General features: G+C 44.6%; 1 protein-coding gene across 1 annotated transcript; it reads left to right on the top strand.

Annotated features, from left to right (window-relative positions):
* Window positions 1-34,274: 34,274 nt before the first annotated feature.
* On the top strand, window positions 34,275-38,042 carry LOC123085621 (uncharacterized). The gene is made up of 4 exons (XM_044507282.1): window positions 34,275-34,696; window positions 35,580-35,649; window positions 35,757-35,842; window positions 37,791-38,042. Exons 1-3 carry the CDS (start codon window positions 34,340-34,342, stop codon window positions 35,807-35,809), a joined length of 480 nt encoding a protein of 159 aa, XP_044363217.1. The 5' UTR covers window positions 34,275-34,339; the 3' UTR covers window positions 35,810-35,842; window positions 37,791-38,042.
* The last annotated feature ends 34,047 nt before the right edge of the window (window positions 38,043-72,089 follow it).

The raw sequence follows: 72,089 nt of genomic DNA, 5'->3' as shown, positions 1-72,089 counted from the left end.
AGATGACATGATGTAGAGAGATAAACTCAAGCAATATGATATAAACCCCATCTTTTTATCCTCGATGGCAACAATACAATACGTGTCATTTCCCTTTCTGTCACTGGGATCGAGCACCGCAAGATTGAACCCAAAGCTAAGCACTTCTCCCATTGCATGAAAGATCAATCTAGTAGGCCAAACCAAACTGATAATTCGAAGAGACTTGCAAACATAACCAATCATGCATAAAAGATTTCAGAGAAGAATAAAATATTGTTCATAGATAGACTTGATCATAAACCCACAATTCATCGGATCTCGACAAACACACCGCAAAAAGAGTTACATCGAATAGATCTCCAAGAAGATTGAGGAGAACTTTGTATTGAGATCCAAAGAGAGAGAAGAAGCAATCTAGCTAATAACTATGGACCTGAAGGTCTGAACTAAACTACTCACACATCATCGGAGGGGCCATAGAGTTGATGTAGAGGCCCTCCGTGATTGATGCCCCCTCCGGCGGAGCTCCGAAAAAGGCCCCAAGATGGGATCTCTTGGGTACAGAAGGTTGTGGCGGTGGAAATAGGGTTTCGTGGTGCTCTTGGATGTTTTCGGGGTATGTGAACATATATAGGAGGAAGAAGTAGGTCGGTTGAGCCATGAGAGGCCCATGAGGGGGGAGGACCGCGCAGGGGGTTAGGCGCGCCCCCTGCCTCGTGGACACCTCGTTTGTTTCTTGACGTCCACTCCAAGTCCTCTGGATCACGTTTGTTCCAAAAATCACGCTCCCGATTCCGTTTGGACTCCGTTTGATATTCCTTTTTTGCGAAACACTGAACTAGGCAAAAAAACAATTTGCACTGGGCCTTGGGTTAATAGGTTAGTCCCAAAAATAATATAAAAGTGTAAAATAAAGCCCATTAACATCCAAAACAGATAATATAATAGCATGGAGCAATCAAAAATTATAGATACGTTGGAGACGTATCAAGCATCCCCAAGCTTAATTCCTGCTCGTCCTCGAGTAGGTAAATGATAAAAACAGAATTTTTGATGTGGAATGCTTTCTAGCATGTTCTTCAATATATTTTTCTCTAATGTGGCATGAATGTTCAGATCCGAAAGATTCAAGATAAAAGTTTATTGTTGACATAAAAATAGTAATACTCCAAGTATGCTAATCAAGCAATTATGTCTTATCAAAATAACATAGCCAAAGAAAACTTATCCCTACAAAATCATATAGTTTGGCCATGCTTCATTTTCGTCACACAAAATGCCCCCATCATGCACAACCCCGATGACAAGCCAAGCAATTGTTTCATACTTAGCCTTTTCAAACTCTTTCAACTTTTATGCAATATATGAGCGCGAGCCATGGACATAGCACTATGGGTGGAATAGAATATAATGATTGACACTACTAGGGAAAACCTTATACACAGAACTTTAGCAGTAGCGCGGGTCAAAAAAGCACGCTGGTGCTAAGTAGCAGTAGCGCGCCTGTGCAAACCGTGCTGCAAATAAAGTTTTAGCAGTAGCGCGTCTTGTTCTAAACACGTTACTACTAAAATTCCCACGGCTTAGCCGATAGGCTACACATAGTAGTAGCGACCTATATCGAACTACGCTAACGCTACTTTCTTTGTAGCAGCGCGTTTTAATCTAAACTCGCTACTGCTAAAGGATATAAAATTAAATGGAAAGCAAATAGAAAGGTAATTGAAAATGAAAGAAATAGAATAAGGTGAAAGGAAAAAAATAAAATGTGAAGAAAACTAAATGAAAAAGGGGGAAAAGAGAAAGGAGTAGCAGTAGCGTGTATCCCAGAATGCGCTGTAGCTAACGTAGCAGTAGCGCGCTTTCTGGAACACGCTACTGCTACTTCTGACTTAACCACGGGGTTCGTCCTTCCCCACGGCCACTTCCCCCAAATCCAGCTCTCCACTCTCGCCACCGCTATCGCCCGTCGGCCGCCGCGCGCTCTACGCACACCATCAACGCCGCCCCCGCCCCCGACCTCAACGCCGCCCCGGACGCCGACCCCGACCCTGACCTCGACGCCGCCATCCGCCGCGCGCCCGAGCCCCGACCCCAACCTTGACGCTGAAGGAAATATGTCGTAGAGGCAATAATAAAGTTATTATTTATTTCCTTATATCATGACAAATGTTTATTATTCATGCTAGAATTGTATTAACCGGAAACATAATACCTGTGTGAATACATAGACAAACAATATGTCACTAGTATGCCTCTACTTGACTAGCTCGTTGATCAAAGATGCTTATGTTTCCTAACCATAGACATGAGTTGTCATTTGATTAACAGGATCACATCATTAGGAGAATGATGTGATTGACTTGACCCATTCCGTTAGCTTAGCACTTGATCATTTAGTTTGTTGCTATTGCTTTCTTCATGACTTATACATGTTCCTATGACTATGAGATTATGCAACTCCCATTTACCGGCGGAACACTTTGTGTGCTACCAAACGTCACAACGTAACTGGGTGATTATAAAGGTGCTCTACATGTGTCTCCAAAGGTACTTGTTGGGTTGGCGTATTTTGAGATTAGGATTTGTCACGCCGATTGTCGGAGAGGTATCTCTGGGCCCTCTCGGTAATGCACATCACTTAAGACTTGCAAGAATTGCAGCTAATGAGTTAGTTGCGGGATGATGTATTACATAATGAGTAAAGAGACTTGCCGGTAACGAGATTGAACTAGGTATTAAGATACTGACGATCGAATCTCGGGCAAGTAACATACCGATGACAAAGGGAACAACGTATGTTGTTATGCGGTCTGACCGATAAAGATCTTAGTAGAATATGTAGGAGCCAATATGAGCATCCAGGTTCCACTATTGGTTATTGACCGGAGACGTGTCTCGGTCATGTCTACATTGTTCTCAAACTCGTAGGGTCCGCACGCTTAACGTTACGATGACATTTTCATTATGAGTTTATATGTTTTGATGTACCGAAGGTTGTTCGGAGTCCCGGATGTGATCACGAACATGACAAGGAGTCTCGAAATGGTTGAGACATAAAGATTGATATATTGGAAGCCTATGTTTGGACATCGGAAGTGTTCCAGGTGAAATCGGCATTTTACCGGAGTACCGGGAGGTTACCAGAACCCCCGGTAACCTAATGGGCCTTAATGGGCCTAGTGGAGGAAGTAGAGAGGAGGCCAAGGGGCAGCCGCGCGCCCCTCCCCCCAAGTCCGAATTGGACAAGGAGGGGCCGGCGCCCCCCCCCTTCCTTTCCCCTCTTTCTCTCCTTCCCCCCAAGTCCTAGTCCAACATGGAAAGGGGGGAGTCCTACTCCCGGTGGGAGTAGGACTCCTCCTGGCACGCCCCTTGCCTGGCCGCACCTCCTCCCCCTTGCTCCTTTATATACGGGGGCAAGGGGCACCCCATAGACACAACAGTTGATTATTGATCTCTTAGCCGTGTCTGGTGCCCCCCCTCCACCATAATCCTCGATAATATTGTAGCGGTGCTTAGGCAAAGCCCTGCGACAGTAGAATATCAAGATCGTCACCACGCCGTCATGCTGACGGAACTCTTCCCCGACATTCTGCTGGATCAGAGTCCGGGGATCGTCATCGAGCTGAACGTGTGCTAGAACTCGGAGGTGTCGTAGTTTCGGTGCTTGATCGGTCGGGCCGTGAAGACGTACGACTACATCAACCGCGTTGTGCTAACGCTTCCGCTTTCGGTCTACGAGGGTATGTAGATAACACTCTCCTCTCTCGTTGCTATTCATCACCATGATCTTGCGTGTGCGTACGATTTTTTTTGAAATTACTACGTTCCCCAACAGTGGCGTCCGAGCCTAGGTTTTATGCGTTGATGTTGTGCACGAGTAGAACACAAGTGAGTTGTGGGCGATATAAGTCATACTACTTACCAGCATGTCATACTTTGGTTCGGCGGTATTGTTGGATGAAGCGGCCCGGACCGACATTACGCGTACGCTTACGTGAGACTGGTTCTACCGACGTGCTTTGCACACAGGTGGCTGACGGGTGTCAGTTTCTCCAACTTTAGTTGAACCAAGTGTGGCTACGTCCGGTCCTTGCGAAGGTTAAAACAGCACCAACTTGACAAACTATCGTTGTGGTTTTTGATGCGTAGGTAAGAACGGTTCTTGCTAAGCCCGTAGCAGCCACGTAAAACTTGCAACAACAAAGTAGAGGACGTCTAACTTGTTTTTGCAGGGCATGTTGTGATGTGATATGGTCAAGACATGATGCTAAATTTTATTGTATGAGATGATCATGTTTTGTAACCGAGTTATCGGCAACTGCCAGGAGCCATATGGTTGTCGCTTTATTGTATGCAATGCAATCGCGTTGTAATGCTTTACTTTATCACTAAGCGGTAGCGATAGTCGTGGAAGCATAAGATTGGCGAGACGACAATGATGCTACGATGGAGATCAAGGTCTCGCGCCGGTGACGATGGTGATCATGACGGTACTTCGGAGATGGAGATCACAAGTACAAGATGATGATGGCCATATCATATCACTTATATTGATTGCATGTGATGTTTATCGTTTATGCATCTTATCTTGCTTTGATTGACGGTAGCATTATAAGATGATCCCTCACTAAATTATCAAAGTATAAGTGTTCTCCCTGAGCACCATTGTGAAAGTTCTTCGTGCTGAGACACCACGTGATGATCGGGTGTGATAGGCTCTACGTTCAAATACAACGGGTGCAAAACAGTTGCACACGCGGAATACTCAGGTTAAACTTGACGAGCCTAGCATATAACAGATATGGCCTTGGAACATAGAGACCGAAAGGTCGAGCGTGAATCATATAGTAGATATGATCAACATAGTGATGTTCACCATTGAAACTACTCCATCTCACGTGATGATCGGACATGGTTTAGTTGATATGGATCACGTGATCACTTAGAGGATTAGAGGGATGTCTATCTAAGTGGGAGTTCTTAACTAATATGATTAATTGAACTTAAATTTATCATGAACTTAGTCCTGGTAGTATTAGCATAACTATGTTGTAGATCAATAGCTCGCGTTTAGCTCCCCTATTTTATTTTGATATGTTCCTAGAGAAAACTAAGTTGAAAGATGTTAGTAGCAATGATGCGGATTGGATCCGTGATCGGAGGTTTATCCTCATTGCTGCACAGAAGAATTATGTCCTTGATGCACTGCTAGGTGACAAACCTATTGCAGGAGCAGATGCAGATGTTATGAACATTTGGCTAGCTCATTATGATCACTACTTGATAGTTTAGTGCACCATGCTTAAACGGCTTAGAATTGGGACTTCAAAGACATTTTGAAACGTCATGGACCATATGAGATGTTCCAGGAGTTGAAGTTAATATTTCAAGCAAATACCCGAGTTGAGAGATATGAAGTCTCCAACAAGTTCTATAGCTAAAAGATGGAGGAGAATAGCTCAAGCAGTGAGCATGTGCTCAAATTGTCTGGGTACTACAATCACTTGAATCAAGTGGGAGTTAATCTTCCAGATAAAATAGTGATTGACAGAATTCTCTAGTCACCATCACCAAGTTAGTAGAACTTTGTGATGAACTATAATATGCAAGGGATAACTCCCAAGCTCTTCGTAATGCTGAAATCGACGAAGGTAGAAATCAAGAAAAATATCAAGTGTTGATGGTATACAAGACCACTAGTTTCAAGAAAAGGGCAAAGGGAAGAAGGGGAACTTCAAGAAGAATGGCAAGCAAGTTGCTGCTCAAGTGAAGAAGCCCAAGTCTGGTCCTAAGCCTGAGACTAAGTGCTTCTACTGCAAAGGGACTGGTCACTGGAAGTGGAAATGCCCCAAGTATTTGGCGGATAAAAAGGATGGCAAAGTGAACAAAGGTATATTTGATATACATATTATTGATGTGTATTTTACTAGTGTTCGTAGCAACCCCTCGGTATTTGATACTGGTTCAGTTGCTAAGAGTAGTAACTCGAAACGGGAATTGCAGAATGAATAGAGACTAGTTAAGGGTGAAGTGACGATGTGTGTTGGAAGTGGTTCCAAGATTGATATGATCATCATCGCACATTCCCTATACTTTCGGGATTAGTGTTGAACCTAAATAAGTGTTATTTGGTGTTTGCGTTGAGCATGAACATGATTTGATCATGTTTATTGCAATACGGTTATTCATTTAAGTAAGAGAATAAATTGTTGTTCTGTTTACATGAATAAAACTTTATATGGTTACACACCCAATGAAGATGGTTCGTTAGATCTCGATCGTAGTGATACACATATTCATAATATTGAAACCAAAAGATGCAAAGTTAATAATGATAGTGCAACTTATTTGTGGCACTACCGTTTAGGTCATATTGGTGTAAAGCGCATGAAGAAACTCCATGCTGATGGACTTTTGGAATCACTTGATTATGAATCACTTAATGCTTGTGAACCATGCCTCATGGGCAAGATGACTAAGACTCCATTCTCCGGAACAATGGAGCGAGCAACTGACTTATTGGAAATAATACATACTGATGTATGCGGTCCGATGAGTGTTAAGGCTCACGGCAAGTATCGTTATTTCTGATCTTCACAGATGATTTGAGTAGATATGAGTATATCTACTTGATGAAACATAAGTCTGAAACATTTGAAAAGTTCAAAGATTTTCAGAGTGAAGTGGAGAATCATCGTAACAAAAATAAAAGTTTCTATGATATGATCGCAGAAGTAAAATATTTGAGTTATGAGTTTGGCCTTCAGTTAAAACAATGTGAAATAGTTTCACTACTCACGCCACCTGGAACGCTGTCAGGACCCCGACTCAATGCCACATCGATCTAGCATGTAACACCTCATATCACTTTGCGGCCTCACGCACGGTATTCCCACGAGTGTCGCCTTACCTTTTTCCGGGACCGTTTGCGCCTTTTGGCACACGTATATGATAGTGTCGCTAGCATCCATATGATAAGGAGCCCGGGCTGACATGGCTAGTCGTAAACCCAAAGTGGCACAAACTTACAGGGACATGCATCCATGACCCAGCATCGAACGTGTCGGTCATCAGCGGGTGAATCCAGGCTGTAGCACTAGGCTAGCAAGACTCGGGTGAACCGGGCTGTAGCGGGCTAACAGGACTCCGGTATTCATCGCGTGACATTTCCCCGAAGGGACAGACACAGGAACGAAGAAGGACACATGCCGGCCAGCCTAAGTGTTCCGGAGCAGTAGCAAGCTACCATGGCTCAGTGGAAACACTAGGAGACATTTCTCGGTAAGAGAGGCTACTAAAGATAAACAACTAGATAGTCAGATCCCACACATACCAAGCATTTCAATAACATACACACAATATGCTCGATATGTGCAAATACAACATGGCATCACAACATGACTCTACGACTCAAGTATTTATTCAATAGGCTCCGAGGAGCGAGATATTACAAGCATGGGTCTCATGACCCAACACTCAGAGCATACAAGTCAAAGCACAAGCTGAAGCTTAACATGTCTGAGTACAGACATCTACAAATGAAAAAGGCTGAGAAGCCTGACTATCTACCAGATCCTGCCGAGGGCACAAGATCGTAGCTGAGGTATCAAGCTAAACATCGAAGACCACGCGGAACTACTAGTGAGACTGACGTCTCTCTGCAAAAACATAAAATAGGCAAACGTGAGTACAAATGTACCCAGCAAGACTTACATCAGAACTAACTACATATGCACCATTATCAACAAAGGGGATGGTGGAGTTTAACTGCAGCAAGCCAGCTTTGACTCAGTGGCTAACCTAAACTACGACTGCAAGTAACTCTTTTGAGGTGGCGCACATGAGTCCACATGTTCACCATATCAATACACCACTATGGATCCACTCCTGTCTCCCTACGAGAACGCCATCCATAGCACTCACGCTTATCTTGCGTATTTTAGAGTATCCACTTTCACTTGTCTACGAACTGTACAGGAAACCCAGAAGTCCTTTTCCGCGGACACGGCTATTCGAATAGATGATGTTAACCCTGCAAGGGTGTACTTCTTCACACACGCTCTCACCACTTACCGCCGTTTACACGACATGTACTCGGCAACCTTCAAGCGGAAGCCCAACGTGGGTGTCGGCCATGACCTACCTAATCACCTAAGTCTCCAATCCAGGTTTATCGCCTATCCAGGTTCCATCCGCAGGGAGTCCAGCCGAGGTTTCCCATACGGCCCCGAACGATGTGTACAGGGTTCCCGAGATACCTAACGGGTATCCGGTACACCATGCCACGTACCTACCGCATCACAACCCACCCCTACGGTCAGCGCTGTCCACGGCCTCCAGTAGGCTACAAACACCAGAAACTACCTGCAACTCCTGGACAGAGAACTAGGGTGAATAAGAAGCCGAGAGGGTCCATTGGTTTCGGGCCCAATGCATGGTAGTAGCTGATTCTTAAATCACACATACAGATCTCAGTGCATAAGGTCGGCTTCAATGAAACAACCCACCATGTACTCCTACATGGCCTCTCATCGATACCTTTACCAAATCGTGTTCACCACATCACTCTCAATACCGGCATGATCATTTCAATCTAGCCCATCACCCAGATGAACCAGACCTGACACGACTCTAAGCATAGCAGGCATAGCAAGGTAGGAACAACACATACATATGGCTCAACCAACTCCTACACATGCTAGTGGGTTTCATCTAGTTACTGTGGCAATGACAGGTCATGCAGAGGAAATGGGTTCAACTACCGTAGCACACAACAGTTTGAAACGCGTTGTCTTAATGTAGTAAAAGAGAGCAGAAGCGAGAACATGGGATTGTATCGATATGATCAACTGGTTGGTTGCTTGCCTGATGGGTCGGTGCACTGATATTGCTCTTCGTTAGGGTAATCACGGTACTCCTCGGGGGCAGAACCTGCCGCAAAGAACACCGATACACAACCATTACCAAACAATGTGTGACAATATGATGCATGCATGAAACATGGCAATATGAGTGTGTTGGGATAATGCAACTAAAACCAGATGGGTTTGAATCAATTTGAACCAAAGATTCAAATTTCAAACTCATAAATGGCCCTTTAAAGTGTTTTATCTTGTTCTGCACTAAACCTCAAGTTAGCTTGTTTAAACATGCATGAAACTGGTACAGATGGATAGATTGGATTTTTCTGATCATTTTTCATATATAATTTGTTTGATTTGGAGCTACGGTTGAATTTATATGAATTTTTGAAGTTTGGGTTATTTTCTGGAATTTATAAATCATTTTAGATTTATTTTAATTCCAGAAAAGGATTACTGCGTCAGCATGAGGTCATGCTGACCTCAGCAAGTCAACAGACCCGGTCCAGGTCAAACCTGACGTGTGGGTCCAGGGTGTCAGTGGGTAATTAACTAATTTAATTTAGTTTAAACTAATCTGGATAATTAGCAGAAGGGGGCCCCACCTGTCATTGACTCAACAGAGTCAACCAGGGCCCACCCGTGGTCAAAGTCAACACGGCTGCATCGGCGTTTAGCCGCCGGCGAGCCCGACGCGGCGGCGGAAGTGGTTTTGGCCGTTCCGGCCGCCAAATGGGTCGCGGAGGGCATCGGGGTGGAGCTGAGGACGAGCCGCGGCTCTTGGTGGAGTCAGTTGGGGTCGGGGTGGCCGGAGTTGGCGCCGGCGACGACCTAGGCGGCCACCGGAGTTCGGTTGGGGACGAACTCGAGGCTAGGGTGTGCGGTGAGGTGCGGGGAGTGCACGGTTGGACTCAACGCAGCATGGTGAGTGCGATGGACACCGAGAGGTGGCCGGAGGATGGCCGGGAGCACGTCGGCGACGAGATCCATGGCAGTGCGTGTGGGTGATCTTCGTGCGGTGGCTACATGGCTCGGGGGCGAGAGAGGAAGAGTAGGAGAGGTAGCTAGGCTCACAGAGCACCCGTAGAGGCCACCGGCGGGGTCGGGGACGAGCTGATGCGGCGACGGCGTTGAAAGGGATCTCCGGCGACGGCGAACTCGGGCGAGGTCGGTGCGGTGGACTCGAGCCTCGCGAGCACGCGGGGCTCGGTTAGCTCGAAGAAGTGGACGGCGGCAGAGCTCCTGGACACGACGAGACGACGCACGGGCGGCGGGGAGCGCGGCTACGGCGATGGAGCGGCGGCGGTGGCATCGGCCATGGCTGGGGAGCGCGAGGGGGAGGAGCTGGAGAGGAGAGGGGACGTCTGGGGGTTCGGGGGAGATAGAGGGGTCGATCCACGGCGTTAGCCGGGCGAGTGGAGCGGCGAGGCGGCGAGCAGGTGCGTGGCACCCATGCGGTGCTCGCCGTCGAGCACCTGCCTGCCTGCCTGGCCGGGCAAGCAGCTCGCTGGCGCGGTGCTAGGCTGGGCCGGCAGGTGGGCCGGTTGGCGGGCGCCAGGTAAGTCTTTCTGTTATTTTCCTTTTTCTATTTTTCTGCAACTTTGTTGAATTTTTAAAAATACCTAGGCAACTCCTAAAATCACCAAACTGCTTCTGGTCCATAGTTGGATTATTCCCAACATGAAACATTTCAGTTTAGGAATATTTGAGCATTTGAAATATTTTATATAATTTTCAATGCCCAAATTCAAATACTTATCATTTAATTCAAAAACCCTAAGATGACCTAGAAAATTGTGCAACACTTTTGGCAGAGGTTCTGAACCAAGACAAAAATGATGGACATTTTAGAAGGGCATTTCAGGTTCATTGAAAAAGTTTTTAGTAAACCCTAGTTGGTTTCAGAGGGGGCTGGGGGTTCTGGCATCCCCATTTCAAGTTTCTGATGAAAGAGTAGACATGATGCAACACTCTAATGCATGAACTAGCTAGGGTGTGACAACTCACCCCCACTAAACAAGAATCTCATCCCGAGATTCAAGACGTGTGGTAAGAAGACAGAGGGGGTACAAGCTAACACGATCTTCACGATCCAGGTTGCACTTCATAGAAACGTTGACAAGATCACCATTTTTGTCTCGACGTCTTGTCTTGTGAACTACATCCAACATGACAACGAGAAGAAAAGGGGGAATTTAGAAGAATCGATCTTCTTGAGGTTCAAACAATTTAGGATCATCTTAATGATCCAAGATCAACTCATGGAATGAGACATAAAAACATTTCTGGAGCGGAGAGGTAAGACATGCATCAGTAAGGACGGAGGAAACAATTTTACGAGTGTTTCAAAATAGCGAGGGAAGTTGCCATGATTCCAAAACGGGGCACCTTAGGAGAGGTGACGCAAAGAGCTATTCCCTTAAGTGGCACAAAGAATTACTTTTGATTCAGAGATCATTGAAACTCTTCATACCAGCCTAAGGCGATCACAAGCGATCATTTGAAAGAGTTCGAAAGAATGACATACTCGGACTAGAATGGATGATGTGGACTACCTTGTTGAAGACAACACAAGGGATGATTTTGCTTATTATCGGAAATGTATGGGACCCATGGTAGGACCACTTTTGAAAAATGATCCTGATCAGTAATTTCTGAGAAGGGTAATCCAGAGTAGGGTGGCACGATGGCGGTGCAAGCTGGGAACAAAATGCAAATGATGGGAATGATTCTAGTAACTGGGGAGAGGCTCAACAGTAGAGAGTTATTCCACTATTGGAATGGTTATAGCATAACCGAGGAAACCTGGGGCAATCCCAGTTAGTGTCGCTGATAACACCTAGCGCTTGTGCATGCTCTCAAGAATTGAGCATTTCCATATTCATCTAGGTTTTACCAACATCCGTGTCAAGGATCCTGGCAACACAACATACTACCATGATGGACAGTGATGGACGATGCAGATGCATAGGAAGACAACACCTTCTCAGATTTCACCTTAGCGAGGCCAAGGAAACAAAATCTGGATGATCGACCGAGAGACATTTAGCACTCCGCTTCTAATGTTCTCCTTGATGTGCTAGTGTATCCCATTCATAGATATGGTTTGATAACTAGAACATCAAGTAAAAGGTCGGACTTCGGGAGCTCAAGAATCCATAAGGAGTAACTTATTGGAGTAAAACCCTACGAAATCCTTATGGGGAGGTGGCCAACTTCCTCAAATCAAGATACTACAACAGGAGGTCTTCTGGCTGGGTGTGTTGGCCACGACATCCACTTTACCGGTTATCGCGAGACCAATATTATAGTTCTTGGGAAATGTTCCAACCATCACATCTGCCTGAGATTCAGATCTGGTTGGTGTCAGAATATTCCAGACTCATCAAGTCTAGAAAGAAAAATGAAAGTTTACAACACAAATCGACGAGACAGCGTTGTGAGATTCTCGGGGAATGAACTACGGAAGTAAGCTCTAAGACATGAGCTGGTTCTGCTACAAACATGTGAGCACGCTGTCCCAGACAAACATGATCCCATGGTAGTCTTGCAATAAAACACCACCGAGTTCCGGTGGGGAACCATCATCGAGGATATCGAAGTCCTTGCATAAGTCTTGATCTTAAGAAGAAACTTCTTCTCCTTGAACAAATCAATCAGTGGCTTGGTGTACTAGGGGATACATGTGGAATGGAGGTAGCGAGCCTGTCAAACCATAGCATACTTCGCACATGCATGACTGACTTGGGATGATTCCAGAGGAGGCAACATTGACTTTCTCGAATCCACGGCGGCAACTTGCATCAAATGCACATGAACTAGAGGAAGTCACTTCTTACATCCGAACATATGCTTCATGAGCTAGCATGAACAAATGCTTTCAAAAGTTTCCAACACTAGCTTAATGTTTAACAAAATTATGGAGAAGACAAGGATGTTGTCGATGGGTTCAACAACAATTCATACAGATTCCCATGGAGATGGAATTCCATAACTATGTGAACAAGGTGATAGTATTGGTCAGACCTAAAAGATATAATGGTGTATGCTCAAGGAAAATCCACGAGTAAGACAACATTACGAACATCGTTGGTTCTGATTTGATTTGAGAATAGCCCACACTCAAATCAAAGTTTTGGCAAGACAATAGCTCCAGCAACTGGTCTCAAGGATCAATTGATGAAGATATCATCTTTCTTCAACACACACAAAGAGATATCCCTTAAAATGAACTAAGCCAGGCAAGCTTTTATCCTCCAACTCTCCAAGTTGTTGTCTGGCTTAACCAAAAAGCTCAGGGATATCCAACACGGATTCTCGGGAAGGAGTGGTTTATTGGAAACCAACTTGATCACGAACTCAACATAGCGGTCAGGTGACAACCTGGTAATACTTTCGAGAGGATAATCGGAAAATCACGAACCATTGATATGCTACTAAGCTCGAGAACAATCTTACTTTTCAGGGCAAGATGATATGATCAAAGAAGCGAGGGATTGACACAATCCTAACTCATTGGTCGAGGAGTGCACCAGAAATAGGGACTAGGTAGCACAATCAGTCTTAGGGTGACGATTCAATAATCAACACGCTAAGAATGAGGTTATCGTCCATTTAACTACCAAGCAACAGAGTTGCTAGCAGTATTGATTTCACACACCATGATTCATTTGTCGGCATTCCGGTTACAATAACACAGGAACCGAGGAATGAACAATGATGGCAAGAAGTATCACTGTACCAAGAGTTCATAGGATGGTGTGCAATTCCTATAACAATCCCGATATAAAAGATGGTAATACTCCAAGGTAGAGCAGAACAAAAGCTGGATTAGCAATTTGATCTGCGGAGCACAACTTCTTTTACCCAATCCTAGATATGGATCAGGTTCTGGAGTTTGTTTCTCCTAGTCATTCCAGAATAGAATGGCTTGACGGACCACAAGAGTAATAGGCATTGATAAACGAACGCACGCATACTCTTGACTATCAATTGATAGACGAAGGTCAGTAGACAACTAAAGAGGGACAACTCAAAGGAACATATGTTTTTTTCGAGTTGTGGATGCATGGACTAGCATGTCGAACGAGTTCAACATATTTCTTCCGGATAACCCATGCAGAAAGGTAGAACTGGCAGAGTCACAATATAGCATGGAGAACTCATCGAGGGCACTCCCGTTGTGATCCTTTAATCCAACAAACTTCTGCCATAAGTGGTCCATAGTATTTGGAAGAAGGAAATACCACGGAACTCAAGGACTATCTCAAGGTTACTAATAACCTAAGGGAACTAGCAAACACTATCAACATGAAGTAAGTAGAGTGAATCTCGGGTTCAAGAACCCCGGAATGGAATACCTACTAACTAATAACATCACGGGATGCTTTCGAGAATGATGGCCAGATTCATCACACGGGGAACACAAAACATGGCTAAATTACTAGGTGACTCCCTAAAACTCCTAGGGTCATAATAGTAGCTCCAACATATATACCGAGGCAACAGAGTACCTCAACCGGCGATTAGTGTGCTTATTCTGACCAAACGGACACCAAAACAGAGGGAAAGGATTTTGCAATTGCATTAGATTATTTAGAAACCTGGGATGACTCGGACAGCATAACGGCTATAAATGCTCAAAAAGATTTGAGACATGCTACAAAAATGGTGGCATAGCCACTCAGAAGCACAATACCAAGGTTTCGAGATCAACAGTTAACATACGGAAGTAGTAGGAACTGAAATGAGGCTTAATCCCAACAATTCTATAAGTCTACGGATTAGTAACACGTGATCCTGATGGAAAGAAGAGATAGCCTAGTTCTTAATACCCGTAGAAGAGAAGATGATGACTCAGATCAGAAGGCCATGAGGTATAAGGAGTAAAAAGAGCCTTACGTTCCATCCCACAATCAATTCCCTTATATAACTAAAGCATTTTTAGACTCAACTTCGACCAGTTTGGCTTGGTAATCCTACAGGCAGTCAAGCTCTGATACCAACGCTGTCAGGACCCCGACTCAATGCCACATCGATCTAGCATGTAACACCTCATATCACTTTGCGGCCTCACGCATGGTATTCCCACGGGTGTCGCCTTACCTTTTTCCGGGACCGTTTGCGCCTTTTGGCACACGTATATGATAGTGTCGCTAGCATCCATATGATAAGGAGCCCGGGCTGACATGGCTAGTCGTAAACCCAAAGTAGCACAAACTTACAGGGACAGGCATCCATGACCCAGCATCGAACGTGTCGGTCATCAGCGGGTGAATCTAGGCTGTAGCACTGGGCTAGCAGGACTCCGGTGAACCGGGCTGTAGCGGGCTAACAGGACTCCGGTATTCACCGCGTGACATTTCCTCGAAGGGACAGACACAGGAACGAAGAAGGACACATGCCGGCCAGCCTAAGTGTTCCGGAGCAGTAGCAAGCTACCATGGCTCGGTGGAAACACTAGGAGACATTTCCCGGTAAGAGAGGCTACTAAAGATAAACAACTAGATAGTCAGATCCCACACATACCAAGCATTTCAATAACATACACACAATATGCTCGATATGTGCAAATACAACATGGCATCACAACATGACTCTACGACTCAAGTATTTATTCAATAGGCTTTGAGGAGCAAGATATTACAAGCATGGGTCTCATGACCCAACACTCAGAGCATACAAGTCAAAGCATAAGCGGAAGCTTAACATGTCTGAGTACAGACATCTACAAATGAAAAAGGCTGAGAAGCCTGACTATCTACCAGATCCTGCCGAGGGCACAAGATCGTAGCTGAGGTATCAAGCTAAACGTCGAAGACCACGCAGAACTACTAGCGAGACTGACGTCTCTCTGCAAAAACATAAAATAGGCAAACGTGAGTACAAATGTACCCAGCAAGACTTACATCAGAACTAACTACATATGCACCATTATCAACAAAGGGGATGGTGGAGTTTAACTGCAGCAAGCCAGCTTTGACTCGGTGGCTAACCTAAACTACGACTGCAAGTAACTCTTTTGAGGTGGCGCACACGAGTCCACATGTTCACCATATCAATACACCACTATGGATCCACTCCCGTCTCCCTATGAGAACGCCATCCATAGCACTCACGCTTATCTTGCGTATTTTAGAGTATCAACTTTCACTTGTCTATGAACTGTACAGGTACCCAGAAGTCCTTTTCCGCGGACACGGCTATTCAAATAGATGATGTTAACCCTGCAGGGGTGTACTTCTTCACACACGCTCTCACCACTTACCGCCATTTACACGACATGTACTCGGCAACCTTCAAGCGGAAGCCCAACGTGGGTGTCGGCCACGACCTACCTAATCACCTAAGTCTCCAATCCAGGTTTATCGCCTATCCAGGTTCCATCCGCAGGGAGTCCGGCCGAGGTTTCCCATACGGCCCCGAACGATGTGTACAGGGTTCCCGAGATACCTAACGGGTATCCGGTACATCGTGCCACGTACCTACCGCATCACAGCCCACCCCTACGGTCAGCGCTGTCCACGGCCTCCAGTAGGCTACAAACACCAGAAACTACTTGCAACTCCTGGACAGAGAACTAGGGTGAATAAGAAGCCGAGAGGGTCCATTGGTTTCGGGCCCAATGCATGGTAGTAGCTGATTCTTAAATCACACATACAGATCTCAGTGCTTAAGGTTGGCTTCAATGAAACAACCCACCATGTACTCCTACATGGCCTCTCATCGATACCTTTACCAAATCGTGTTCACCACATCACTCTCAATACCGGCATGATCATTTCACTCTAGCCCATCACCCAGATGAACCAGACCTGACACGACTCTAAGCATAGCAGGCATAGCAAGGTAGGAACAACACATACATATGGCTCAACCAACTCCTACACATGCTAGTGGGTTTCATCTAGTTACCGTGGCAATGACAGGTCATGCAGAGGAAACGGGTTCAACTACCATAGCACACAACAGTTTGAAACGCATTGTCTTAATGCAGTAAAAGAGAGCAGAAGCGAGAACATGGGATTGTATCGATATGATCAACTGGTTGGTTGCTTGCCTGATGGGTCGGTGCACTGATATTGCTCTTCGTTAGGGTAATCACGGTACTCCTTGGGGGCAGAACCTGCCGCAAAGAACACCGATACACAACCATTACCAAACAATGTGCGACAATATGATGCATGCATGAAACATGGCAATATGAGTGTGTTGGGCTAATGCAACTAAAACCAGATGGGTTTGAATAAATTTGAACCAAAGATTCAAATTTCAAACTCATAAATGGCCCTTTAAAGTGTTTTATCTTGTTCTGCACTAAACCTCAAGTTAGCTTGTTTAAACATGCATGAAACTGGTACAGATGGATAGATTGGATTTTTCTGATCATTTTTCATATATAATTTGTTTGATTTGGAGCTACGGTTGAATTTATATGAATTTTTGAAGTTTGGGTTATTTTCTGGAATTTATAAATCATTTTAGATTTATTTTAATTCCAGAAAAGGATTACTGCGTCAGCATGAGGTCATGCTGACCTCAGCAAGTCAACAGACCCGGTCCAGGTCAAACCTGACGCGTGGGTCCAGGGTGTCAGTGGCTAATTAACTAATTTAATTTAGTTTAAACTAATCTGGATAATTAGCAGAAGGGGGCCCCACCTGTCATTGACTCAACAGAGTCAACCAGGGCCCACCCGTGGTCAAAGTCAACACGGCTGCACCGGCGTTTAGCCGCCGGCGAGCCCGACGCGGCGGCGGAAGTGGTTTTGGCCGTTCCGGCCGCCAAATGGGTCGCGGAGGGCATCGGGGTGGAGCTGAGGACGAGCCGCGGCTCTTGGTGGAGTCAGTTGGGGTCGGGGTGGCCGGAGTTGGCGCCGGCGATGACCTAGGCGGCCACCGGAGTTCGGTTGGGGACGAACTCGAGGCTAGGGTGTGCGGTGAGGTGCGGGGAGTGCACGGTTGGACTCAACGCAGCATGGTGAGTGCGATGGACACCGAGAGGTGGCCGGAGGATGGCCGGGAGCACGTCGGCGACGAGATCCACGGCGGTGCGTGCGGGTGATCTTCGTGCGGTGGCTACACGGCTCGGGGGCGAGAGAGGAAGAGTAGGAGAGGTAGCTAGGCTCACAGAGCACCCGTAGAGGCCACCGGCGGGGTCGGGGACGAGCTGATGCGGCGACGGCGTTGAAAGGGATCTACGGCGACGGCGAACTCGGGCGAGGTCGGTGCGGTGGACTCGAGCCTCGCGAGCACGCGGGGCTCGGTTAGCTCGAAGAAGTGGACGGAGGCGGAGCTCCTGGACACGACGAGACGACGCACGGGCGGCGGGGAGCGCGGCTACGGCGATGAAGCGGCGGCGGTGGCGTCGGCCATGGCTGGGGAGCGCGAGGGGGAGGAGCTGGAGAGGAGAGGGGACGTCTGGGGGTTCGGGGGAGAGAGAGGGGTCGATCCACGGCGTTAGCCGGGCGAGTGGAGCGGCAAGGCGGCGAGCAGGTGCGTGGCACCCATGCGGTGCTCGCCGTCGAGCACCTGGCTGCCTACCTGGCCGGGCAAGCAGCTCGCTGGCGCGGTGCTGGGCTGGGCCGGCAGGTGGGCCGGTTGGCGGGCGCCAGGTAAGTCTTTCTGTTATTTTCCTTTTTCTATTTTTCTGCAACTTTGTTGAATTTTTAAAAATACCTAGGCAACTCCTAAAATCACCAAACTGCTTCTGGTCCATAGTTGGATTATTCCCAACATGAAACATTTCAGTTTAGGAATATTTGAGCATTTGAAATATTTTATATAATTTTCAATGCCCAAATTCAAATACTTATCATTTAATTCAAAAACCCTAAGATGACCTAGAAAATTGTGCAACACTTTTGGCAGAGGTTCTGAACCAAGACAAAAATGATGGACATTTTAGAAGGGCATTTCAGGTTCATTGAAAAAGTTTTTAGTAAACCCTAGTTGGTTTCAGAGGGGGCTGGGGGTTCTGGCATCCCCATTTCAAGTTTCTGATGAAAGAGTAGACATGATGCAACACTCTAATGCTTGAACTAGCTAGGGTGTGACAAACACCACAGTGTAATGGTGTGTCCGAACGTCGTAACCGTACTTTATTAGATATGGTGCAATCTATGATGTCTCTTACCGATTTACCACTATCGTTTTGGGGTTATGCATTAGAGACAGCTACATTCACATTACATAGGGCACCATCTAAATCCGTTGAGACGACACCGTATGAACTATGGTTTGGCAAGAAACCTAAGATGTCGTTTCTTAAAGTTTGAGGTTGCAATGCTTATGTGAAAAAGTTTCAACCTGATAAGCTCAAACCCAAATCGGAGAAGTGCATCTTCATAGGATACCCAAAAGAAAATATTGGGTACACCTTCTATCACAGATCCGAAGGCACGATATTCATTGCTGAGAATGGATCCTTTCTAGAGAAGGAGTTTCTCTCGAAAGAAATGAGTGGGAGGAAAGTAGAACTTGATGAGGTAACTATGCCTGCTCCCTTATTGGAAAGTAGTTCATCACAGAAATCTGTTCCTGTGACTACTACACCAATTAGTGAGGAAGCTAATGATGATGATCATGTAACTTCAGATCAAATTACTACCGAACCTCGTAGGTAAACCAGAGTGAGATCCGCACCAGAGTGGTATGGTAATCCTGTTCTGGAGGTCATGTTACTTGACCATGACGAGCCTACGAACTATGAGGAAGCGATGATGAGCCCAGATTCCGCGAAATGGCTTGAGGCCATGAAATCTGAGATGAGATCCATGTATGAGAACAAAGTATGGACTTTGATTGACTTGCCCATTGATCGGCGAGCCATTGAGATTAAATGGATCTTCAAGAGGAAGACGGACGCTGATAGTAGTGTTACTATCTACAAAGCTAGAATTGTCAAAAAAGGTTTTTGACAAGTTCAAGGTGTTGACTACGATGAGAGTTTCTCACTCGTATCTATGCTTAAGTCTATCCGAATCATGTTAGCAATTGTCGCATTTTATGAATTTTGGCAAATGGATAAACAAAACTGCATTCCTTAATGGATTTATTAAAGAAGAGTTGTATATGATGCAACCAGAAGGTTTTGTCAATCCTAAAGGTGCTAACAAAAATGCAAGCTCCAGCGTTCCATCTATGGACTGGTGCAAGCATCTCGGAGTTGGAATATACGCTTTGATAAGTTGATCAAAGCATATAGTTTTATACAGACTTGTGGTGAAGCCTATATTTACAAGAAAGTGAGTGGGAGCACTACAGCATTTCTGATAAGTATATGTGAATGACATATTGTTGACCGGAGATAATGTAGAATTATTCTACAAAGCATAAAGGAGTGTTTGAAAGGAGTTTTTCAAAGAAAGACCTCGGTGAAGCTGCTTACATATTGAGCATCAAGATCTATAGAGATAGATCAAGACGCTTGATAAGTTTTTCAATGAGTACATACCTTGACAAGATTTTGAAGTAGTTCAAAATGGAATAGTCAAAGAAAGAGTTCTTGCCTGTGTTACAAGGTGTGAAACTGACTAAGACTCAAAGCCCGACCACGGCAGAAGATACAAAGAGAATGAAAGTCATTCCATATGCCTTGGCCATAGGTTCTATAAAATATGCCATGCTGTGTACCAGATCTATTGTATACCCTACACTATTTTTGGCAAGGGGTATAATAGTGATCTAGGAGTAGATCACTAGACAACGGTCAAAATTATCCTTAGTGGAATAAGGATATGTTTCTCGATTATGGAGGTGACAAAAAGGTTCGTCGTAAAGGGTTACGTCGATGCAAATTTTGACACTGATCCAGATGACTCTAAATCTCAATCTGGATACATATTGAAAGTGGGAGCAATTAGCTAGAGTAGCTCCGTGCAGAGCATTGTTGACATAGAAATTTGCAAAATACTTACAGATCTGAATGTGGCAGACCCGTTGACTAAACTTCTCTCACAAGCAAAACATGATCACACCTTAGTACTCTTTGGGTGTTAATCACATAGCGATGTGAACTAGATTATTGACTCTAGTAAACCCTTTGGGTGTTGGTCACATGTCGATGTGAACTATGGGTGTTAATCACATAGTGATGTGAACTATTGGTATTAAATCACATGGCGATGTGAACTAGATTATTGACTCTAGTGCAAGTGGGAGACTGAAGGAAATATGCCCTAGAGGCAATAATAAAGTTATTATTTATTTCCTTATATCATGATAAATGTTTATTATTCATGCTAGAATTGTATTAACCGGAAACATAATACATGTGTGAATACATAGACAAACAGTATGTCACTAGTATGCCTCTACTTGACTAGCTCGTTGATCAAAGATGGTTATGTTTCCTAACCATAGACATGAGTTGTCATTTGATTAACGGGATCACATCATTAGGAGAATGATGTGATTGACTTGACCCATTCCGTTAGCTTAGCACTTGATCGTTTAGTGTGTTGCTATTGCTTTCTTCATGACTTATACATGTTCCTATGACTATGAGATTATGCAACTCCCGTTTACCGGAGGAACACTTTGTGTGCTACCAAATGTCACAACGTAACTGGGTGATTATAAAGGTGCTCTACATGTGTCTCAAAAGGTACTTGTTGGGTTGGCGTATTTCGAGATTAGGATTTGTCACTCCGATTATCGGAGAGGTATCTCTGGGCCCTCTCGGTAATGCACATCACTTAAGCCTTGCAAGCATTGCAGCTAATGAGTTAGTTGCGAGATGATGTATTACAGAACGAGTAAAGAGACTTGCCGGTAACGAGACTGAACTAGGTATTAAGATACCGACGATCGAATCTCGGGCAAGTAACATACCGATGACAAAGGGAACAATGTATGTTGTTATGCGGTCTGACCGATAAAGATCTTCGTAGAATATGTAGGAGCCAATATGAGCATCTAGGTTCGGCTATTGGTTATTGACCGAAGACGTGTCTCGGTCATGTCTACATTGTTCTCGAACCCGTAGGGTCCGCACGCTTAACGTTACGATGACAGTTTCATTATGAGTTTATATGTTTTGATGTACCGAAGGTTGTTCGGAGTCCCGGATGTGATCACGGACATGATGAGGACTCTCGAAATGGTCGAGACATAAAGACTCATATATTGGAAGCCTATGTTTGGGCATTGGAAGTGTTCCGGGTGAAATCGGCATTTTACCAGAGTACCGGGAGGTTACCAGAACCCCCGGTAACCTAATGGGCCTTAATGGGCCTAGTGGAGGAAGTAGAGAGGAGGCCAAGGGGCAGCCGCGCGCCCCTCCCCCCCAAGTCCGAATTGGACAAGGAGGGGGGCGGCGCCCCCCCCTTTCCTTTCCCCTCTTTCTCTCCTTCCCCCCAAGTCCTAGTCCAACATGGAAAGGGGGGAGTCCTACTCCCGGTGGGAGTAGGACTCCTCCTGGCACGCCCCTTGCCTGGCCGCACCTCCTCCCCCTTGCTCCTTTATATACGGGGGCAGGGGGCACCCCATAGACACAACAATTGATCATTGATCTCTTAGCCGTGTCTGGTGCCCCCCCCTCCACCATAATCCTCGATAATATTGTAGTGGTGCTTAGGCAAAGCCCTGCGACAGTAGAATATCAAGATCGTCACCACGCCGTCATGCTGACGGAACTCTTCCCCGACATTCTGCTGGATCGGAGTCCGGGGATCGTCATCGAGCTGAGCGTGTGCTAGAACTCGGAGGTGCCGTAGTTTCGGTGCTTGATCGGTCGGGCCGTGAAGACGTACGACTACATCAACCGCGTTGTGCTAACGCTTCCGCTTTCGGTCTATGAGGGTACGTAGACAACACTCTCCTCTCTCGTTGCTATGCATCACCATGATCTTGCGTGTGCGTAGGAATTTTTTTGAAATTACTACGTTCCCCAACAGACGCCGCCTGCACCTCCCTCGTCGCATGCACCCGAGGTGAGCACGCCTGCTCCTCCCTCTCCCCTAGCTCTGCCTAGGGTTTCTTTATATTTTAGTTGCATCAAATTAGTTAGGGTTCATGTAAGGGTGGAAACGAATCGGATGCGGATGCGGCTCAAATGAGTTAGGGTTCATGTAAGGGTGGAAACAAATCAAATTTCTAAGATGAATCATAAAACGAGTAAAATTTGACCACTTATTTCACTTTATAGTTGGATAATTGGAATATCCGCTACCACTTTCCACCCCTAGCTTCATCAAATTAGATGGTAATTAGGGCAGTAGTTCCTAGGTACTTATTAGTTAGTAAGAACTAGGTACTAATTAGGTACTAGTTTATTTTTATTTATAGTAAGTTTATTTTTAATAAGAACTAGTTGAATTAATAGAACTAGTTAGTAAGAACTTGTTGCTATTTTTTTAGTTAAAGCAATTTTTCCCGCATCGACGTGGACGATGCCTATCCCGCATCCTCGTCGTCGAGTCGGCGGAGGACGACACCTGCTTGACCAGATGGACCATGTCCGGGACTGGGCTCCGCCGGGGTGGTACTGGGAGGCGCTACCTATCGGGGGGCGCAGGTTGGTGAGGAGCGAGCCTGTCGTTGACCCGAACCTTCTTTGGTGGCGGTCGCGTGGGCCAGTGACGGTCTAAAGGCTCGAGGACCCCATGGAGGTGGTGCATCACCGTGTCAGTGAGGAGGACGCGCACGTCCGTCGCTACTTGTTTGCATTGGAGCACATGTTCTCCAATACCTGGCAGGTTCTCCAGGGATCTCACTAGAGCTATGATCCCGTGATGGTTCCTTCTTTGTGGGTGTCCACCGCTCGCGCCGATACCCGTCGTGTGCTAGAGTTTTAGTTGTATTAGTGATGTTATATGTATGACACTATTCGAGATGTATTAGTGATAATATTCGACGATGTACGGACGCATGAGATGATTTACTTTTGCTTATTGAATGCATGCTAATTTGAGTCCTATAGGATATTTTGAAATGTATATCTTGTGTTGCTCAAATAGGATATGTGCTTGCCCAAGTGGCCGGTCATGTTTGCAGGTTACACCTCCGAGTGGCCTATGTTTTGCCGGAGTGTTGATTCATTTCCATTCCGGCAAATTTCAGGCGCTCGATATGTCCTATTTAGCAAAGGTCATGCCGGATTTTTCCGTGAATTTTGGCATGACTTGTGCCAGAATATGTAGGAAATATCGAGTGCCCCGGATTTATGTGTTGAGTATCCTGGTAGTTGTCTTTGATCGATTTTCAATTAATGTTTTAACTATGAACATAGGAAATGTCTGACGACGAAAAGGATTTCGGTATTTGCAAATACTGCGAAGACGAGCGCGGCCTGTGTGATGGAATCTTCCTAGATGATGATAGGCGCTTCGGCATCAAGCTGGACAAGAACTTCGGAGTGGATACGGTAAGTTACAACAACAAGTCTTTTTTCATAATTAAGCATGACATTTGCTTCATTTGCTTCAACTTATAATTTAAGCATGACATTAAGCATGACAAGTCTTTTTTACTATTCTACTATTGTATCCCCTGTCATGCAAGAGTTTTTGTATTGGATAAGATAGGTTTCAGTCATACTATGGAGGAAAAGAAAGTTTACTTGAAGACCGAGCATGGTTATATTTTCCACACAAAATTATACAATTTAGACGACTACACCTATTTTGGATGCAAAACATGGCGAGCACTATGCAAGACTTATGCATTTGAGCCTGATATGGTTATCACCTTTGATATTCGTCCGAAAGATGATATTCAAGGTAATACCGACATCTGGATCGATGTGCAGACGCCTCCAGTTATACCATTATGTAAGTTTCTCAACCATATTTATGTCTTTGATATTGTTTATTCAAAAATAGTTGACAACTAATTTGTATTGTCAGCTTATTTTGGTGCAAGCAAACATGTCCATCGCTTGGTAGACAGGACCTACTACTGTCCCGGGGCTGAACTAAACTGCGATGAGCTAAGTCATTATGTTTCATGGCTTGATGATCTTGATACTATCAAAACAAATTTTCTTCCTGCACTTAGAAATGTTAGTACTGAAAACGTGCGACCAATAGTGTTCGTAATGAACTACGGTCACATCTATTTAGGAAGGATGGTAAGATTTTTACTATTTGTCCTCGGTGCATCTTTTCGATACATTATTTTTGAAGCTAAACTTCATTGCTAAGTATGTTACCATACAATGTTCTTCAACAGGGACTCCCGATGAATGTTGTGCCTTATGGGATCGAGACTAAAGGTACCATGAGTATTATTAGCTTACAGCCAAGATATCCTACATATTACTTTAGTGCATTCAAGATTAGCGACGGATGCTTAATAGTGCAAGACTGGACCAAATGTGTGATGGAGAAGCGCAGAGAATTACTAGGGGGCATCAAACAGATGCGCTACCCACGATTAGGAGACAGGTTCATCTGCATGCTCCAACTTGATCAAGTAGGAGAGCTACACATGTTTTATGTTATTTTACCTAAGAGAGAGCAGCATGAGTGATTAGCTAGCTAGAAATGAGTTTGAGGATGGTGATGTGCTACACTATTACTATGATGATAAAATAGCTAGTGTTGGTGGTAATGACTATGATGATTATTATTAGCTAGTGTTAGTGGTGATTAAATAAATATTGCTGGTGGTAATGACTATGATGATGATTAAATAGCTTGTGCTGGCGGATTAGATTCAAGTGGAGGCAACATGTGGTGCACATCGGAAGTACTACTAGTCCAAACTAGATCAAGTTTGGATTAGTAGTATACTTTTGACATGCACCACATATTGCCTCCACTTGAACCTAATCCACCTTCATTTGACACACTGTTATGGACATAATGATGTAAACCTCATAACTGGTATTGTACCAATATTTGTATGATGGCGGATAAATACACTAAAAATAAAAAGAATAAAAAAGAATACTAGTAGCGATGGAGAGAAAACACGCTGCCAGTAGTTACATTAGCAGTAGCGTGGGAGTGAACAAACGCTGCAGCTATTTTTCCTAGCAGTAGCACGTGCGGGCACGCGTTACTGCTAAGAAATAGTTGTAGCGCCTTATTAGTAGCGCACCTACCCGCGCTACTAGTGAGCACAAAACCAGCGCTACTGCTAGGGTTTTCCCTAGTAGTGTGAGGTTGTGTGAGAAGACAAAAAAGGGAGAAAGTCTCACATTGACACGACTAATCAATGGGCTATGGAGAAGCCCACCGATTGATGCCAATGCAAGGAGTAGGGATTTGCCATGCAACGGATGCACTAGAGCTATAAATATATATGAAAGCTCATCAAAGAAACTAAGTGGGTGTGCATCCAACTTGCTTGCTCACGAAGACCTAGGGCATTTGAGGAAGCCCATCATTGAAATATACAAGCCAAGTTCTATAATGAAAAATTCCCACTAGTATATGAAAGTGACAAAATAAGAGACTCTCTATCACGAAGATCATGCTGCTACTTTGAAGCACAAGTGTGGAAAAAGGATAGTAACATTGTCCCTTCTCCCTCTTTTCTCTCTTTTTTGTTTGGGCCTTCTTTTCTCTTTTTTATGGCCTCTTTTTTTTGTCTAGAGTCTCATCCCGACTTGTGGGGGAATCATAGTCTCCATCATCCTTTCCTCACATGGGACAATGCTCTAATGATGATCATCACACTTTTATTTACTTACAACTCAAGAATTACAACTCGATACTTAGAACAAAATATGACTCTATGTGAATGCCTCCGGTGGTGTACCGGGATTGCGATGAATCAAGAGTGACATGTATGAAAAATTAAGCATGGTGGCTTTGCCACAAATACCTACATGATCATGCAAAGCTATATGACAATGATGATGCATGTCATAATAAATGGAATGGTGGAAAGTTGCATGGCAATATATCTCGGAATGGCTATGGAAATGCCATAATAGGTAGGTATGGTGGCTATTTTGAGGAAGATATAAGGAGGCTTATGTGTGATAGAGCGTATCATATCACGGGGTTTGGATGTACCAGCGAAGTTTGCACCAACTCTCAAGGTGAGAAAGGGCAATGCACGGTACCGAAGAGGCTAGCAATGATGGAAGGGTGAGAGTGCGTATAATACATGGACCCAACATTAGTCATAAAGAACTCACATACTTATTGCAAAAATCTACAAGTCATCAAAACCAAGCACTACACGCATGCTCCTAGGGGATAGATTGGTAGGAAAAGACCATCGCTCATCCCTGACCGCCACTCATAAGGAAAGCAATCAAAGAACACCCCATGCTTCAAATTTGTCACACAACGTTTACCATACGTGCATGCTACGGGACTTGCCAACTTCAACACAAGTATTCATCAATTTCACAATTACTCAACTAGCACACCTCTAATATTACCACCTTTATATCTCAAAACAACTATCAAGCATCCAACTTCTCTTAGCATTTAAAATTTATAACCAAATTGAATTACCATTCTGTTCTAAAAGACTCTCAAAATGATATAAGTTAAGCATGAGATATCAATTATTTCTATAAAATAGAACCACCGTCGTGCTCTAAAAGATATAAGCAAAGTACTAGAGCAAAAATTATCCAACTCAAAAGATATAAGTAAAGCACATAGAGTATTCTAATAAATTCCAATTCATGTGTGTCTCTCCCAAAAGGTGTGTACAGCAAGGATGATTGTGGTAAACTAAAAAGCAAAGACTCAAATCATATAAGACACTCCAAGCAAAACACATATCATGTGGCGAATAAAAATATAGCTCCAAGTAAAGTTACCGATGGACGAAGACGAAAGAGGGGATGCCTTCCGGGGGATCCCCAAGCTTAGGCTTTTGGTTGTCCTTGGATTTTACCTTGGGGTGCCTTGGGCATCCCCAAGCTTAGGCTCTTGCCACTCCGTGTTCCATAATCCATCAAATCTTTACCCAAAACTTGAAAACTTCACAACACAAAACTTCAAAGAAAATCTCATGAGCTCCATTAGTAAAAGAAAACAAACCACCACTTCAAGGTACTGTAATGAACTCATTCTTTATTTATATTGGTGTTAAACCTATTGTATTCCAACTTTTCTATGGTTCATAAACTCTATTACTAGCCATAGATTTATCAAAATAAGCAAACAACACACAAAAAACAGAATCTGTCAAAAACAGAACAGTCTGTAGTAATCTGTAGGTTTCGAATACTTATGGAACCCCAAAAATTCTAAAATAAATTTCTCTATGTGAGGAATTTATCTATTAATCATCTGCAAAAAGAATTAACTAAATATCACTGTCCAGTAAAATAATGGCAGAAAATCTCGTGAGCGCTAAAGTTTCTGTTTTTACAGCAAGATCGCAAAGACTTTCCCCAAGTCTTCCCAAAGGTTCTATTTGACACAAACACTAATTAAAAGAATAAAACCACAATTAAACAGAGGCTATATGAATTATTTATTACTAAACAGAATCAAAAAGCAAGAAACAAAAATAAAATTGGGTTGCCTCCCAACAAGCGCTATCGTTTAACGCCCCTAGCTAGGCATAAAAGTAAGGATATATCTAGGTATTATCATCTTTGGTATGCAATCCATAAGTGGCTCTCATAATAGATTCATAAGGTAGTTTAATTTTATTTCTAGGAAAGTGTTCCATGCCCTTCCTTAACAGAAATTGGAATCTAATATTCCCTTCCTTCATATCAATAATTGCACCAATCGTTCTAAGGAAAGGTCTACCAAGAATAATAGGACATGTAGAATTGCAATCTATATCAAGGACAATGAAATCTACGAGCACATAATTCCTATTTGCAATAATAAGAACATCATTAATTCTTCCCATAGGTTTCTTAATGGTGGAATCCGCAAGATGCAAGTTTAAAGAACAATCATCAAATTCACGGAAACCTAGCAAATCACACAAAGTTTTAGGGATCGTGAAAACACTAGCACCCAAATCACATAAAGTAAAGCATTCATGATCTTTAATCTTAATTTTAATAATAGGTTCCCACTCATCATGAAGTTCTCTAGGGATAGAAACTTCCAATTCAAGCTTTTCTTCATAAGATTGCATTAAAGCATCAACGATATGTTTAGTAAAAGCTTTATTTTGACTATAAGCATGCGGAGAATTTAGCACGGACTGCAACAAGGAAATACAATCTATTAAAGAACAATTATCATAATTAAATTTCTTGAAATCCAAGATAGTGGGTTCATTGCTATTTAAAGTTTTGACCTCTCCAATCCCACTTTTATCAATTTTTGCATCAAGATCTAAAAACTCCGAATCATTGGGATGCCTTCTAACTAAAGTTGACTCATCTCCAGTCCCATCATTATCAAGATTCATATTGCAAAACAAATATTTAATAGGGACACATCAATAACTTTTAGATCTTCATCTTTATTATTATGGAAACTAGAAGAACACGCTTTCACAAAGCAATCTTTTCTAGCACGCATCCTAGCGGTTTTTTCTTTGCACTCATCAATGCAAAATCTCATAGCTTTGAGAGACTCATTGATATCATGCTTAGGTGGAATAGATCTAAGTTTCAAAGAATCAACATCAAGAGAAATTCTATCCACGTTCCTAGCCAACTCATCAATCTTAGACATTTTTTCTTCAATCAAAGCATTGAAACTCTTTTGCAAACTAAATTCTTTAATATTAGATTCAAAATCAGAGGACATATTATTATAATTTCCATGAGAATTGTTTTAGGAATTACCATAATTATTAGAGGAATTACTAGGAAACGGCCTAGGATTAAAATTACCTCTATATGCGTTATTACCAAAATTGTTCCTACCAACAAAATTCACATCCATAGATTCATTATTATTCTCAATCAAAGTAGACAAAGACATATCATTTGGATCAGAAGAAACACTTTTATTAGCAAACAATTTCATAAGTTCATCCATCTTTCCACTCAAAACATTGATTTCTTCTATAGCATGCACCTTTTTATTAGTAGATCTTTTAGTATGCCATTGAGAATTATTAACCATAATATTATCTAGGAGTTTAGTAGCTTCTCCTAAAGTGATTTCCTTAAAAGTGCCTCCCGCGGCCGAAGCTAAAAGATTTCTAGAAGCAAAGTTCAATCCGGCATAAATTTTTTGTATAATCATCCAAAGATTCAAACCATGTGTAGGGCAATTACGTATCATTAATTTTATCCTCTCCCAAGCTTGTGCAACATGTTCATGATCAAGTTGCTTAAAATTCATAATATCGTTTCTAAGAGTGATGATCTTAGTGGGAGGAAAATACTTAGAGATAAAAGTATCTTCGCACTTATTCCATGAATCGATACTATTTATAGGCAAAGACAAAAACCAAGTTTTAGCACAATCTCTAAGAGAAAACGAGAATAGCTTCAGTTTAACAATATCATTATCCACATCTTTCTTATTTCGCATATCACGCAAATCAACAAAGTTGTTTAGATGGGTAGCTGCATCTTCACTAGGAAGGCCGGAAAACGGATCTTTCATGACAAGATTCAACAAGGCAGCATTAATTTCACAAGATTCAACACCGGTAAGAGGAGCAATTGGAGTGCTAATAAAATCATTATTGCTGGTATTGGAAAAGTCACACAATTTAGTATTATCTTAAGCCATCTTGACGAGCAAGCAATCCAACACACAAGCAAACAAGAAACAAGCAAAAAGAGGCAAACTGGAGAAGAGAAGGGGAACGGAAAAGAGGGCGAATAAAACGGCAAGGGTGAAATGGGGGAGAGGAAAACGAGAGGCAAATGGAAAATAATGTAATGCGAGGGATAAGAGTTTGTGATGGGTACTTGGTATGTCTTGACTTGTGCGTAGACTCCCCGGCAACGGTGCCAGAAATCCTTCTTGCTACCTCTTAGCACTGCGTTGGTTTTCCCTTAAAGAGGAAAGGGTGATGCAGCAAAGTAGCGTAAGTATTTCCCCCAGTTTTTGAGAACCAAGGTATCAATCCAGTAGGAGGCCACACGCAAGTCCCTCGTACCTACACAAACAAATAAGAACCTCGCAACCAACACGATAAAGGGGTTGTCAATCCCTTCACGGTCACTTACGAGAGTGAGATCTGATAGAGATAATAATGATAAGATAAATATTTTTGGTATTTTTATGATATAGATTGAAAGTAAAGATTGCAAAGTAAAATAGATTGGAAACTTATATGATGGAAAATAGACCCGGGGGCCATAGGTTTCACTAGTGGCTTCTCTCAAGATAGCATAAGTATTACGGTGGGTGAACAAATTACTGTCGAGCAATTGATAGAAAAATGAATAATTATGAGAATATCTAGGCATGATCATGTATATAGGCATCACGTCCGTGACAAGTAGACCAACTCCTGCCTGCATCTACTATTATTACTCCACACATCGACCGCTATCCAGCATGCATCTAGAGTATTAAGTTCATAAGAAGAGAGTAACGCATTAGGTAAGATGACATGATGTAGAGGGATAAACTCAAGCAATATGATATAAACCCCATCTTTTTATCCTCGATGGCAACAATACAATACGTGTCATTTCCCTTTCTGTCACTGGGATCGAGCATCGCAATATTGAACCCAAAGCTAAGCACTTCTCCCATTGCATGAAAGATCAATCTAGTAGGCCAAACCAAACTGATAATTCGAAGAGACTTGCAAACATAACCAATCATGCATAAAAGATTTCAGAGAAGAATAAAATATTGTTCATAGATAGACTTGATCATAAACCCACAATTCATTGGATCTCGACAAACACACCGCAAAAAGAGTTACATCGAATAGATCTCCAAGAAGATCGAGGAGAACTTTGTATTGAGATCCAAAGAGAGAAAAGAAGCAATCTAGCTAATAACTATGGACCTGAAGGTCTGAACTAAACTACTCACACATCATCGGAGGGGCCATAGAGTTGATGTAGAGGCCCTCCGTGATCGATGCCCCCTCCGGCGGAGCTCCAAAAAAGGCCCCAAGATGGGATCTCTTGGGTACAGAAGGTTGTGGCGGTGGAAATAGGGTTTCGTGGTGCTCTTGGATGTTTTCGGGGTATGTGAACATATATAGGAGGAAGAAGTAGGTCGGTTGAGCCATGAGAGGCCCACGAGGGGGGAGGACCGCCCAGGGGGGTAGGCGCGCCCCCTGCCTCGTGGACATCTCGTTCGTTTCTTGACGTCCACTCCAAGTCCTCTGGATCACGTTTGTTCCAAAAATCACGCTCCCAAAGGTTTCATTCCGTTTAGACTCCGTTTGATATTCCTTTTCTACGAAACACTGAAATAGGCAAAAAACCAGCAAATTGCACTGGGCCTTGGGTTAATAGGTTAGTCCCAAAAATAATATAAAGTGTAAAATAAAGCCTATTAACATCCAAAACAAATAATATAATATCATGGAACAATCAAAAATTATAGATACGTTGGAGACGTATCACCTGCCACATGCCAAACCCTAATACTTTGGTACAACTGAAATGGATATGGTCTCACCTAGTTGGCCTGACCAAGTTTTTGTGATGAAGTTGCTTCATTTTGGAATCACCGAGATGAACCAATCAGAATTTATGAAACGAGATCTTGCCCTAGCCATCGCACTTCGGTCCCACCGAGTTGGTATGATCGGTCTCACCGAAAAGCCTAACGATAAAGTCTTTTGCGCTAGTCGGTCTCACGGAGATTTTCATGTAGGTCTCACTGAGTTGGGTCAAAGACTTGTAATGGTTGTATTTTTGGTGCTGCCTATTTATACCCCTTCATCACAACCTACTCTCTAAGAGAGCCATCGGAACGAACCGCAACTTCCACCACTCATTTTCTGAGAAGAGAATCACCTACTCATGTGTTGAGATTAAAAGATTCCAATCCAACCATTTGAATCTTGATTTCTAGACTTCCTCAAGTTGCTTTCCATTCAATCCCCTCTCCTACCCAAGCCAAATCTGCGAGAGAGTGTTTGAGTGTTGGAGAGGCTATCATTTGAAACACAAGAGTAAGAAGTTCAGCATCAATAACACAGTCTATTATCTTTTGGAGAGTGGTATCTCCTAGACTAGTTAGGTGTCACTTGGGAGCTTTCAAGATTGTGGAGTTGAACCAAGGAGTTTGTAAGGTCGAGGAGATCACCTACTTCATGAAGATCTACCCGAGTAAAGCTAGTCTTTCGTGGACGTAAGCCATGATGGAATATACAAGGTTGCTTCTTCATGGACCCTTCGTGGGTGGAGCCTTGCGTGGACTTGCACAACCGTTACCCTCCATGGGTTGAAGTCTCCATCAATGTGGATGTACGATAGCACTACCTATCGGAACCGCGCCAAAAATCATCATGTCTTCATTGCGTTTGAAATCTCAAATCCTTCCTTTACGTTCATATGCAAAGTCTTTACTTTCCGCTGTACAACTCTTAGACTTTCATGTGTAGGGTGTATTTGACTTGGTAGAATTGCTAAAACTTGTCTACAACTAAAATTAGGAAAATGATAAGTTTTATTTGGTCAAGTAGTCTAATCACCCCTTTAGACATACTTTCGATTCTACACAACATACAACATGAAAAAAATTGGAGCAATCACACTCCATGCATAAGCTATACAAAGCAGTAGCAATCCTCCTCTCTCTCAGCCACGCAGCCCCGGACCGATCCTCTCTTCCCCCATCTCCGATAACCCACGTAGCCTCCGCCTCTTGCAGTGCCCAACATTGGCGACTTCTTCTTTTCCCTCACAACAACAACACATTAGCCCAAAGAAAAACAAATTAAATGGAAGGTGAATAAAAACATACCAAGACAGAGCATCAACACACCCGCACGCAACAGAAGCGAGGGCGAAAATCCTCCAACAACAGAGACGACGACGACGGAGGTCCTCCAATGACAGCCACACGCACATGGGCGGATGTCCTCCAACAATAACGACATCCCCCGACTGAGCTCCTTCAATGGCATCATCAAGCGACAATAAGGATGACTGCTCCCGTAATCCACTCCAGTTCCTCGCCAAATCTCACTATCCTCGCACCACCAGTGTCGACCACCCCAAAGCTGACCTCAACCCACCACAACGAAGACATCAACAGAGCGACATGTTTCACCCGAGTGGCTCCAAGATGCCACACCGCCTACCGGTCTTTGACCAGGAAAGATCGCCCCCACCATTGACAACGAAGTTCCACACGACCCATCCACTTACCAACAAGGCCCACCCAGCAGGAGATCCCTCCAAATATCCAACAAGCGACCTGGTTGAAATTAAGCACCAAATGGAAATCAATGCCCTCAATCGACTGTGCTTCCATCCCGAGGGAGCTTATAGTGATTTATAAAAAAATATGTAAATCTTCCTCTCTTCAGTTATGTATTTGTATATTCTAACCTTTTTGCAATTGTATTCTAACTCTTTTACGTACTTGGCACCACCAACCTTTTCCACTTAAAAATTAAACCTTTCCACGTCTCGCAGAAAAGCCCTTGCTTTACTCCACCGTCCGCCTCCGCTCCCATCTATTCTCCCCCCCTCTTCCCCTGAAACCCCAGCTTTGCATGGGCAGGCGCTTCCCAGCCGCCGCCCTAGCCGCCGCTGTCCGCCCCTACGCCCGCTTCTCCCCCGCCGCTAGCAAGGCAGCGAAGACCCCGACCGCTCCGCTGGATACTCCCAGGACCGCCGGTCCCGGCGCCGCCGCCGGGGCCAGCTCTGGACGGGCCGAGGTGCGGGATGTGGCGGCGGCATGCGGGATGCAGGAGGACGACCGGGTGCCGCTCGCGGAGGTGGTTTTGGACTGCACGAAGCGGTGGTTCCAGGACACGCTCAAGGAGGCGCGCGCCGGCGACGCCGCCATGCAGGTCCTCGTCGGTCAGATGTACCGCAGCGGCTACGGCGTCAACAAGAACGAGCACAAGGTGAGCCCTTCCTTCGCTGTCGCTCCGGATTTTTATGGAATCTGGAATAGAAGGAGCCGCCTTTACTAGCGACCTCGATCTGGATACCTGGCCTTGGAATATGAAAGTTCGTGATTCTTGAGAGAAACCTAGATTTGCATGTTCTACGGTTTATTATGCTCAATCCTATTATATCCTGCATCATAAATCTTATGGCAGTGTCAAAACTTCTTTAGTGAACTTGTACATAATTAGGTGTGCCTTGAGCATGTTTGCCTTCTTGCTATGCTAGTACTTGCATCGTGGCACAATTATGTACTTATCGATATAGTTGCATGAAACTGGAACCGCGCAAATAGATCTGTAACCTGTTTGATTGCATGGAGCATGTAAATTGATTAATAGCCAAATGAATGGACACAAACATGATACCTCGGATAATCACAAGGTTATAAATTTTGGTAACAAGTATTCGCTACATGTAAAGGGAAGTGAAGTCCATGCCGCAAACATGAGCTTAAACATATACTCCCTCCATCCCAAAATTCCTGTCTTAGATTTGTCTAGATACGTGACATACGTCTGTATCTAGTCATGTTTTAGTGTTAGATACATATGTATCTAGACAAACCTAAGACAAGAATTTTGGGACGGAGGTAATATATGACTGCCAATTTTTTGTTACGACTTTAGCCTGACCGTTTACCAACAACACATAATAGGCTTGCAGTTCAGTTGATGGAGCATGAGCTATTCTGAAAAGGCAGTAGATACTGAAAAGGCAGTCATTTACTGTACTTGCAGAAGTTTCAGTTTACTACTTCTATTGAATTACATGTCTTCTCGTTATGTTGTATTGCTGCAAATATTTGATTGACTAACCAAGAATTTTTTCATTGTATAGTCTAGAATTTGGATGGAGAAAGCATCAAGATATCGGTCTACAGTCTGGAAAGTTTGCAATAAACGCCCAGGTTAGCCGTCCTTGGCTAATTTCAAGCGTCCTTCATATCTTCAACTTGTTCATGTAAAAGGTGTATGTGCTTCTTTTGTTTATTGGTAACATGTTGTTTTGTTTTAGGGTACAATGCTAGTGACTCAGATTCAGATGATGTTAAGGAAACAGGCAAATAATGGATATTTCCGAGTTATGGGATTGTTGGCAGGGTAAGTTTCATGTCCAGAACTGCCTTTTTTATGGCAGCTTTGTGATTTAGTTAATGGAAAAAGAATCCTTGTTTACCAGTTCATCATTATATGAATATCTATACTTTTAGCTGCCTACCATATTAGGCTATACAATGAAGAAGGTAGAATTTTAGGAGTGACTAATTGCTTGATCTTGACCGTGAAATCAACTCATGGTAGGGCCAGTTCTTTTGCAGCTTATAGGACCTTTTTGCCAAATTAAGACAAAAGAACAAAAGAACTCGTTTTGGAGACTTGGGCTTAACTTATTTCCACCCTCACCTCCTTCACAATGGAAATAAGCTGGCGGCCCACTTAGAAACAAAGGGGTATAGCTTTGTACCACTGAAGTTTGCTCTATTTACAAGGAAAATGCCACCGTGAGGCGTCACCTGTACCCAGCCACGGACCCTTGATATTTTTTTGAATCAATCGATTCGTTCTGTCTGGCGAACAAGGAGTGAACTCTTCAGCTAGGGTTCCCCCTGCCGCCGCCCCTCTGCTTGTCCCTTACCTCGCACCCACCCGTCCCTCTAGTGCTGATGACATAGACGGAGGCTAGCCCCTCCCCCGCACCCACCCGTCCCTTCGGCACCGCCGTCGGCACTCAGCGCTTGAAGCTCCGCCTCCGTTGGCGCCCTCTGGTTGCCACCAAAGCCATGCCTCCAAGCATCCTCCCCGGTCGGAAAGCTCCTCGTCCGGGCTTGCTGACCGCGAAGCTCCCCTCTGCTCCGCTGCAGGTCCGGCCGCCGCTGATGACCCTCGTGTGCGAGCTCTCCCCCCGTCCAGCCAGCTTCCTCCAAGCTCTCTAGTTGTCCATTGAGCAGAAAATGCTTGACAATCTCATGGCGATTATTAGGAGTAGTATTCTGATTGTAGACATAGAGATGTAGCTGATTTTTGTTGACAGTTCTTCAGGTTTCAGGAAGTATAGTGGTCATGCGCATTCAGGAAGTGTACCTGACTTTTGTTGACATTTCTTCAGGTTTATACTTGCTGTAAAAAGGGCAGTTGCTACTGAATGCATTCAGAAATTTGTATACAAGCACTAGCATTTTGATTGTTGTTTGATTTGGTCCTGCTAGCCATTTTGCAAGTTGGCAGTAAGAATACCTTTGCTAAAATGGAAGAGAATATGAATGAAGCACAAAGGTCCTTTGTGTTTTCTGGAAAAAAAATGAATGAAGTTGTCCAGGTTGCTGCTATGATAAACACAATAGAAATTACATAAATATAAGTTAAAAGGTCATACTTGTACAGTTTAGGGGTACTATAGACTTTTCATCAGAGAACTTAGAAAATAAGCTCAGTCAAAAGAACTGGATGGCTTATTCTCATGGACTTATTTCCAGAACAGCTTATATGAGGCTTATTTCCAGAGCAGCTTATGCATAAGCCACAGTCCAAAAGAACTGGCCCGTACTGGCATGTGGATAGCTAGCTTGCACGCACACCTGTCCATGGCTAGCTCTTTGGTGATATTCCAGTCCTTCAGATCTCTCTTTATGGACTTCTCCCATGTCAAGTTTGGTCTACCCCAACCTCTCTTGACATTATCAGCACGCTTTAACCGTCACTTAAGACTATTTTCCTTATGATTAAGAAAAATGAAGCTTTGAAAGATCGACAATTTTCTTAGCATGTGTTGACGCTTCAGGAAGGCAAGGTTATTCATTTGGGGTTCTATCTTTACACATACGAGACTAAGGACACTGTTTTAGTGCTCTTTTATATACTCCCTACGTCCCAAAATAAGCATCTCAACTTTGTACTAACTTTGTACTAAAGTTAGTACAAAGTTGAGACACTTATTTTGGACAGAGGGAGTATATCATAGCAGTGTATACTTTATCCCTATTTCTACTTGTTCCATTTTAGGAGCTTCATAGAATATGATATTTGTTTAACAAGCAACTTTACTTTGCAGGGCCTGCAGTGACTACAAAGCCAGCAAGGCGGCACAAAGAATTCAAATATGCAGTTGTATCAGGAAAAATTATCTGCGGCCCCATTTGTTAGCCCGTACGGTGTTCTGTTTTCTTTCCCTTTTTAAAGTGTGTTAAATCTGCTTATCATCACAAATGTAAAATTTCTTGGAATGTGTTTCAACTGGACATATAACAGCATCAACAGGATATTCATTTACACAGGTATTCATCATGCATTATAATTCTGTGAATGTTGTGTTTGCCGAGCCCTCACAGAAAGTTATGAATGAATTCACTTAGATGGCAATTAAGTGATTTAGTATGGCTCAACACTTGCATACCCATTCGGTGATATAATAATCTCTCAAGTTCTCAGGAGCTGATCCAGAACATAATCTTGATCACGATTGTTGATTACTTGCCACTACCTTTTTTTTTAAAAAACCTAGCCTTTATTCACTTGAAACAATTGTTGATTACTTGCAACTACCTTTTTTTTATAAAAAAAACCTAGCCTTTATTCACTTGAAATAACAGTTTCATTCAAAGGCTCCTCAATCCATGTTGGAGAAAATCTAGCCAACCTAGCAAGCTCATGCACTTCTCTACTACAAAAATCAATACAAGAAAGATGATAATGAGAAGCCAAATAATAACAATCGTCAAACACCGCCGCACCCAACGACGCCCTCCATTTTTCATTGTGTCAATCACCTTCAATACAAGAAAGATGATAATGAGAAGCCAAATAATAACAATCGTCAAACACCGCCGCACCCAACGACGGCCCTCCATTTTTCATTGTGTCAATCACCTTCAAATCATCAAGAGTTAATAACCAGACGAATGCACCCTGCCCTTTGAGCAAGGCATAGACCGAACCTAAGCGCCAAAGCTTCCAATCTACTCCAATCTACTCTCCAGTTTCCCTGTAATGAATTTTTCTTTGTCGTCCCTCGAGACTGCCCCAGTCATAGCCTTAAGTAAGCCATGATCAAAGGATGCTTCAACATTAAGCTTCACAAAACCCACAGATGGGCGAACCCCCCCCCCCCCCCCCCCCCCCACACACACACACACAAACCAATAGAAATATTTGGAGAAGCATGAAAATAATTAGCCATGAGAACAAGAATCACCATAGCAATCTGGATAGTATCCTGAATCTTCTCCTTATGCACAAATATTAAGCAGTGATGGCAATCAGCTCACGCGTATTCTGGAGGCCCATGACAGATAAATCTTGATCTCGCAAGTGAAGTAAAAATTCCAGGACAACATCACCAGCACGGTCAACTTCACAAGTTCTCAGTAATTTTGTCCAATCTCAGCCTTCTCCAAACCTCCTTGGCTTTCTGGCATTGAAACAACAAATGTTTTGTATCTTCTAGACCAGAAGAACAAGATGGGCAAAGGGGCGAAATTTTCAGATATCTATTGGCGAGCGTAACACAACATGGAAGAGTGTCGTGTAATGTCCGGCAAATAAATATTTTAACCTTCGCCAGACAAGATAATTTCCAAATCTTGCATCAAATGGGATTAAAATTGGTTCGACCCATTCCATTGGTGCCTTGAAGTTTCTCTCCATGTTGGTGATCCCATTTGACGAAATAGGCAGATCAAACAGAAAAAATAAAAACTCATTCTTGGTATAGATCCAAGCAACAAAGTCTTGCATGTCATGTTGAGGAAGACAAATAGAAAGGACCCGTTGTACATCAATTGGTCACAATGTTTGTCTTACCAAATCTTCATCCCTACTGCTAGACATAGTCAATGAAATCTGATATCTTTGATAGCAATGACTTCATTTTGGGTTGATGACTTTTCTGTTAGCACAATTAGGGATCCAAGCATCTTCCTAAATATCAAATACACCGATCATTACCAACTCGCTAGATATAACCATTTTTCAGAGAATACGCCCGCCATAATGCTTTGCCAAGAAAAAAGATCTCATTTTAAACTCATCAGTGAATCTCCATCAGGAAAATACTTAGCTCTCAAAAGTGACGGATAAAGAGTCTGGGTTCTTAAGAAGACGCGAAGCCTGTTTCGCCAACAAAGCCAAACTAAAATAATGGATATCATAGAAACACACACACATCCTTTGTTTTTTTGGGACACACTCCACCAAAACATCCAATGCATTCTGCTCTGGTCTTGATCATCTCCCCACCAAAACTACGACATCATGTCAATAATTTCTTTGCAATTTTTTTAGGAATTTTAAAGAACAGATATACCATATGTAGGAATATCTTGGACAACAAACTTGAGAAGAATTTCCTTCCCTCCCGAGGATAATAATTTTTCTTTCCAGCCACTAATTTTCTTTATAATACGATCGATTAGATATTAAAAACAGTCGGTCTTATCTAAACCCACATTAGCTAGTAAACCTAAATATTTTTCATTGAGAGCCTCGGTCAAAATATTCAGAATGGAACAACTTTGTTCTCTGGTTTCCACTCTCGTATTTGGACTAAAAACCATACTCGATTTATCAACACTCACCAAATGCCCCGAGGTGATACAATACTGATCCAAAACTTGTTTCAGAGACTCCGAGAGTATTAGCTTTCATGAGGATAAATGAGTCATCAACAAAAAGGAGATTGGTAATAGTGGGGGCATCTCTACACACCTCCGCTCCAGAAATATTTTCACTCTCCTTCCCATGCACCAAAAGATCAGTAAGACCCTCCGTTCATAATAAAAACAAATATGAAGATAAAGGATCACAATGTCTTAAAACCCTCTTAGGTTTGAAGCTTTCACTTTCTTCTTCATTAATTTGGACCTTACCTAGTTTTGAATCTGGAGGTGAACTTTGATCTTGAATTAGGCATGCCACAAAAAATATATTACTCCCTCTAGTCCTAATTAACTGTCGCAATGTCAGTGTTAATGGTGAATGGACATGTGAAGGGGTCGTGTGAATTAAATGGGGTCGGAGGGAGTACTATTCTTTTTTATGGTAACTCACAGTTCATTACCTAATTTCATAACTAAAGTTGAGCTCAAAATTGGGTATAATAATATATTAGTACTAATTTAGAAATTTTTTATATTATGAAATTACTTTGCAAGAATCGAACATATATGATTTCTCTATGTTTAATCTAAAATATGTTACAAATTTCATATCATCAAAGCTCGTAGATTTTCTTCTTCTTGAAATAGGCCTCAAAGGATTTTGGTTCATTAATAAAGAAGAAGAGGGTTGCCTGGTTAATTAACGAAAAACCAAGCAAAAACCATTACAACAAGCTTGCAGAAACAATGCATCTGAGCGACCTGCTTACCCGCACAAGAAAGCACACACCATTGAGGAGAATAACACTTGTAGAGTTTGACCTAACCCTTGTTCGTACTCTATTTGTTTCAAAATACTCACCATATTTAGGCTTCATTAGGACATTGATTCATAAAGTTGTTGGCATAAAGAAAACTACTCTTATATACTTTGTGTTACATAAATTTGTTGACATAGATTCATGTTCCAAAGTACTTATACACGATTACGATTTTGTATCGCAAATGTTACATTTAAAACTGAGATTATTTATAAAAATAAAAATGTTCACTTGTATCGTTGAAGTTAAAAAAGTCACTAAAGTTTAAAGATGAGTATCGCTTGAATTCGGATAAAAACAAAACTACCTTCACTCAAGTTCATATATTTAATCTGAGGGTGTTCAAAGGAAATAAAAATAGAAAATAAAATGAAACAAGAATATCATGGGAAAAAATTTAGGCAGTCAATGTAGCGCCCGTGAACCGACACAATGTAGATCTAGCAACTTCCGCTAACCTCCGCATAATATCAGTTCCAACACCCCCACTTTCACACAACGTACATGTGAAAACTGTGCATGCCATGTGATGAAGCGCTGGTATCACAACCCAGATTACAAATATTTAGTAACCAGGGCCTTTCGACAAAGATCCAACTCATGCAATGGAAGCGAATAAATCTTAGACAGGTAAAGAACAACAATTGCCTTAAGAAGGCTCAAAGTAAAGAAAATGACGTCCATATCCCTGCTTAGACTGCTACCCGAAAGCAACCAAGCTAACACCGTCCATCACCATATCTGTAAGTGTTTGTTGTAGCAAGAGTACATTGTGTACTCCTCAAGTCTCATTACCAAGGGTACTAACACTAACAATACATTAGGTATGGAAGGGATAAGTGGTAAAGTTGCAAGAATCTAAGCGAGACACTACAACTTACATATAGAAAAATCAAATTCATGAGATTCTCCATCAAACTTAACAGTAACTTTTTCTTTTATGCAATCAATAACAATACTAGTAGTATTCAAGAAGGGTCTATCAAAGATTATGGGATAAAAGTTATCTTGTTTAGAACCAAGTACTAAGAAATTAGTAGGATACTTAGTTTTTTCACAAAGAACTTCAACATCCTAACAATCCCTAGAGGTGAGATAGTATATGTATTTGCAAGTTTAATAGTAATATCAATATCTTCCATCTCATAAGGTGAAATGTATAACCTCTTGATATAGAGAAAAACGAACGACACTTACACTAGCACCCATGTCACATAAATCATGATAACAGTGATCGCCAATCTTAGCCGAATAACAGGCATGCCAACAACCCTAGCAATTTTGTTCTCCATAACAACGTTAGAGGCTTGGTCACAGAATTGAATAACATGTCCGTCAACATTTCCAGCTACAAGATCTTTAGCCATGGCTATTTGAGGTTTAAATTTAATTTGTTCAGAATAATGTTTAGATGCTCTAATATAGCTTTTAGTAACCATCATTGTTACCATAGAGTGCTCCTCAATCCTAACAGGAAAATATGCTTTCTTAATATAAAAAGTAGGTGAAACAAGATTAATAGTATGAACTTGTATTTCATTATGGAATAATTGTATTTGTGCCCTTAGTTGTGTCACCGTCGACAGGATACCCGTAGTTTTGTAAAACACGCGGTCTTGCCCAACTCAGTTTGCTTGCCTTGTGTTTTTGCCCTTCCAGCACGACTCTGTCCAGTCAGCACCATTTGATCGTAAGTAGCGCTAGATTTTGGACATTGCTTGCCCCCCGGTCGACCTAACCATTCCCACTATCTCTATTTCTCTCTCACCAACCCTAGCTCGCTTGGCGGCAGCGAAATCCGCACTGCCAGATCCATTGCCAGGCGATGGGGGAGACCGAAGAAAGCGTCGGCGGCCGCGGCCGCCGCCGTAGGGACACCACATCTTCACTTGAGCGCGGAGAAGGCGGCGGTGTTGGTGGAGCCAATGGAGACAAGGGTAGCGGATCTGCACGGGAGCGTAGACAAGGCGGCGGTGGCGGCGTCCACAACAACAAGGGCAGCGGATCTACACGGGAGCACGGGCAAGGCGACGGTGGCGGCGTCCACAACAACAAGGGCAGAGGATCTGCATGGGAGCGTGGAAAAGGCGACGGTGGCGGCATCCACGGCGACAAGGGCAGCGGATATGCACGGGAGCACGAACAAGGCAACGGTGGCGGTGCCCACGACGACAAGGGCAGCGGATCCGCACGGGAAATTCCTGCGGGGTAAGTATCAGACCTAGATCTGCTCGTGTTCACTGCTGTAGGATTGATTCCACGATGCTTTAGGCTCGGTTTTGTTCCTTTTTCACGGGAGATGTCATGTTTTTTATCATAGGATGAATCCAGCGATCGCGTTCTATCTTTCTATTAGAATGGAGACCACTGTTCTAGTTTTTGCGGGTACTAAAGGAAAAGATTGTGGCTTCACATTTCCATTGTTTGTGGAGAACACTACTACATACCAGGATTTTAGGGCTGTCATTTGTGCCAAGTATCCATGGGGATTGTTTGATGCTGTTGAGATGAGATATTGGGATAGTAGCAATCTTTGTTGGGTCCCTGTATAGTGTGATCCAGAGTTAGGTGTGATGTTTGCAACAAATGCAGAAACTATGCCATGCAATTTAGAAATCACAGTGATACAGAGAACTAGAGCACACAGGTTTGACAACCCATCTACTTCTAGGCCCTCTACATCTAAGCCATCTTGTTTTAATCCCACTGTTGGAGGGACAAGGTCTAGAACTAGGGCTGGCAGTAGACGTAGGGTAGCAAGTGACACCCTTACTGCTCCTGGAACTCCAAGTGTTAATGAAAGTCAAGAACAACTAAACATCTAGTTTGCAGAAACAAAATAAGATGTTTCATCTTGACCACAACAGTGCATCATTATCTTCAAATACATCATACTAAGTAGACTGATACAACTGCAACACAAACAACAATATAACACAAATTCCTACAAACAACAATGCTAAAAGAAGCATCATCTCATCTCTTCCTCTTAGCTTCTTCTTCAAAACACGATTCTTCCTTGACAACTCAAGGTTTTCCTTCTTGAAATTGTGACTTTTGATCCAGCTCTGTTCTACCTCTACATGCAGGTCTTCAAAAGCCAGGGCAACTCGCAATGGAGGAGGAGGATAAACCCAAACCACCCACCGACACCCCTGTGGTAACTGATTGCACATCACATTAACCAAACATTTGATGTTTCATAAAAAATAACTAATATATGCTCAAATTCACAAAATTTACATCTAAAGGACACCGTAAAAACCAGAGGCCAGTGCTTGCCCCTCCCCAGGAAACACGGCGGGCAGGAACAAGGCTGTGACCAGGGTAACGATGCTTTGAACGATACTCCAATCCACAATAGGTGTCATCGGGAAGATAGAACTCAGAGACGAGCTGCACAATATTAGCCCCATCAACCTAAACCAAATGGAAGGGAAGGAAACTCAAAATTTCCCCCCAAATATCACAAACCCTAGAAACCCTAGAACGAACTGGGGGTGGAGGAAGGCACACACTGATGTTCACTTACCTCACTGGCCATCTGCGAGTAGTTGGAGGAGCCCGAGCTCGCCGTGCTGTGCCGCTCCATCCTCTTCCTCGCCAGGCCTCGCCTTGCCGGCTTTGCTTTGCTCCTCTGTTTTTTGCGCGAGCTCACTGAGGACGAAAGGGTATTAAGTGTAGCACCGATAGGGGCAAAAAATGTCCAAAATCTAGCGCCGCTTACGGTCAAACGGCGCTGACTGGACGGAGCCGTGCTGGAAGGGCAAAAGCACAAGATAATCGAACTGAGTTGGGCAAGACTGCATGTTTTCCAAAACTAGGTGCAATCCTGACGAGTGGTACCCAACTAAGGGTATAAAACCGATCATCCCTTTCATTATTAGCAATGATAGTTTGTTTACAAGTATATTTAATGGGTTCATGATATTTAAATATTTCTTCTTAGGGAGATCAATATGAGCAGCAAAAGATTTATAGAAGTTGGCAACTATTTGAGAATCAAGTCCATACTTAGCACTAAGTCCTTTAAAAAAATCTATTTCAACGAAAGACTTAACACAATCATATTCAAGATTTATACCTGATTCTTTACCTTGGTTGACTTCCCAATGTTTAGCATTGCATTGAATCCTTCAATAAGATCCCATTTGTAATCAATACATTTACTTGTAAAATAACTAGCAGAAGAAGCATCAAGCATTTCTTTATCGCAAAGAGAAAGTCTTGCATAAAAATCATGAACAAAAAATTCTATAGAGAGCTCATGATTACGTCATCTAGGAATTAATGAGTTAAGCCTCCCTCAAGCTTGAACCATACTTTCTCCTTAATGATGCCAAAAGTTATAGATAAAATTCCATTTACAATGAATCAAGTGCATATGATAGAATTTTGAGTGAAAGGCAGATTTTAGTTGTTTCTAGTTCCATGACTGCGGATAATCCAATAGCTTGAACCATGCTAATGCATTTGCCACCAAAGACAAGGGAATATCTTCTTCTTAACCTCCCTATTTGGCAAACCTAAAAGCTTGAATATACCACATAATTCTTTTATAACGATCCAATGCATATTAGGATGAATCTTTCCATCTCCTGCATAGCGGTTAACTCTTACTTGCTCAAGGATGGCAATAGGTATTTTGAAATAAACATTTTCAGTAGGTGGGGGTTCCTCCCTCACCACTTCTTCACATGGGGAAGTCACTCCAAATAAGCCTCTTAAGGGATTATCTTCCATAGTGAAGCAAAGGAACAAACAAAAATGAAAAACAACAAGTACAATAAAGGTTTTTCTTACCAAATTATACTTAGCAAAGAGTGGTACGCTCCCCGGCAATGGCGCCAAAAAGAGTCTTGATGACCCACAAGTATAGGGGATCAGTTGTAGCCTTTTCGATAAGTGAGTGTCGAAGCCAACGATGAGAAGAAGGAATTGACAAGTAGTTTTCAACAAAGTTTCACTGCAAATGTTGCAAAGATAATTTGATAGGTTGCTTCATAGCAAGATAATTAGTAACAAGATAAATAGTAACAAAAGCAATATAGTGCAGCAAGCGGCTCAATCCTTATGTATGCTAAGGACAAGTCGGTTGTGTTTCTTATAGGGATTAAAACGCTCTTGATGATTCACGGGAATCACGTCAAGTTACTTTCAACACGATTCATTAAGTTACTGTTCATTGCTGTGATAAGTCTTGTGTGGGTGGATCAGAGCTAAGGTATTGTACTTATTTGAACAAATATCTATGTATGACTATACCCTCCATGCAAGCATCCACAAATACAAGAGATGTAATTAAGATAAATTTAACCATAGCATTAAACATAAGGATCCAAAACAGTCCCTTGCGGAATAATTCATAAGATGGGGTTTAGGTTTCTATTTCTCTCGCATCCCATCATCTACAAACTACTTCCACAATGTCTTCTCCTAGGCCATATGATGGTGAAGTGTCATGTAGTCGACGTTCACATGACACCACTAGAGAAAGAACAACATAATATTATCATCAAAACATTAAACAGTATTCAACTTCACATGATTACTAGCAATAGACTTCTCCCATTGATATGTCCATTTTGCATCATGCTTTTATATCGATATTTATTGCATTATGGGATGTTATTACACATTATGTCACAATACTTATGCCTTTTCTCTCTTATTTTACAAGGTTTACATGAAGAGGGAGAATGCCGACAGCTGGAATTCTGGGCTGGAAAAGGAGCAAATATTAGAGACCTATTCTGCACAACTCCAAAAGTCCTGAAACTCCATGAAAGTCAGTTTTGGAATATATTAAAAATATTGGGCGAAGAAAGCACCAGAGGGGAGCCAGCCACCATCCACGAGGGTGGGGGGCACGCCCTACCCCCTGGGCGCGCCCCCTGCCTCATGGGCCACCAGGCAGGCCCCCGATGCCCATCTTTTGCTATAAGGTGTCTTTTGCCCTGGAAAAATAAGAAGGAAGCTTTCAGGACGAAGTGCCATCGTCTCGAGGCGGAACCTTGGCGGAACCAATCTAGGGCTCCGGTGGAGCTGTTCTGCCGGGGAAACATCCCTCAGGGAGGGGGAAATCGTCACCATCGTCATCACCATCGATCCTCTCATCGGGAGGGAGTCAATCTCCATCAACATCTTCACCAGCACCATCTCCTCTCAAACCCTAGTTCATCTCTTGTATCCGGTCTTTGTCTCAAAACCTCAGATTGGTACCTGTGGGTTGCTAGTAGTGTTGATTACTCCTTGTAGTTGATGCTAGTTGGTTTATTCGGTGGAAGATTATATGTTCAGATCCTTTATGCATATTAATACCCCTCTGATTATGAACATGAATATGATTTGTGAGTAGTTATGTTTGTTCCCGAGGACATGGGAGAAGTATTGCTATAAGTAGTCATGTGAATTTGGTATTCGTTCGATATTTTGATGAGATGTATGTTGTCTTTCCTCTAGTGGTGTTATGTGAGCGTCGACTACATGACACTTCACCATTATTTGGGCCTAGGGGAAGGCATTGGGAAGTAATAAGTAGATGGTGGGTTGCTAGAGTGACAGAAGCTTAAACCCTAGTTTATGCGTTGCTTCCTAAGGGGCTGATTTGGATCCATATGTTTCATGCTATGGTTAGGTTTACCTTAATTCTTCTTTTGTAGTTGCAGATGCTTGCGAGAGGGGTTAATCATAAGTGGGATGCTTGTCCAAGGAAGGGCAGTACCCAAGCACCGGTCCACCCACATATCAAATTATCAAAATAACGAACGCGAATCATATGAGCATGATGAAAATTAGCTTGACGATAATTCCCATGTGTCCTCGGGAGCGCTTTCCTTTATATAAGAGTTTTTCCAGGCTTGTCCTTTGCTACAAAAGGGATTGGGCCACCTTGCTGCACCTTGTTTACTTTTATTACTTGTTACCCGTTACGAATTACCTTATCACAAAACTATCTGTTACCGATAATTTCAGTGCTTGTAGAGAATACCTTACCGAAAACCGCTTGTCATTTCCTTCTGCTCCTCGTGGGGTTCGACACTCTTACTTATCGAAAGGACTATGATAGATCCCTATACTTGTGGTTCATCAAGACTCTTTTCTGGCGCCGTTGCCGGGGAGTGAAGCGCCTTTAGTAAGTGGAATTTGGTAAGGAAAAATTTATATAGTGTGCGGAAATTTACTATCACTTGTTACTATGGAAAACAATCCTTTGAGGGGCTTGTTCGGGGTATCTTCACCCCGACTAGTAGAGCAAAGAGTTGCTCCTCAAGCTACTGAACCTACTGAAAATGTTTACTTTGAAATTCCTTCGGATATGATAGAGAAACTGCTAGCTAATCCTTTTACAAGAGATGGAACATTACATCCTGATATGCACCTAATCTATGTGGATGAAGTTTGTGGATTATTTAAGCTTGCAGGTATGCCCGAGGATGTTATCAAGAAGAAGGTCTTCCCTTTATATTTGAAGGGAAAGGCATTGACAGGGTTTAGGCTATGTGATGATATTGGATCATGGAACTACAACCGATTGAAATTGGAATTTCATCAGAAGTTTTATCCTATGCATCTGGTTCATCGTGATCGTAATTATATATATAATTTTTGGCCTCGCGAAGAAGAAAGTATCGCTCAAGCTTGGGGGAGGCTTAAATCAATGTTATATTCATGCCCCAATCATGAGCTCTTAAGAGAAATTATTATTCAAAAATTTTATGCTCGGCTTTCTCTCAGTAATCGCTCCATGCTCGATACTTCTTGTACTGGTTCTTTTATGATGAAGACTATTGAATTAAGATGGGATTTATTGGAAAGAATTAAATGCAACTCTGAAGATTGGGAACTCGACGAAGGTAAGGAGTCAAGTATAACACCTAAGTTTGATTGTGTTAAATCTTTTATGGATACCGATGCTTTTCGTGAATTTAGAACTAAATATGGACTTGACACTGAGATAGTAGCTTCTTTTTGTGAATCATTTGCTACTCATGTTGATCTCCCTAAGGAGAAGTGGTTTAAATATCATCCTCCCATTGAAGTAAAAGTAGTTGAACCTATTAAAGTTGAAGAAAAGTGTAGGATCGAAAGTATGTCTAGAGGGGGGGGGGTGATTAGACTACTTGACCAATTAAAAATCTATCATTTTCCCAATTTAGTCTTTGGCAGATTTTAGCTATCTTAGCACAAGTCAAGCAATCTTAACACAATTCAAGCAAGCATGCAAAGAGTCTATGAGCAGTGGAAAGTAAAGCATGCAATTTGCAAGAATGTAAAGGGAAGGGTTTGGAAAATTCAAACGCAATTGGAGACACAAATGTTTTGTCGTGGTTCCGATAGGTGGTGCTATCGTACATCCACATTGATGGAGACTTCAACCCACGGAGGGTAACGGTTGTGCGAGTCCACGGAGGGCTCCACCCACGAAGGGTCCACAAAGAAGCAACCTTGTCTATCCCATCATGGCCACGAAGGACTTGCCTCACTAGCGGTAGATCTTCACGAAGTAGGCGATCTCCTTGCCCTTACATACTCCTTGGTTCAACTCCACAATCTTTGTCGGAGGCTCCCAAGTGACACCTAGCCAATCTAGGAGACACCACTCTCCAAGAAGTAACAAATGGTGTGTTGATTATGAACTCCTTGCTCTTGTGCTTCAAATGATAGTCTCCCCAACACTCAACTCTCTCTCACAGGATATGGATTTGGTGGAAAGAAGATTTGAGTGGAAAGCAACTTGGGAAGGCTAGAGATCAAGATTCATATGGTAGGAATGGAATATCTTGGCCTCAACACATGAGTAGGTGGTTCTCTCTCAGAAAATGTGTATTGGAAGTGTAGGTATGTTCTGATGGCTCTCTCCACGAATCAAGAGTGGGTGGAGGGGTATATATAGCCTCCACACAAAAACTAACCGTTACACACAATTTACCAATCTCGGTGAGACCGAATTGAGAAACTCGGTCGGACCGATTTAGCAAACCTAGTAACCGTTAGGATTTTCGGTGGGACTGAGATGCAACTCGGTAGGACCGATATGGTTAGGGTTAGGGCATAACGTAATCTCGGTGTGACCGATTACACAAACTCGGTGGGACCGATTTTGGTAATAAGCTAACCAGAGAGTTGGTCAGGTAAACTCGGTGGGACCGATTTTCTCATTTCGGTGGGACCAAAATGTTACAAAAGGGAAACAGAGAGTTTACATTGCAATCTCGGTGGGACCGATCGCTCATCTCGGTAGGACCGAAACGTTATGAAGGGAAACAGAGAGATTACAACCCCATCTCGGTGTGACCGAGATCCCTATTGGTGAGACCGATTTTCCTAGGGTTTGTGGCAGTGGCTATGACATCTGAACTCGGTGGCGCCGGATAGAAAGAATCGGTGGGGCCGAGTTTGACTTTTGGTTTAGGTCATATGTGGATGTGGGAAGGTAGTTGAGGGTTTTGGAGCATACCACTAAGCACTATGAAGCAAGAACGCCATTAAGAAACACCTCATCCCTCCTTGATAGCATTGGCTTTTCCTATAGACTCAATGTGATCTTGGATCACTAAAATATAAAATGTAGAGTCTTGAGCTTTGAGCTTGAGCCAATCTTTTTGTCCTTAATATTTTGAGGCATCCACTTTCCTCATCCATGCCATGCCATTCATTGAGCTTTTCCTGAAATATTAATCTTGGAATAGCATTAGCTCAATGGGCTATATGTTGTTAGGAATTACCAAAACTACCTAGGGATAGTTGCACTTTCAATCTCCCCCTTTTTGGTAATTGATGACAACATATAGATCAAAGCTTCGATGAATGATAATAAGAGTGAAAAACATTGTCGCTTTGAGAAGTATGTGAAAAGCAAGAGCTCCCCCTAAATTTGTGCATAGTTTATGATTTGCTTTGGAATGCAAATGCATAAAGAGTTAGGCTCATGGGTTACTCTTCCAGGTCACATACATCTTGGTGGAGTGCTCAAAATGATAATAATTAAATACATGCACTCATCACCAAGCAAAGCGAATGATCATATAGGGATAAAAAGATAATGTCATCCAACAAGCATTAAAGTAGCATATGATCAAACACATGATCATCCAAGTATCACGCAGACAGAAAGTATCTCAAACAAGCAAATAAACTTCAACCACCAAAGCAAGAGAGAATAAAAAGCAACGCTCTCTCTTGAAGCCTATGATCTATACATTTTTCTCCCCCTTTGGCAACAAGTTACCAAAAAGTTCCTAGAAAATGCATAGCACTAAATCGTCTCTCAGGCTTGGTCTTCAGGTGGTGGTGTCCGGATAACTCCAGGAACGAAGGCTTCAGTCGAAGTAGATGGAGCTGATGGAGTAGGTGCTGGAGCTGGTGGCACTGAAGCTGTCGCTAGTGCAGATGAAGTGGCTCTGGTGTCTGGAACAGGCACTGCAGCAGACCTCTGAGCTCTAGTCACTCTGGCAAATGCATCAGTGGTTGTCTTTCCCTTCCTCTCCTGCATATCATCCTAAAGTTGCTCCACAACAGACTGGATCTCAGTTACCTTCACATCCAAGTCATAGAACTTCTGTTCCACGATCCTTTCCAGGCTCTCCTGGTTTAGAGTCAGGGTGGCCAATCCCTTCTCAATCCTCAGAGTGGAGGCAATCAAGTAGCCAAGCTGATCTTGCTTGCTCTTCAGAAGATACTGAGATGCTTCTTCAGTAGTTGGCATCCTTGCAGCCTTTTTAGCCTTCTCCTTCTCCTTCTTTGCTTGTGCGTGCACAGAAGATGGTTCATTTTCATCCATCACCACAGTGTTGTCCTCAAATTCTAGGTAGATGGGCAGGTGCTCCTTGTCTAGCAGATATGTGCCAGTGCCCATCTTGGAGTTAATCAGCTCCTGGATCTGTGGGGCATACCCACAACTCCTCTTCTGATCTGCAGCTGTCCTCTTGATAGTTTCAACTATTAGGCTCATGACTTTGAACTTCTGTGGGACATCAAAGATGTGAAGCAAGTTAATTGCATGGCCTCTGATCATCTTGTGATCACCTGACTTTGGCAAGAGAGTGTGCCTGAGGATCCAGTTGATAGTTGGCAAGCCTGATAGAAGGTAATGTACAGATCCAAACTTGTGTGTCTCAAGAGCAGCATCTGGGATCTCCTTGTACATGTGTGCCATGGTGTTATGATCCTTCTTCTTCTTGGCATAGACATCCAAGTCACCTTCACTCTCTTTTGGAGCATTGATCAATTTCGCCCATTCAGCAACCGTTGACTGGTACCTAGTGCCTTCAGACATCCAGACAATCCTTCCATCTGGTTAGAAGTGAGCTATGGAGTAGAACTGCATGATGAGCTCATCATTCCATTTTGCGAGCTTCTGAGCCACAAACTCATCAACTCCACAAGCCTTGAAACTGTCATATACACCTGGATAGTGTTCATCATTCTCCCTGATCTACTCCCAGTCGACCCATCTCATGTCACACACTATGGGCTTCTTGTCAAGCAACAATGTCTCATAGAAGTCCTATTGTTCCATTGTATGGAACCTGTAGTCCACAACAGTTCTCCTTCTGGTGGCATATGGATCTGACTCTCTCCATAGCCTCAATCCCGAGTCCTTCCTTATCTTCATGTTTTCAGCTACTGGATGAGCATCATTGTGATCTGGAATTTTTGGCTTCAACTTCCTCAAGACACGTGACTCATCATCTTCTTCTTCCATTTCAGCATCAGGCACTGGGGCCTTGTTCTTCTCCTCAGTAGGGATGTTCCTGGTGCTCCTCTTTGGTTTTGGCTTTGGAGCTAGAGCAGCAGCCTTAGGAGCAGTCTTAGGCTTAGATGGAACAGCCCCTGCCCTGATGGCATCACCCATAAGCTTCTGAGCTTTGGGTGCTGGTGCAGCATCTTCTTCCTCTTCCTCTTCAGAATCTCTCATGATTGCACTACAAAAAAAGACACAGCCATGACATTTTGGGCCGAAGGAATTTTTTTGTCATACATATGACACTTCTATGACGATAATTGTGACAAAACCCGATATCATCATAGATGTGGTGGGCTCCTACTTCTATGACAAAAAATCATGACAGAAAATGGGCTTTTCGTCCTGGGCGGGCCAGAGATGCAGCTGCATGACACTCTTTGGGCTGTCCATGACGGAAAAAACCATGGTAGAAGCGAGGGAGAGGAAAATTTCGGGGAGTTCCCGGTTACGGTGGGAGGTTGGGGGCCGAGCGATGCGCGTTTCTCTCATACATGTATGCGCGTGTGCGCGAGGCATTGGCTCTAACTGAAGCCGAGCGAGGCATTGGGCTCTAACTGAACACGAGCGATTGCACTGCAGGCTACGCATTACTGAACCCGAGCGATCGATCGATGGCTGTTAACTGAACCCGATCGAGCGATTCCTTCGCTACTGCTGCTAACTGAAGCCGATAGATGGGATGAACAGTGAGCGTTGCAGGGGGGGGGGGGTTGGATGAACAGTAAGCGGTGGCGTTGCCTCTGGATGAACAGGACCTCGTGGTGTGGTGGAGGGCTAGATGAACAGTAGACGGTGGAGGGGTGCCCGTGGAGGGGTGGATGAACAGGACCCCGTGGTGTGGAGGGCTGGATGAACAATAGATGGTGGAGGGGTGGTTGAACAGGACCCCGTGGTGTGGAGGGCTGGATGAACAGTAGAAGGTGGAGGGGTGCCCGTGGAGGGGTGGTTGAACAGGATCCCGTGGTGTGGAGGGCTGGATGAACAGTAGAGTGGAGGGGTGGTTGAACAGTAGCCGGTGGAGTAGTGCACGGTGGAGGCTAGATGAACAGGAGCCCATGGAGGCTGGAGGAGGTCGACGGTGGAGATGAACAGTATCCCGTGGAGTCCCGTTTTGTGGTATGCCACACCCCTCCCGATGAACAGGACCCCCGTTTCGACCGTAGCGCTCCAACACAAGTCCGTTTCCTCCATTTTGCGGTACACCACACCCCTCCCGATCAACAGGACCCCCGTTTCGACCATAGGAGGTCCGTTTCCTCTGTTTTGCGGTATGCCAGACCCCTCCCGATGAACATGATCCCGTTTCGAACATGGCCGGTCGAACACAAGGCCGTTTCCCCAGTTCTGCGGTACGCCAGGCCTCGTTTCCATCGCCGGTTCCGTCCAAGCCCTCCCGATGAACACGACGCATTCCGTTGCCTCCCCATGAACACGACGCATTCCATTGCCTCCCCACGAACATGATGACGACACTGTTTCTCCGTTCCGACCCAGCCATGTACACGAGCCCTGGCTGTACGTATGCGCGAGTAGGCGTTCGAGACCCTGCCCATATGTACACATACGTGGCCGTATTTTCTTTCTTGCACCCTGGCCGCTGTACGTACGTGTAAATGCTACGTGCGCGCCTCTACTACGACACGTGCGCACCTCTACTATGACACGCGCGCCTCTACATCGACCAGTATGTACGTACACGTTCACGACCAGAATGACAACACTACGTACGCTTCGACCAGGTGGGTCCCGACTGTCAGGCACTTCCTTGCCTGCGAAGATGTAGCTGGTCGGTCTCGACTGTCAGGCACTTCCTTGCCTGCAGTCAGGGGGCGAATCATTTTTTTGCCTGGACGCACTTCCTTGCGTGTGAAGATGTATCTGGTGGGTCCCAGCAGTCAGGGGAAACGTTTTTTTCGCAAAATACGGTGGCCCGTCCGGTGGGTCCCGCTGTCAGGTGGAGGAATAATTATTTTGCACGTAATAAGGAGGCACTTCCTTGCTGCGGTCGTGGACCCAGCTGTCAGCCTCTCCACATACAGTCCACGTCCGATGGAAGCCGTTCCTTGACCACGTTGATCACGCCGCGCCGAGAGCACCAGGGCGGTGGACGACGGCGAGGCCTAGGAAGGGGACGACACAGAGCCGGGGAAGACGCGGCAGTGGATGCCCACGCGTAGAGGAGTACGAGGGTTCATTGGTTCGCTGCAGTGTGAGGCTGCAGTCGCAGCAGAATAACAGGGGGTGTGGGTGAGTAGAGGGATGACCTGGCTAGCAGTGGGAGTAGTAGGGGGCGGTGAGGCCTCCGCCGCATCGCAGCCGGCCATGGGAGGCAGGAGCACGAGGCACGACCGGCGCTGGTTTGGGCGGCTGGAGCAAGAGGACCAGAGGTTGAAGAAGCACTACGGCCGTTGGATGGACATCGTACGATCACTGGAGCTAGAATCGTGCATATTGACTAAGTTGACAAAGCCCTCCGTCCCCGTCAACTTAGTAGGCCCACAAGTCAGCCTCCCACCAAGGTGGGTCCCAGCTAGCAGGGGGTATTCAATTTTTTTAGCGTAATAAGGAGGCACTTCCTTGCGTGCGAAGATATAGCTGGTGGGTCCGAGCTGTCAGCGGCGGTAATGTTTTTCATGAAATACAGTGGCCCTTTCGGTGGGTCCCTGATGTCAGGTGGAGGAATCATTATTTTGCGCGTAATAAGGAGGCATTTCCTTGCGTGCGGCCGTGGACCCAGCTGTCGGCCTCTCCACATACAGTCCACTTCAGATGCATGTCGGTCATTGACCACATTGACCAGGCCGCGCCGAGAGCACCAGGGCGGTGGACGACGGCGAGGCCTAGGAAGGAAACGACATGGAGGCAGGGAAGACTCAACAGTTGTTTCCCACGCGGAGGGGAGTACGACTGTGCGAGGGTTTACTGGTTCATCTGCCATCGCTGGAGAATAACAACAGGTGTGGGTGAGTAGAGGGATGGCTAGGCCAGCGATGGGAGTACGGTGGGGCGGTGAGGCCTGCGCGGTAGCAGAGCTGGCCGCGGGGAGGAGGGAGCAGGCAGTCCCGCCGGTGCCTGTTTGAGCGGCTGGAGCAGGAAGAGTAGAGATTGAAGAAGCACGACGGCCATTGGATGGCCATCCAACAGTCACTGCTTGTGCGTCAACCTTTTTTTTAGGAAAGCCTCAAATCTATGGGAAACAGCATACAACCCATCTGCCATTATTTCTAATAATTTACAGCCCGTTTGCTAATTATTAAGGTTATTTTGGAGCCCATATTCTTTTTGTTAGCATTACAGCCCATATTGTGGCCACGGTTAAAAAATTATACGAAATTTTGCATATTTCGGTGCGGTCCGAACTGTTTTTAATCCCGAAATTTCGACTCACATTCAAACTGATTTTAAAAATAAATGTATATCAATATAAAATCCAACAAATTCTCCACACATAAAAATTAATGTAATTTCAAATCTCGAAATGAAGAAAAGATATTTGAAACTAATTGCCGGTTTGATGTGTTTTAAAAATGTACAACCCATTTCTCATTACTGATGGGCCATTTTCTCGGCCAGCCGAATGAAAGCTCTCCTCGTCTTGAAAGATTTGCAGCCCAACAGGCCTGACAGTGCGACTTACTTGGCAAATCACAAAAAACTGGGCTGTGGCCGTGGACCTAGCTGTCATCCTCTCCACGTACAGTACTCTTCCAATGGAATGTCGTCGACCACGTTGACCATGCCGCGCCGAGAGCACCAAGGCGGTGGACGATGGCGAGGCCTAGGAAGGGGACGACGTGAAGCCGGGGAAGATGCGACAGTGGATGCCCACACGGAGAGGAGTACGAATGTTCACTAGTTCGGCTGCGGCGTGAGGCTGCCGTCGCCGCAGGGCCTGACTAGCGGTGGGAGTAGTAGGGGGCGATGAGGCCTCATCGGCAGCACAACCGGCCACTGGAGGCAGGAGTAGGCGGTCTCCCCGGTGCTGGTTTGGGCGGCTGGTGCAAGAAGAGCAGCGATTGAAGAAGCAGCAGGACCGTTCGATTCAAATCCAATGGTTACTACTGCTAGAATCGTTTGTTGACTAAGTTGACAAGCCATGCGTACACGTCAACTTAGTAGGCCCACAGGTTAGCCTCCCAACCGGTGCACCCCAGATGTCAGTGGGAGGAATTATTTTTTTCGTGTAATAAGGAGGCAGTTGATTGCGTGCGGCCAGGCTAGCGGAGGGAGTAGGGTGGGCCGGGGAAGCCTGCGCGGCATCACAACGGGCCACAAGAGGAGGGAGCAGGCAGTCCCGCCGGCGCTAGTTTAGGCGGCTGGAGCAGGAAGATCAGAGATTGAAGAAGCACGTCGGCCGTTGGATGGACATCCAACACTAACTGCTGCTAGAATCGTGTGTTCACTGACAAAGCCTTGCGTAAACAAGTCAGCCTCGAAATCTGTGACGTGTACAGCCCATTTGCTATTATTTTTATAATTTTTACTCATTTTCTAATTCATATGGAATTTATTGCATCCCATTTTCCATTTTTTGAATTGCTGGCCATTTTCTGGTCAGTACCAAGGTCAAAAAATTAACTAAATATGTGGGAAATTTTGAAAATTCGCAAATTTTTGCTAGGAACGAAATATTCTTAATACAAAAATTAATAGCCATACTAAAAAAATTTAAAAATAAATTAGTACTATGTCATGTTAAATCCAATGAAATACGTATAAGATATCAGTGAAGAACAAAAACAAAAAAAAACTTATATCCCATTTGCTATATTTTTTTTGGAATTTTCAACCCCTTTTGATATTACTTTTAACAAACATTGACCATACTCTTAAGCCAGGCCGGAATGCATCCCTCCTCGTCTTTAAAGATTTGCAGCCCAGTAATTCGGAGAAAACAAATAGGCCTAGCTTGGGTATTCTTCAAAAAGAAATACTAGGTACCTATTTTCCCAAAGAACTGGTGCATGAGCATTTAGTTTTATTTATTTAATTATTTATTTACTTATTTATGTTTAGGGGACCATGAGCATGTGCCTGGGCCGGATTCATGTGAGAGCCTCCCTTCTAGTTAATTATGGGCTTCTCTATTGGGCTTTCATCAGTGGGCTGCATGTTATCAACAAGTGGAAAATGTGTTCCGAGTTTAAAAAAAATGTGTTCCATACGATAAATAGTATGCGCTACGTACGGTACGGGGCACTAAAGGATCGAACCGTGCAACGACTTCTAAAGATTGTGTTTGTCATTCTAACAACACATTTATTCAACCAACAGACGAAATATACTACTGATTGTACATTGAAAACAGCAGCAGCAACCAGGGCTGGGGGTGCAACAGAAGCAGTAAGCAGGCCAGAAGAGTGAAGACTTAGCTCTCTCTCTCCAAACCAAACATCAGCCATCATTACAAAAGGGCTACCAAAAAAGAACAAGTGTATGCATCAAACTAAATAAAGATCCTACCACACCAAGTGTACGCATCTAACTAACTGGCTCAGTTAGACGTTACTATTTATTAAGCTGTGGAGATTGGCTGACGGTTTGAACCAGATGGGTGCCTGACGGGGGAAACTCCAGCCAGTAGGTCGAAGTCTGATACTTGCGACCCTCTATCCTACTTTGGGCTACAGAGCGTGGCGGCACATATCAGGGTATGGTGCATGCAGAGACGCATGGTACGTTGTGTACACACAGTTTTGCCTGATGAACGAAACCGCGCTGCCATCATGATCCTTGCCATCGGTTATCTCCTGGTTAATCGGATAATTCAGTCTGACAAACAGAGAGCGTGTACCAAGGCTACTTACTAGCCTCCAGTCAAAAATTCCTGAAGGCCCAGAGAAGTTGGGATCCTGTTCAAAGACCTTGCAGTGACTGTGATTGTATTCCGCGAAACAACACGTCCGGTACGTGCGAACGATCATCAATCTTTCGCTGTCGTCTGATCAAGCCAGGAACCACCTACAACGGCCATGCCGCTTTTCTTTGAAAGGTTCTGGGATTAGGAAGGGTAGGGACACCAGGCGGCCTACAACATCATATCAAGTTGGAGTCAAATAAAAAAGGGCTCTTGGTTTAGTCAATCTTAAGAACAACATGTTATGAGCATGAATATTTTTTCAGCAAATGTTGACAGTAATATAAGCAAGCCATCATGATATCATAGGAAAGTAACATACTGCTGTAACAGCCGTTTGTAGCGATGACTGGAGTAGGCCAGCAATACGTCCATCCATAGAAGGAGTCGACAACGTAAATGAAGCCCTTGTGTTCAATGGCATCAGAGAACCATGGAGGATGTATGATCCTGCGATGGACGTGCAGATTTATCCATTTACCGCAGTGACCTGTCAGATAGGCGAGACCGCGATTGAAGAACGCAATTAGCCTAAAGTCTTTATAATTCGCAGATCTTGTGGGCACTTGGCAGATTACAACCTTGAGCAAATCAAACTTGGTATCATGTTGGCTACTGTAAGATTCCGAGTATTCTGGGCCGCGGTGCCAAAGCAGTGCAGTGTTAATCGAAGGAAGGGGGATCAATCGCTGGGTGTAGACCTCCACGAGCATCCAGCTGCCGCGAGCGTCGACGAGCACCATCCAAGACGTGTTCATGCCGACCCAGTACATACCGTTAATGTAGTTGAGGCTGACGGGGATCGGATCGCAGTCAAGGGGGTTGATGCTCGCCACCCTACGATCGTTATGCCACGTGACACGCCGTTTCTGAAGATCAGACGGCATCAGCAAGCAAGGAGCTGGCTTAAAAAGCTCCGGCCCGAGGGCTTTGAGTAAACGGTACAGCCCCAACGAGCACGCGGCGAGTGGCATGGTACTGAGATTGTCCACATGCGAAACAATGAGCTTGATTACCTCTGTGGGGAGCGAATTCCAGCCACTCTTTCGGAGGACGCTGCTCGGTTCTGCCATTGTTAGTGCTTGGGTTTCGGACGAGGGGGGAGGCGCCTTAGCAGGGATGGAAGATTGGACGAGATTATGTGCGGGCAAAGATGGAGAAGCGAATATGTGCTGCGGGAAGTGGACAGGTGATGATGACTACAGCACGCCGCTTGACTCACGAGACACATACCAGCAGCGTAGGGTCATGTCGATGCCAGACAACTTGCTTGAGTGTTCGCAGTACTGGTACTCCCTACAATGCTATGCCCTAACTTGCTTGAGTAGAGTAGTAGAGTAGGACTCTGCTCTACTACTAGCACCGGAGGAGTAGTATATTCTAATCTAAAATAGTTACAAACTTCAATGCCCGAGCGTGGAACGACTATGAACCATGCTCAAAGACCGTGTCTACGTGGTGTTTGGACATGGGCGACAACCTCAACGCCAACGGTGCAGCTCCCGTTGCACCACATGTGTTTCTGTCCTTCCTGTTCGAAATCGTGGTAAAATTCATGTTTCTACTCTATATCCTACTACTATGCTAGTCCACATGATTAGTTGTGAACGACGACTTCTTCCCCGACCTCGGCAACCTCATCCTCGACGACATGGGCGACAACGTCAACGCTGACAACCAGTGAGATACAGGGTGTAGGAAGCAGTTTGGGAATTTGCATGCCTTTCCAACCAGTGAGATACTCCGTACAAAGTACGACAGAGAAATAACCACAGAGAAGGAAGCTAAAAGTAAACAATCAAACGAGCATTTTTGCATTTGTTTTGCATTGAGTTGTTTCATAAGCTTGACTAGTGCTGTTTTTCTACTTTTACAAAAACTGCATCGTAATGTTAAAACATGCATTTGTACGTACATAAGTAATAGTAGTGCTCCCTCCGTCTAGGTGTATAAGTCTTCCCTCCTTCTTGGTCACAGTGCACAACCGAAGATGACTTATTGACCTGGACGGAGGGAGTAGCACAGTCTGCAAGCATATATTGAGAGAGACGTGTAGTGCGATAGTGGAAAAAAAATTACTCATATATGAGACTAGGTCTCACGGTTAGTAGGTGAGACCCGTCCTGATGGATGACACGTGGCTTTTAAGTGGGGGGTGGGGGATGCTTTGTGATTTGTGAATGCCACGTGTCATCCATCAGGATGGGTCTCACGTGAGACCTGGTCTCATAGAATTCTTTTCCTGCGATAGTATATAGTAAAGTTTGTGCTATATGCACGTACTTGCAAAATGCGTACGAATACATAAGGTTTCCAAACTTTCCCTTTTACATACTTAATTAAGGACGCTAAAAATTCCTGAACGTTCGGGATTTATCATTTGCGTCCCAAAACTAATGAGATCGTCTTACGAAACAAAAAATATACTCCCCCTAAAAGCCACGACGCTCGCAGGAGCGCTTGCGGCGCGCCACGAGTGCCCTGGTGCACGGCCATTTCCCAGTGCGCCGACACGACGCCTCTTCCTCAGCCTCGCAACTCGTGAGGTGCTGATTGGCGGCTTGCCGGCGGGCGAGCGCGATCTCACCGGTGTGGTGATCCGGCGCCAACATGTACTCCTCCTCGCTGGAAGCGTGCACCGGTCCATGTATCGCCAAGCGTAGATGAGGCGCCTGGGCCCGACTGCACTCAGGGCATCGGCACGGGCGTCCTCCGCCACCCTCATGGCCCTCGCACGAGCCTTCTGCCACCCTCATGGCCCTCGCACGAGCCTTCTGCCAAAGAGCCAATTGTCTGACTCTCTCGGACGCGACATAGGCCTCCCAGGCAGCTTGTTCCGCGGTGCGCTTCTCTTCCTCGACCTTCTTCTCTGCCTCTATTTTGGCGTGCTCTACTGGAGGCAAAGCCTCTCACAAGGCGACATCCATTTCTTTCCAAAGCTCCTCAAGGCTGGGGGGCTCGGCGGGTGGCGCGACGTTCTCCTTGTAGCGGGGAGCCGACGCGTCCTTCGGCGCGCGTGCTGGCGAGATTGGGAACACCGACGCGTCCACCTCGACGCGTCACGGCGAGGAGTGGAACGCTGACGCGTCCTCCTCGACTAGTGGCGGCGAGGAACGGAACGGCGACGCGTCGCGTAGCAGCGAGGAGCGGAACACCGACGCGTCCTCCTTGACTAGTGGCGGCGAGGAAGGGAACAACGACGCGTGACCGTCCGCGCGATGTAGCGAGGGGCTCCTAGGGCTTGGGAGGGGCGATGCCATGGTGGTCGACGTGAGAGGGAGGGGGAGGAGATAGCGATGAACGTGAACGTGAGGGGGAGGAGATAGCGATGTCGTGGGAGGCGCAGTATTTATAGCGAGCAATGGCACACCTACGTAAGATATGGACTGAGCTGCACTAACTTAACTGCCGGTCCAGTTGCGTCACTGACATGTGGGCCAAACCCCTGTTGGGTCCATATGTCAGTGACTGAATGCACCTGCAGTTAAGTAACAACTACGTGGGCATATTTGTTGGAGTAAATTACGGGGGATCGAAGGGGTGGAAATATTGCTGGTCACAACAGATTGGACGAGCGTGGGGGGAGGAGTCATGCATGCAGATTTTTTCACACGGGGTGGAGTGGTGGGACCACCGGAGGGAGAAGGAGAGTTTGGCAGGCATATTGTTTCCACACATGTAGAGGAAAAAATTTGGAGACGAACGGACTTCTTGCAGGTACGAGGAATGGTGCATAATAAGTCATCTTGCATGCCGGGCTAGGTATAGTCTCAAGTCATTAAAAACAAACACGCCCACACATGTTCATATTTCAAGGTGCACTAAATTATTGCATGCGATGATTAAGGCTGGCCATAATGGTGGTATCTTAGCTGGTATCATGCACACGGGAATAGCAAACATGCTGATGTGGCAAAGAATTAAAGAAGAGAGGGGGGTTAGAGTAACTAGAGTTCATGCATGCATTGGTAAACACATTTTTTGTGGAGAACGACATCACTAGTTGAGTACTTTTGCAGACTTCAAAAACTATTCCACAATGTGTCAACATTCACAATGTTAAATCAATATTTTTACACTCATTATAAAACATAGTTCTTATACTTATAATCAGTACTCCCTCCGTCTAGGTGAGCAAGTCATCTTAGATTGTGCACTGTGACCAAGGAGGAGGGGAAAATGAGAGATCTTAATGTTTATTTGCTAATTAATAGCATTGTATGCAATGAACTAACCACTGCATGTCGTGTTTGGTAGTCTCAAGTCATTAAAAGCATGCACACCCACATCTCCTATTGGTTGATATGTCAAGAAACAAGAAACGAGGTAGAAGTTAATGCACCGCGCCTAACTGTTTTGGGAATATTGTAGATATTGATATTTTTAGTATAAATTTGGTCGTGGGATTTCATTGATGCCTGTCAAAGCGTTGACAGGTCTGCTATGCGTGACCTGAAGATGAAAGCGTTGAGCATCTCGAAGTTGATCAACAATCTTCAATTGTCAAAGATTAGCCGTTCGGCCAATAAGGTGGCACACTTAATCGCTAAGTATAGCTTTGACAATAGATTAGATGGTATTCTTGTAAATAATGTACCGCCTTGTGTGGTGAATATTGTATCGCATGAGTGTACTGGTGTGGCTGGTTAATTAATATAAGGTGGTGTTCAAAAAAGTATAAATTTGGTCAAACACTTTGCAAACGGTTGACGGGAGTAAAAAGGACCAGAGGGAGTATCATGCATGCGGAGTAGGCAAAAAAATTGCTTGTCTAAAAAAAGGCAAAAAAATTGCTCATTTATAGCCGGTCGAAGTCTCAAAGGGCGCGACCGCGCGAGGGAGGCGAAGGTCGTGGGAGGCGCGACGTTTGACGGAATTAAGTGAAGTTACATCCACGCGCCGGCATGGCGTGCGAACAGGCAGAAGCTATACCGTCAGGCCTACGATATGGGTCTAGTAGACATGACATCTAGTGGGTCCCGCATAGTTCTCGAGAACTCTTTGGGGGCTTGCAGCCGTTTATCCACCGGGCAAGCCAGCAACCCCACGCCGTTCGCACGCCCTACTCGTCCCCGTCTTCTACCTTACAACAGTTCGCTCCCAGTCGTCCCGTCCTTTCACATTAGTTCGCTCCCAGTTTTTTTGCGGGGTACAACAGTTCAACTTCTCCTAACCCTCCTCCAAAATCCATGGCCTCCCAAATCTCCATGGTCGCCGCTGAGTACCAGGTTAGAGCCATCACCGGCGATCAGTTCATCGTCATCTACACACGTGGATCCGAGACGGTGAAAGCATGGCTTGCTCGCTTCCTACGCATGTTCAACAGTTCAACGGATGAGTGGGTCGCTGGGCTAGATGTTGAGTACACCACAGTCCTGGGACGAGAGAAGGATCTAAAGGACGAAGAGAGGAAGAAGCCCGCCGTGATCCAGGTTTGCGTACATAACGTTTGCTTGGTCTACCACATATGCCATGCCGACGTTGAGTGCCAGGATTTTAAGAACTTCCTCAAGGACAAAAGAGTGAAATTCGTTACTGTAGGCTTTAAGAACGACAGTGACGTCCTGCGTCGGATAGGTCTCGTTGTAGGCCAGCCCTTCGATCTCCAGAAGGCAAGCCTGGTGTCCTCCTCTCAACCTTCAATGCTGACCCTGGCAGCAGCCATGATTGATCCTTCGTACGCTAAACTGAAGAAACCTCATCACGAGTTTCATCATGCATGGGAGTCGAAGACATTAGATGAAGATCACATCCTGTACGCAGCAATGGATGCCTACCTTTGTTTAAATATCTACAAGGGTTGGATGAAGAAGCAGAGCCCAGTGTCCGGTTCAAGCAAAGAAGCGTCGGCGAAGAGGAAGAGGAAGAGGGACGAGGACGAAGTCGAGGACGTGGACTCGGACTCCAAGTAGGTGGCAGTGCCGTCGCTCATGCTGGTTCTACTGCAGTGTCAAGCGGACTAGTTGCTTATTAGTTTATTTTCAAGGGTGTGTTGTGCTGAGGCCCCAGCAGAACTATGGGGCTGTTTGGATTGTGACTATCTTTGCCATATGTTGCCACATGATTTTTGCCACATTTGTCACACTTGCCTTACTTGAGTTGCTCAAATTGTTAGCCATACTTTGGCTTGCCTAAGGGAATCTTGCCACACTTTTTGTGTCTATGACATGTGGGGTTCACTGCTCATAAAAAATTCCTTGTCTCAAGTGTGGCTAGAACCAAACACCTACCTAACTTGGTCAAACTTGCCTAAGGTTAGGTGTGGCAAAGTGTGGCAATGTGTGGCTAGGAACCAAACAGCCCCTATGTTTATGTTCTTTCTCGTTATTTGAACTCTTTAGTACGTACAGTAGTACTAGTACTATGTCTTACTACTGTTCTTCTTGCAGTTGGTACTACTGCTCGTATCTTCGTGTTCCTACTGTACTTAATACGTTCGTACTAGTAGTATAATTTGGGTCAGTCGATTTGTGAAAGAAGTTCGACGGAGCGAAGGAAGAAGACGACAGAAGAGGTGGAAGAAGCCCTTCTAGCCATCCATGTTGCATCAAACGGCTCACATGAGTCGACTGACCCAAATTGCTCCTTCAGATTGCAGGATCCACGTGGCATTCAAGGTCTCGAAGGTAGATTCCGCGTCCGCACCCGGTTTGCGGGCTCGACGCGCGCGCGACCGGCTTCCGCCGCGACAGCCACCATGCGCGCCTCCTCCGCGGGCGGAGACGACAATGACACGCTAGTTCCTCCTCGCCGGCGTGCTGGAGCACGCGCTCGTCCTCCTCTTCGTACGCTGCGTGCATAGACGCGGCTCCACCAGCTGCTCGCGTGCTTGGCAGCGCGGCGGCATCGCGAGGAGGGACTGCAGACGACGTGAGCGGGCGAGCCTTCGGCTTCATGGCACAGGGATGGCGGCGACACGGCGGTGATGGGCGAGAAATTGTTGGCCGGAGCAGGCGGGCGCCGGCATGCGCAACGGCGGCGGCATATTGATGAGTGCGCGTGTGGGAGCTTACTTTAGTTTTATATATAAGGTTGGTCAAACTTAAAAGAAAACCGTACTAGTACACGTAAACATTAGACTTAGGCAGCGCTTTTATTAGTTACTAGCTTATGTTCTTGCCCATTGTGACCAGCCTTAGTACCACGGCCACGATACGGAATCCTGTGCAAGCGCGTGAACCGCGGCCGCGCGGTCGATCGAACGGTGCGTCACCGTGTCGCGCTCGAAGGACATCCACCGAACCTTTTTGTGTGTGTGAAAACAATCCTCGAATATTACTCAACTTTTTTTTCCTGTGAAAGTTCTTGACGCTGCAATATTTCCATATATTTGAATTTAGCTCCAGTTCGTGTTTATTTGGATTTGGACGTTTTAGGTGCACCCTAGTTTTTTTAATACTGATTTTGTGTGTGTGACTGAGAGAGAACGTGTGTATGTGTCCATATGTGTGTTGTGGCGGAAGGGCAATGTGGAGACGGTGTGCGTGTGATACAGACATAGAGAGGTGTGAATGCGCAAATGGTTGTGCATGAGTGAGACATAGACAGATGCCGATATGTTGTGTATACATGAGAGAACGGTCTTCTAGTTTACTTGTGTGTGTGAGAGAGAGAGAGAGAGAGAGGGGGGAGAGAGACAGAGAGATGAGCATCCGTAACACAACAACCATCTCTCTCGATTCATCCGTCCCTCACACGGTCGCATGCAACACATGCATCAGCGCGCACATTTTGACACCCTCACCCGGCCCCTGCCCACCTCAAGGCCCGCACAATCTCTTCATGAATACCCATTTCTCTCCTTAGGTTTGTTTTCTCTCAATATCACACACACACACACAGACACACGCAGCACAACACACACACACACACTCCCCCGAGCACACAATTCATCCCCATCCAAGGTTATACGACGACCACTCTCGCTTGTGCTTCTTTGCACCCCAGCATGCACAACACCTCAATCTTCAAAGAGGGCAACGAGCAGATCGAAGACGCCGACCACACCGCGCTAGAGAATGCGGGGTCATTTGGAAGCAGGGTGATGTGACGACGGCTGACTGACTCCTCCCCCCACCCTCTCTCTCTCTTGCACAAAATTACCAATCCCTCTCTCCCCCGCACAAAATTGTCAATCCCTCAACCCACGAGATCCTTCCCCTCTCGTTATGTTTTTCCTGCTCTCTCATCAAACATGTTGTCTCTTCTCCTTCCATGTATACAGAATCCAGATGCACACGCATCTCATGTATATTACATGTATGCATCTTTCTCACAGACCTAACTTCTTCCTCTCTCTTTCTCTCTCTATCTCTCTCTCTGTCTCGTTAGGTTTGTCTCCTACTCTCTCGTCCACATACATACAATCTTTCCCGCCCTATCTGCTCCATCTTCAAAAGCTCTCTCTGCACGTTTCATTCACACATTGGGATATGTCAAAATGTTGCTTCTATAATGGCTGATGTAGAGTTATGGTTGTTCTTGTTGCATCCTACAAAGTAATAACTATGAAATGCATTTAGATTCTCATTTGACTGGGATTATGTGAGTTTGAGCATGTTGTGAAGTACTATAGACCTTGTATACATCTTGGGATTCGACAATGATTGTAACTATTGAATTGTATAGACCATTACATTCGAAGTCAATAGCCTAATATATTTATTTCACAATTTCAACAAATGATTAGTTCACTACAAACTAAGAAAACAAATGTGTACTCCCTCCGTTTTTATTTAAGTCCGCGTATTAGCATTGGTCAAAGTCAAGTTTTGTAAACTCTCAGAAAGCTTATAACAAAAAATATTAACATATACAATAACAAATAAATACCATTAGATTCATTATTGAATGTACTTTCACATCATACATATTTGTTATGGTAAATGTTTATATTTTTCTATAAACTTGGTCAAACTTTAGGAAGTTTGACTTCGGTCAAACCTAATATGCAGAGTTTACTACTACTACTCGCTAGTTGCTTAGCCGAATCACTCAACACGCCACACGGGGAGTCCAGTGTCACAAAATTTTGAGGTCGGCGGGAAAATCTCCCGCGACCCTGATTCGAGCAGTGGGAAGTTACCATCATAGCCTTCGGAACAGGCCTACGGATGACGCTTGGTAGGGGGCTGTTTTCGTAACTTCAGGTTCACCCTACCCAGCCAACCCCACCCCGGCACCCAGAGTAGTACACCTGAATACTCCCCAATTTCTATCCCCACCGCAAAATAGACTTCTCCACGGCACCGCAGCCTTCGTGCTCCTCCCCTTTACATCGGCGCACTCGTCCACCGCAGCGCATCTGCCTAATCGACGACCTCGTACGCCGCACTGGAGCCGGTCCACCGTCGTCGTCGTACACGGAGCCTCTTCCCCGGCATCGTCTTCCACGGTCTCGTATCTGCTTCCCGGAAGCCGACGCCAAGCGCAGAAGTACCACCGTCGTGGACAATGAACTGACTCCCGTTGCCGACCATGACTCACAGAGGCCGCCGCGACCATCGTTCTCCTCCTCGATTGGTAATGTGTGTATTGAATCACTTAGCAGTACATGTGCAGTTCCAATTTTGTTCATACCTACCCTTCAAATTTCCTGGGTGCTATTGTTCCCGTAAAAGTAATTGGTTATAGCCTCCATTGTCCAACAGAATATCAGCTTGTAATTGTGCGTCGCTCCTGTATCGCGCTGTGCTTGGGTAGGTTTTTCATCTGCAACCAGTAGTGTGGCAAATGATGGAAAGGTTTTTAGAACTAGCAAAATGCCCATGCGTTGCACGCATCAAGATGCATTTGTATGAGTAGTTTATCTTGTTGGAGATGCTCTAACATGGCAGACGAGTGCTTTAATGTTGCCCACAAGATGCGCGAGTATTACTAGTAGTATATTTTTCTTGCCATGTTGAGATTTTAAAACCACGAGTGCGAACATGCAGAGGAGCAATGAAGATCAAACACGGGATATTCGGGACATCTTCAAGGAGCGTGGCAAGTTAAAGAGGAGCTGCACCGAACCTGTAAAACGAGCTTTGGTAAGTAACACCCTTTCAATTACTTTCGTGTAGCCTCGTGTTCTTCGATGTGTATATGTTGTAGTTTCTGTTTCTCTTAAGCGTGGTGTTCTTCGATGTGTAATAAGAAGAGTCTTAATCGTCCTAATGCTTTCGTTTTTAGCTTGATGTAGGAAGTGGGTGTTCTCACCTTGTAGTCTGTTTTTATTTATTTATTCCTTTTGAATTCACTTCTCCGAGTTCTGTTTATCTGGCTTCTACTAAATGGATCTAGGTTGCTCTGAGTATTGATCTAAAAAAGAAGTAACTTCATGTCAGGATGCAGTTCCTGCGAGGAGGGAAGTATGGTCAACCTCGAGATCATGTTTCCAAAATGAGGCTGGATTACACACAAGGTGCCAGTTCCCTAATGATGCTGGATTAGACACAAGGTGCAAATTCCCAGATGATGCTGGATTACACACAAGCCAGGTGGAGTCGTCAGCTGTTCGTGTCCTCGTGGCATTAGTAAAGGCTGAAAGAAAGCGTGCAGCAGCCCTTGAGAATGTAGCTGAGTTCCTGAAGAAGCGAAAAGAGCAATCAGATGCTCTCTTCACCCAAGCCAAAGAAGAGATGGAAGAAGCCAGAAATAAGCTAGCAGAGGCAGAGCAGGCTAGGCGTCTCCTGCTATCTAAAACTGTTGTCAATACAAAATTTCCTTCATAATAGCTAGGTTCAAATGTTTATCCAGTCAGCATGCCTGTTGTGATGTCCGTGCATCTACTGATGTGGCACAAAATGTTTTTTTCGGGTCATGTAATAACAGCAATTACTTTCCAAACAATAACAGACGAAGCATTGGACATGGTATAGTTCACGCGCAAGCCCGACATTCCAAGTTCAACTTCCACATCAAACTCATGTTCACAGATATCTGCACATTCATACATAATGTCCACAACCATGATTCACTTCAAAGCCAAAAAAATGTGAGGAGAGTTATAAATAAAGAAAATCCTCTACTAGTTCCTGCTACCAGTGCGAGCACAACAAGTCAAGACCATGCGTAAATTAATTATATTGTAGTCATTTTTTGTGTTCTAAAATGCCTGCCGGCTCGCGGAAGGACGTGTTGCCGGCACACGCGCGGATTCAATGAAGGCAGGCGGGGCAGTCTTAAGCTGGTTGCACGCGGCGAGGAGGCGTGCTCAGCCGGGCCTGCAGCGAGTGCGGCCCTCTTGGCCGGCGCGCCGGTTCAATGCCTGCGCTATGAGAGGTCGCGTCCGTGTCAGAGCAATCACTCCCTCCAGTCCTTTTTTGTTTGGGTATAACAAAATCTCGTTTTCCATTCACATTTTAGTGGTAGGAGTTGTGCGTGTGTGTCTGTGAGAGAGAGAGGAGACGGTAGTCGGGGTTGTCTGATCGGTAAACAAATGAATAATGTCAGTCTGGGATGGAGACGAAAAGGAGACCGCAACAAATGTTGTGTCTACAGGAGAGATAGAGAGAGTAATTTTAGTGGTATGAGTCATATGTAGAGACATATAGGGTGTGTGAGAGAATCCCATAGAGAGAAAGACAAAGTGAAAGACGAGTGGAGACTGTGTGTTTGGCGGTGAAAAAGAAAGCTTAGGTACCGAGTGATACCAGAGAACAGTAGAGACGTGAGAGATAATGAAAACCGTGTAATTTATAATGATAGGGAGAGTGTGACACTTCTCAAGGGAGACGTCGAGAGACCATGTTTGCGAGGATAGGAGCAACATGAAGTGAGCGTGCGGGTGAGCTGGAGAAAAGAGAGTGATAGCTACCTGAAGGAGCATGCATGCGAGAGAGATGGGCGTGAAAGGAGTGAACAAAAAAGGGATTCAAATATTTGAATTCGAGATGATGATACATGTAATCCATACTCGAACCAAAATTGATCTATCAAACATGCATACTCATATGAATTCACGCACATCTATGTTATTTAATATGTAGATATTACTGATCCATACATTTTAGTAGAACATAATTTGGTTAAATTTTTTCGAATTCAACCTTAAGATTTCGAGATCGTTGTATTTGTAGATCATATTATACATATAAAGGAGCAGAATTCTTTGTTGTGCTTTTGAAAGTATATATATATAAAAATGATGTATATAGAATGTAATTCCAATTGAAAATGGATCCCGCCCGAAAAAATAGAATACAAACGGGATTCGAATTGAGTTGGCACGGTAAACGTGCACTCTGCAAAATTTGAACGAAGCGGGGAAAGTCGCAGTAACCGCCCGAAACCAAAATCTGCGAGATGGAAATCACTACTGCCTATCCCTGCCACGCAAAGCCTATATGCTGGATTTCTATAGGTTTCGATAGGGGTAGGTTTGTAATTTCACCCAAACGTGACGTAACCGGCTCTCACCCGGATTCATACACGGTGGGCGCCAAAACACAGTGTGTCCTCGGCCGAAATCGACTCCCTCCCCGATTCATATTCATACACGGTGGGCGCCAAAAACAAACTCTCGTCGGCAAATATTCGGTGTATGCGAGATTACCGTCCTATCCCCAACCGACTAGTGTTGCTGTGATGTAGTAGAAATTTGAAACGGGGGCTAAGTTTGTAAATTTCCTCGCATTTGAGACAAGCGCGCCCTGAATACATGGTTCCCCCTTCCTCTCTACCTCCCTTTTCCCCATTCGTACTCCGTGGGCGCCAAAACACCCTCTCCACCCCACCCTCCTCCGTCCGCCGCCGTCCGCCACCCCATCCACCGCCGTCCTCCTCCACCATGCCGGAGCTGATACCCCGACGCCGCCGTCCATTACAAGAGATCGACCTCTCTCATCCACGGCTTCGGACCGGGATCCTTGCATCCCGTCCTCTCGCTTCATCCCCGCCATCATCCACCTTGCCGGTGCCGCTCCTACGAACGTCTCGTCCACCGCGCCCCGCCGCCACCGTCTACCCTCCTAGATCTGCTTCCACGCCGCCGACAACCATCGCTACCGCAACACCGTCAAATTCTCAGCAGATGCGTACACGGCGCCGCACCAGAGGCGGTACTCTTTCGTATCTACTCAACTTATTTATCGCAGCAAGAAAATAGATCGCCACTGCTTTACTCTGATTTCTTGTCTTGGTTGCGAAGTTGCCTTTGTCCGGTTTGCACCTTCAGATCCGCCATGGCACGCTCAACACCATACTCGCAATGCTTATGGTTTTCCCCTTTTATATTCCACACTAGTTAAATCACAGTAGACTAAATTTCAAAATTGGGTCAGTCGATTTTTCAGAGCTCGCCGGAGTTCGCCGGTGCGATCGAAGGGGCTCGGGTGGTTGTGGGGCC

Source organism: Triticum aestivum, chromosome 4A (assembly GCF_018294505.1).
Source record: "Triticum aestivum cultivar Chinese Spring chromosome 4A, IWGSC CS RefSeq v2.1, whole genome shotgun sequence".
Lineage (NCBI taxonomy): Eukaryota > Viridiplantae > Streptophyta > Magnoliopsida > Poales > Poaceae > Triticum > Triticum aestivum.
This window is presented reverse-complemented; position numbering and strand designations above follow the sequence as displayed.

What these genes read in the sequence shown, in the direction of transcription:
- LOC123085621 (XM_044507282.1), top strand. Translation starts at nt 34,340, where the DNA reads ATGGGCAGGCGCTTCCCAGCCGCCGCCCTAGCCGCCGCTGTCCGCCCC. An exon ending in TCAACAAGAACGAGCACAAG is followed by an intron (nt 34,697 to 35,579) that starts GTGAGCCCTTCC and finishes TTCATTGTATAG; the next exon opens with TCTAGAATTTGGATGGAGAA. An exon ending in AGTTTGCAATAAACGCCCAG is followed by an intron (nt 35,650 to 35,756) that starts GTTAGCCGTCCT and finishes GTTTTGTTTTAG; the next exon opens with GGTACAATGCTAGTGACTCA.